The sequence below is a fragment of the Pan paniscus genome, chromosome 2, assembly GCF_029289425.2.
Source record: "Pan paniscus chromosome 2, NHGRI_mPanPan1-v2.0_pri, whole genome shotgun sequence".
NCBI classification, from domain to species: domain Eukaryota; kingdom Metazoa; phylum Chordata; class Mammalia; order Primates; family Hominidae; genus Pan; species Pan paniscus.
Genome location: NC_085926.1, coordinates 148821429 through 148893517, shown reverse-complemented (window position 1 = coordinate 148893517; position 72089 = coordinate 148821429). Strand labels below are relative to the sequence as shown.

General features: G+C 40.0%; 1 protein-coding gene across 3 annotated transcripts; it reads left to right on the top strand.

Moving 5' to 3' along the window:
- Positions 1 to 21282: 21282 nt before the first annotated feature.
- CLRN1 (clarin 1) lies at positions 21283 to 68198 on the top strand. 3 transcript variants are annotated; one of them, XM_008951869.5, is made up of 4 exons: positions 21283 to 22647; positions 53020 to 53199; positions 54259 to 54297; positions 66573 to 68198. In XM_008951869.5, the coding sequence occupies exons 1-4, from the start codon at positions 22395 to 22397 to the stop codon at positions 66836 to 66838; spliced, it is 738 nt and encodes a 245-aa protein (XP_008950117.1). In that variant the 5' UTR covers positions 21283 to 22394; the 3' UTR covers positions 66839 to 68198. The 3 variants fall into 3 exon arrangements, with proteins under 3 accessions (XP_008950117.1, XP_008950118.1, XP_024783995.1); XM_008951870.4 differs by lacking the exon at positions 54259 to 54297 and having other exon boundaries at positions 22376 to 22647; XM_024928227.1 differs by lacking the exons at positions 54259 to 54297; positions 66573 to 68198 and adding an exon at positions 50780 to 50948 and having other exon boundaries at positions 22395 to 22647; positions 53017 to 53152.
- Positions 68199 to 72089: the final 3891 nt, after the last annotated feature.

The window sequence follows — 72089 nt, the reverse complement described above, 5'->3', positions numbered from 1 at the left end:
TTATGTGTTTAGTATCGTAGGCATTGTTCTAAGCACTTTACATACATTATCTGATCGAATCCTCACTGCTACTCTATGAAGTAGCCACATCATGAATCTCATGTTGCAGCTGAAGAAATTAAGGTGTAGAGAAGTTAAGCAACTTGTTCAAGGTGACACAGATGCTAAGTTGAAGAAAACGATGGAGCAAAAGAAACTATTAGAGGAACCAAGGTGGAGCTGGCCTCTAGGGCTCTTCATAGGTCTTCTGGAGTTACAGCCAGGTATCTAATGAAATCATTGGCTGAAAATTTATTATATTTAAGTTACATAATTTAAGAGCCAAATGGAATGTCCAGTGTTCAATTAAGATGAGAGAAAAAAGAGAACCAGTCAGAGTATCAGAAATAAAACTAGATCACATATCTGCTACTTTCCAGTCTGAGCTCTTTGCATTCATTTATTCATTCATTCTATCATTCATTTGTCATAAGCATTCATGAATATAGAGAATGTTCTTTTACTACATATGGAAAATGTTGGGGCTGGCTACATTAAAAAAAAGTACAGGCATGCCTCATTTTATTGTGCTTTGCTTTGTTGTGCTTCACTGATATTTCGTTGTTTACAAATTGAAGGCTTGTGGCAACCTTGCCTTGAGAAAGCCTATTGGTGCCATTTTTCCAACAACATGTGCTCACACACAAATGATAAGAAAGTGAAACAGTCTTATTGCTGTTTAGTGGTCTGGATAGAAGATCAAACCAGCCACAATATTCCCTTTAAGCCAAAACCTAATCCAGAGCAAAATCCTAACTCTATTTAATTCTATAAAAGCTGAGAGAGGTGAGGAAGTTGCAGAAGAAAAGCTGAAAGCTAGCAGAGGCTGGTTCATGAGGTTTAAGGCAAGAAGCCATTTCTAGAACATAAAAGTGCAATGTGAAGCAGGAAGTGCTAATGTGGAAGCTACAGCAAGTTATCCAGAAGATCTAGCTACAGTCATTGATGAAGGTAACTAAACTGAATAACAGATTTTTAGTGAAAATGAAGCAGCCTTCTGTTGGAAAAAAAAAATGCCATGTAGGGCTTTCATAGCTAGAGAGGAGAAGTCAAGGCCTGGCTTCAAAGTTTCAAAGGGCAGGCCAGGGGTGGTAGCACATGCCTGTAATCCCAACATTTTGCGAGGCTGAGGCAGGTGGACCACTTGAGGTCAGGAGCTTGAGACAAGCCTGGCCAACATGGTGAAACCCCATCTCTACTAAAAATACAAAAAATTAGCTGGGCATGGTGGCATGCACCTGTAATCCCAGCTACTCAGGGAGGCTGAGGCAGGAGAATCACTTGAACCTGGGAGGCAGAGATTGCAGTGAGAGGAGATCACGACACTGCACTCCAGCCTGAGCAAGAGTGAGACTCCATCTAAAAAAATAAAAAAAAAAAAGCTTCTCTTCAAAGGGCAGGCCGACTCTTTTATAAAGGGCTAACGTAGCTGGTGACTTTAAGTTGAAGCTTGTGCTCATTTACCATTTTGAAAATCCTAAGGCCCTTAAGAATTATGCAAAATCCAGTCTGCCTGTGCTCTATAAATGGAACAACGAAGCCAGGATGAGAGCACATCTGTTTACTGCATGGTTTACTGAATATTTTAAGCCCACTGTTCAGACCTACTGCTCAGAAAAAAAGCTTTCAAAATACTACTGCTCATTTGCAATGGACCTAGTCATCCAAGAGCTCTGATAGAGATGTAGAGGAGATGAATGTTCTCATGCCTGCTAACACAGTATCCATTCTGCCACCCATAGATCAAGGAGTAATTTTGACTTTCAAGTCATACTATTTAAGAAAAATATTTCATAAGGCGATAGCTGCCACAGTGATTCCTCTGATGGATGTGGGCAAAGAAAATTGAAACCCTTCTGGAAAGGAATTGCCATTCTAGATTCCATTAAAAACATTCATGATTCATGGGAGGGGGTCAAAATATTAATATAGAAGTTTGGAAGAAGTTGATTCCCAACCTCATGGATGACTTTGAGAGGTTCAAGACTTTCATGGAGGAAATAACTGCAGATGTGATGAAAACAGCAAGAAAGCTAGAATTAGAAGTAGAGCCTGAAGATGCAGCTGAATTGCTGCAATCTCCTGATAAAACTTTAAGGATGGGATGAGTAGTTGCTTCTTATGAATGGGCAAGGAAAGTGGTTTCTTGAGGTGGAATCTACTCCTCGTGAAGATGCTGCAAACACTGTTGAAATGACAACAAAGGATTTAGAATATTCCATAACCTTAGTTCATAAAGCAGTGGCAGGATTTGAGAGGACTGATGGCAGTTTTGAAGGAGAGTAAAATGCTGTCAAACAACATTGCATGCTACAGAGAAATCTTTCATAAAAGGAAGAGTCAATGGATGTGGCAAATTTCATTACTGTCTTATTTTAAGAAATTGCCGCAGCCACCCCACCTTCAGCAACACCACCCTGATCAATCAGCAGCCATCAACATTGAAGCAAGCCGCACTACCAGCAAAAAGATTATGACTTGCTGAAGGCTGTAATGATTGTTACCATTTTTTTTTTTTAGCAATAAAGTGTTTTTATTTATGGTTTGAACTTTTTTAAGACATAATGCTATTGCATACTTTATAGACTACAATATAGTATAAACATAACTGTTATATGCACTGGGAAGCCAAAAAATTTGTGTGACCTGCTGTATTGTGATATTTGCTTTATTGTGGTGTTCTGGAATCAAACTTGCAATATCTCCAAGGTATGCCTCTATAAATATATAGGCAAAATAAATAAAGCTCTTTGTTCTCAAAAAACAATAGTGTAGGAAGAAAGGAGTTAAATCATTACCATAATGCATGATAATGGGCTAATCAGCCATTTAGAAAGGGTGGGACCATCTCTGTCTAGAGGTGTCAGGAAGACTTCAAAGAGAAGAAAGAGCAAAAACTTTCAAAGGAAACCAAAGCAGGGAGGGGTAAATCCGGGAAGAAGAAACCACACAGGTGAGGACACAGGGGTATGAGAAGGTGAAGCTAGGAAGATGGGCAGTTTTGATCATGAGGATTTTTTATGCCAGGCTGAGGAATGATTCTTTCTATGGGTCTTGGGTGTTCTTGGTCAGATTTGCAATTATAAACAAATCAAATTTTTAAAAATCTGTAGAGAAGAGGTTAGGTAGGAGTGCTAGGTGGGGTATTTTTCTTAATAGACTTTATTTTTTAAGAGTAATTTTAGGTTCACAGCAAAACTCAGAGGAAGGTACAGAGATTCCCCACCTACCCTCCTTCCCAACACACGTATAGCCTCCCCAATTATCAGTATCTGGGTGGGGGATTTTCAGCATGGCAGTGACCAGGTCAGGTTTGCTCTGGGTCAGAGTAGGAGTTGCAGTGGGGAAGGTGGGGGAGTGAGGGGAGGTGGTGGTGGTGGTGCCTCTCAGAAGCTGAGGGGAGATGGGTGGAGTTGCAGGGAGTCGGTTCAGAGGCTCTTTTTGTTAGTCAGAGGAGTGCTCCTGAGTGCCTGGGCTGAGGCACAGCTGTGAAAATGGGGAACAGGGATGCATTTGAGAGATATTTAGGAAGAAAACCCACAGAGTTCAATTACTGATCAGGCATGAGGAGTGAAGGAAAAAGAAATGGTGTGCCTACTTCCCTGGTTTCTGAGCTGGGAGACCAGGTGGCTGGTAAAGGCTGCTGCCTTTTTCCTGCAATTAATACATTCAGGTTATAAACAGTTCAATAATACAGAAGCAGATGAAATAATAAGCGAAAGTTCCCTTCTGGTTTTTCTCCTTCACATTCAATGCCATTCCCCAAGGCATAGCCACTATTAATATTTTGGCATATTCCTCCAAGTGTCTTTCCATGCCTATACTGAACTCAATTAGTTTCTCAAACTCAAAGAGTAATTCTACTGCAAAGACATCCGGCCAAATCTTTGAAATTCCTAAAGAAGATGTTTGCACTTGACCATGTGTATCACAATGTTGGGCAAAGTCTTGGGCAAGAGGATAGTTTCAGCAATGAGACTTCTTCCAGGAACCACACCTCTGAGAGTTCATTGTGGGCTACATCACGGATTCAGCCCTGTTCAGTACAGTTATTTGTAGGACCAAAAAAATGCTACACGGTGCCCAAGTGTAACACACCAGTAATTAAATTGATAAATCTTCTTTATTACCAATTCTTCTATAATATAGGTACATTCATGCCCCAAAGATAATCATAAAATATATTTTCTTTGGTATTCAATGCCCTGGAAATGCCAACAGAATTGTGTCTGTATGTACATCAGCTTTTAGTTGGAAAATTAGCTATGGAAAATTTACTCTCTCCTCTGACCTGGAAAATATTACTCCTACAAATTAAAGATAAGGCAAATGTCATAAGGATGTGAGGAGATAACTTTGATGAGATAAGAAACTGCAGTTGAATGAGATCCTACATGCATACTCACAATACATTAAAGCCGCTCAAATTTTCAAAGAAAAAATGTCTGCCTTTTTTCTGGAGCTAAAATTAATCATATTGCATACACTAAATTGTGAGTATTCCTACAGGGAATTCATTGGTTGGAAGTTACTACCAAGGACTAAAATGGAATAAAATAGCCCCACTTAAGAACTATAAATCTTTCTAAAGTTAAGTATTTCAGAGAGAACCTGTGTGAAAAGATATATTAGAATGGTAACTAAGCATACTAGGATATTGAGCAAGAAATTGTCAAAAATTTAAGTCTTATGTTTAATGTTTTAAAATTTGGTATAAAAATAGGAACCAATATGTAGCAAGTGTTAATTCTTGGTCCAGCAGTTTTCTTAAAACATCCTTGATATTTTAACTGTTTCTGGTGAGGCATCTCCCCAGTTCAGAAAGTAATTATAATTTAAATAAAAATTATTATAATAAAGAATAGCTAACATTTATTAAGCATTTATTATATGCTAAGCACTATTTCAAGGTATTTATATTATTCCATTTCATCCTCACAGCACATTATTATCACTCATTTTAAACATATGACTACTTCTGACTTTTAGAATTATTGGAGACTAAAGATCTGCTTATTTAGGGTGTTGTTTGGAGGTGACAAAAGATTCAGTGGTTTCAAAAGCTTTTGTGCAAGGAGGGAATTCTGGGAAGATGACAAAGTAGGAAGCAACAGGAATTTGTCTGCCCACCTAGAAACAATTTCACTGGCAAAATCTGTCGGATGTAGCTATTTAGGAACTCTGGAGTCTGTTGAAAATTTGCAATGTCTAAGGAAGGCTTAGTAAATTGTGGTTAACTGTGGTCAATTTCAGCTCTTACTGCAGTAGCAGCTATCCTTCCTTCACCCCCAGCCCCATGGTATGCAGGTATGTACTTGTTCCCGAAGCAGCTTTTACACAGTTTGTGGGAGCCAGGGGACCCTGACCTCCAAATGCTGGGGATTTGTGCATTTGTGCTCTGCTCACTGATTGCAGCTTCTTCTTCTGTTTTTTGTTTGTTTTGTTTTGTTTTGAATAACCTGTGTGTGGATTTTTTTTTTTTCCATCACCCAGGCTGGAGCACAGTCGTGCGATCATAACTCACTGCAGCCTGGAACCTCTGGGCTCAGGAAATTCTCCCACTTCAGCCTCCCAAGTAGCTAGGACTACAAGCATGTACCAACACACCCAGCTAATTTTTAAAATTCTTTTAGAGACAAGGTCTCACTATGATGCCTAGGCTGGTCTTGAACTACTGGCCCCAACGGATCCTCCCATCTCAGCTTCCCAAAGTACTCAGATTACAGGCATGAGCCACTGTGCCCAGCCATCACTGATTGCAGCTTCTGATCACAGAGGTGCAGACAAACACATAGTTGGCCATTGTTGCTGCATCTCTCCCACTGTGGCAAGCCCCTCCCTGTCCAGCTGAAGTGACTTCCAATGGAGTAAATGGCTGGCACCACTCTCCACATCCTTAGTTTTCTCTTTTTTCCCTTTTGGGAGGCAGACATTGAAGACTAGGACATTCAAAAGCAACTGCATATACATTAGCAATTAGAACAACTGTTCATGCCCAGAGAAAGACAGGCTCAGAAAAGACCTGAGAAGACCTTAATTTTACACCTCAGGCTTATCCTTGGCGCAGAAACAACCTACCTAAAACAATTTTTAAAAAAATAAAAAAAAGAAAAGAAAATAGTATAACCTGGGAAAGGGAAAGAATATGATTTCCAGAGTTACTGCATTATTAGATTTAAATGTCTGGTTTTTGATTAAAAAAAATTATAAGGCATACACAAAGAAACAGGAAAATATAGTCCATTCAAAGGAAAAAATAAATAAACAAAACAGCCCCTGAAAAAGATCTGATGGTCTCTGGGCACAGTGTCTCATGCCTGTAATCCCAGCACTTTGGGAGGTCGAGGCAGGCAGATCACTTGAGGCCAGGAGTTCGAGACCAGCCTGGTCAACATGGTGAAACCCCATCTCTACTAAAAATACAAAACTTAACCAGGTGTGCTGGTGCACACCTCTAGTCCCAGCTACTTGGGAGGCTGAAACACGAGAATCCCTTGAACCCAGGAGGTGGAGGTTGCAGTGAGCTGAGATCATGCCACTGTATTCCAGCCTGGGTGACAGAGTGAGACTCTGTCTCTAAATAAATAAATAAATAAATCTGATGGTAGATCTAGTTGACAAAAACCCTTAAAATTATTGTCTTAAAGATGCCCAAATAATTAAAGGGAGATATGGAGAAAGTCAAGAAGACAATATTTGAACAAAGTGGAAATAGCCATAAAGAAATAGAAAACCTACAAAGAAACCAATAAGAAATTCTGGAGCTGAAATGTACAATAAGTGAAATAAAAAATTCGCTAGAAGGATTCAAAGGCAGATTTGAGCAGGTTAAAGAAAGAGTCTATGAACCCGAACATAGAACAATGGAAATGATCATGTCTGAGAAACAGAAAGAAAAAAGATTAACAAAAAGTGAGCAGAGCCTAAGGGGCCTGTTGAACACCACCAATATACATACTGTGAGAAAAGGAGAAGAGGGTAGAGGAAACAGTTAAAGAAATAATGGTGGAAACTTTACAAATATGATGAAGAATATAAACATAAATGCCAAGGAGTTCAAATAACTCCAAGTAAAATAAACTGAAAGAGACTCACACAGAGACAGATTATATATAATCAAACTTTCAAAAGACAAAGAGGGACTCATGAAAGCAGAAAGAGAGAAATAATTCATCATATGCAAGAAATCTTCAATAAGATTATCAGCAGATTTCTCATCAGAAGCTTTGGAGGCTAAAAGGCTGATATATCCAAAGTTCGAAAAGAAAAGAAAAAAAACTGTCAACCAAGATTCCTATATCTGGCAAAACTGTCCTTCAAAGTGAAGGAGAAATTAAGATATTCCCAGATAAAACAAAAGATGAGGGAGTTTGTCATCACTAGCCCTGCCCTGTAAGACATGTTCAAGGGAGTAAAGCACGGTAAAATAAAAGGACACTAGACAGTAACTCACAATCTTATAAATAAATAAGAATCTCAATAAAGGTACACACGCATGCAATTATAAAAGTCAATATTATCATAACAACAGTTTGTAATACTACCTTTTGTTTTCTATATGGTTTAAGAGACTAACACATTGAAAAAAATAATTATTAGTTTAAAAGCTAGGATTTTTGTAACTTTGGTTTGTAACTCCACATTCTATTTTCTATGTAATTTAAGAAACTAATGTATTTAAAATGTTACTAGCATATATTTTGGCATATGCAATAGAAAAAGATGTAATTTTGTGACATCAGCAACTAAAAGAGGTAGGGATGAGGCTGTAAAAAAGTAGATTTTTTCTTTATTATTCAAGTTAAGCTGGTATAAGTTCAAATTAGAGTATTATAACTTTACTGTATTAAATGTAATTCCTATAGTAACTACAAAGAATATAGTTATAGAATATACACAAAAGAAAATGAGAAAATAAGTTAAACATTTAACTACAAAAAAAACCGATGAAACATAACAGAAGACAATAATGCAGGAAATGAGGGACAAAAATCTTACAAGGTATGTTGAAAACAAATAGTCAAATGACACAACTAAGTTCTTTCTTAGCAGTGATCAATATAAATATAAATAGATTAAACTCTCCAATCAAAAGAAAGATTGGCAGACTAGATAAAAAACACATAATTAAACTGTATGCTGTTTACAAGACACTCACTTTAGATCAAATAGATTGAAAAAGACATGGATTGAAAGTGAACAGATGGAAAAAGATACTTCATGCAAATAGTAACCAAAAGAGAGCAGAAGCAGTGATAGTAATATCAGACAGAATAGGTTTTAAATACAAAAACCTTACAAGGGTCAAAGAAGGACATAACATTTTAATAAAAGGTTCAATACAGCAAGGAAAGATAACAATTATAAACCTTTATACATATCTAATAATAGACTATCAAAATATACGAAGCAAAAACTAACCCAACTGAATGGAGAAATAGACAGTTCTACAATAATAGTCAGATACTTCAATATCCCACTCTCAGTAATGGATAGAACAACCAGGCAGAAAACAAGTAAGGAAGTAGAGGACTTAAACAACACAATACACCAACTAGATGAAACAGACATATATAGAACACTTTACCCCCAAATACAAGCATACATATTCTTCTCAAGTGCACATGTGACATTTTCCAGGATAGAATATAGAATAGGCCACAAGTTAAGTCTCAAGTCTCAACAGAATTAAACAGGTAGATGTCACGCAAAGTATCTTCATTGACTACAAGGGATAAAGTTAGAAATCAATAATTTAAAAAAGGTGGAAACTTCAAATATTTGTGGAAATTAAACACAATACTCTTAATCAATAGATCAAAGATGAAATCACAAGGGAAATTAGAAAGTACTTAGAGACAAATGAAAATAAAATACAACATATCAAAACCTATGGGACACATTGAAAAGAGGAAAATTTATAGCTAAAAATTAGTCTCCCCTTATTCATGCAGGGTACATCCCAAGGTCCCCAGTGAATGCCTGAAACCTCAGCTAGTATCCTATACATATGATGTTTTCTCCTATACACATATAGCTATGATAATTTAATTTGTAAATTAGGCATAGTAAGAGATAAACAATAATAAAATAGAACAATTAAGCAATATATTGCAATAAAAGTTATGCAAATGTGTCTCTCTCTCAAAATATCTTATTGTACTATACTCACCTATTTTTAGACCACAGTTGACTGTGGGTAATTGAAATTTAAGAAAGTAAAACCACAGATGAGAGGGCACTACCATAAATGCTTATATTAAAAACAAAGAACAATCTCCAATCAGCAATCTCACTTTACAAGTTAAGGAACTAGTAAAAGAGGAAGGAACTAAACCCAAAGCCAGCAGAAGGATGGTAATAATAAAGATTAGAGCAGAGATCAATGAAACAGAATAGAAAACAATAGAGAAAATCAGTAAAACCTATGTTGGTTCTTTGAAGAGATCAACAAAATTTGACAAATCTTTAGTCAGATGAACTAAGAAAAAAATGAGGAGACTTAAATTAATAAATCAGAAATGAAAATGGGGACATTACTACCGATTCTACAGAAATAAAAAGGATTATGAATATAGTACTATGAATTAGTGTGCGCCAACAAATTAGATAACCTAGAAGAAAGAAATAGATAAGCTCCTAGAAACACAAAACCTACTGTATTAGTCAAGATTATCTAGAGGGACAGGACTAATAGAATAGATGTATATATAAAGGGGAGTTTATTTTTTATTTTTATTTATTTTTTAAACATATTTGATATTTTATTTATTTTATTTTTTTATCATAATTTAAGTTCTAGGGTACATGTGCACAACTGCAGGTTTGTTACACAGGTATACATGTGCCATGTTGGTTTGCTGCACCCACCAGTTCGTCATTTACATTAGGTATTTCTCCTAACGCTATCCCTCCCCCAGCCCCCTACCCCCCAACAGGCCCAGTGTGTGATGTTGCCCTCCCTGTGTCCATGTGTTCTCATTGTTCAACTCCCACTTATGATTGAGAACATGCAGTGCTTAATTTTCTGTCATAAAGGGGAGTTTATTAAGGAGTATTGACTCACACAATCACAAGGTGAAGTCCCACAATAGGCCACCTGCAAGCTGAGGAGCAAGGAAGGCAGTCTGAGACCTAAAACCTCAAAACCAGGGAAGGTGACAGTGCAGCCTTCAGTTTGTGGCTGAAGGCTTGACAGCTCCTGGCAAACTACTGGTGTAAGTCCAAGAATCTAAAAGCTGAAGAACTTGGAGTCTGATGTTTGAGGGCAGGAAGCATCCAGCATGGGAGAAAGATAAAAGCTGGAAGACTTAGCCACTCTAGTTCTTCCATGTTCCTCTGCCTGCTTTTATCCCAGTTGTGGTGGCAGCTGATTAGATGGTGCCCATCCACATTGAGAGTGGGTCTGCCTCTCCCAGTCCACTGACTCAAAGGTTAATCTCCTTTGGCAACATCCTCACAGACACACTCAGGAATAGTACTTTGCATCCTTCAATCCAATCAAGTTGATACTCAGTATTAACCATCATGCCTACCAAGACTAAATCATAAAAAAATAGAGAAAATTTGAATAGACTTATGACCAGTAAGGAGATTAAATCAGTAATCAAAAATCTCCTGACAAAGAAAAGCCCTGGACCTGATGGTTTCACTGCTAAATTCTACCAAACATTTAGAGAACTAGTATTCTTCTCAAACTTTTTCCAAAAAGTGGAGAGGAAGGAACACATCCTAACTCATTCCATGAAGCCAGCAAGTACCCTGTTACAAAAGCCAGGCAAAGACACTGCAAGAAATTACAGACCAATATCTCTTATGAATACTGATGCAAAATTTCTTAACAAATAGTAGAAGACTGAATTCAGCAGCATATTAAAAGGATTACACATCATGACCAAATGAGATTTATTCCTGGAATGCAAGGATGATTCAGTGTATGAAAATCACCAAATGCAATACACCCTATTAACATAATGAAAGAAAAACCTACATGATCATCTCAATTGATGCAGAAAAAGCATTTGACAAAATTCAACATCCTTTCATAAAAAAAAACCTCAATAAACTAGGAAGAAAAAGCAACCACTTCAACATAATAAAAGCCATATTTTAAAATCACAGCAAACATCATATTCAATGGTGAAAATTTGGAAGTCTTTCCTCTAATGAAGCAGGATGCCAGCTTTCACCACTTACATTTAACATAGTACTGCAAGTTCTAGCAAGAGCAATTAGGCAAGAAAAAGAAATAAAAGGCATCCATATTGGGAAGAAAGAAGAAAAAAATATGTGTAAGAAGGCCCTGTCCAAATCAAATATTTGGAACTGTTCCCTGGCTGAGAGTAAATCGCCCAGGTTGGGTACTGTATAAAATCGAACTTTAGCATTTGGTTCCACCCCCGACACACAGAGAATCTAAACTCAGAAACATTACCCTGGCACATCTTGGACTGGTCATTTCTAGCATAGGGTGGCAAATGTGGATGCTGCTGAGAATTGCTTCCAGATCTCAAATTAAGGAAAGGGTGTGTATTAATATTTCCTGGGGAGGTGCAGTGAGTGGCTGTGGATGCATGCATGAGCAACAGTACATGTATCTTCAGTGACCTCCTACCCAATAGTTATTAAAAGTTGAATTTGTTGCTGTCAAAACAATCACAGACTAAACAACCAAAACAACCATGTGTGTGTATCCATTGGAATCCTCACAAGACATTTTATTAAGTGAAAAATCCTAGATGCAGAAGGGTTTGCATGGCATATTGCCGTTGGCTTAGAATGCAAGTGGTAGAAGGAGGATGTATTTACATCTATGCTAAGATGATCAGAGAATATAACAGGAAAGTTTCATAAGAAATTATCTTGGCAGAGGAGCGCCTGGGAGACTGAAGTTCAGAGATAAAAGAAGACTTTGTTTTCACCGTTTACACTTTTACAGTTTTTGAATTTCTAAAACCATGTGTATGTATTAACTATTTCAGATAGATAGGTGGCAGATAGATGGATAAATAGCAATAGCTAGTAGGATTTCTTACATCTTCCCCCTCCATATCTATTTTGTTAACCTTGTTTATGCCTTGAGAGGCTGACCTTTGGTTTTCTGTTGGGTTTGGTCAATGGGAGCACCAGCAGCAGATCAGAGGAGAGGAAAGGAAAGGAAAGGAAAAGAGTCAGGTCGAGCTGTCTATTCTGTCATCTTCCTCCCTGTGGGGTTATAGTGCACTCCAGAAGTCAACAGAAGGGCATAGTTCTTGTCAGGTGGCCCTCTCCACACAGGCTTCTCTATCTATAAGTTCAAGGACTATGCCCTCCCCAGCCCCCTTCAGTTCTGATAGGGACTCTATCATCCCTTGTAGTTTCCCTAAACCCCTCCCACATCTTTGAAAATTGTCCCTTTATTAAACTGTCCTTTTCAGATTATATTTGAGTGAGCCAAAGGTTCCTATTGGGATCCTAAGAGACAAACAAACAGAGAAATGAGAGAGATGAGGAGTGAGGAAGTGGGAAAGAGGTAACAAAAAGAAAATAAACTTGAAGGGGATAGTGTAGAAGTGTTGCTTGACCACAGGCACCACATTCCAGAGTCGAGCCCTCAGCATTACAGGTTCATTGACTTGTTTTTGCTAGGGCTCTGAAAATGGGTCTCTTCCTGCTAAGGTCACAAGAGACTGAATAATTATGATGATGATGATTATTATAATTATTATTTTAGAGGGGGGGGGTCACACTATGTTGCCCAAACCTCAAATTATCCTCCTGCCTCAGCCTCTTATGTTGCTGGGATACCAGGCAAGAGCCATCGCGCCCGACTGAAGAATTAATCAGAATACCAGTTTACCTACTTAAAGCAAAAACTAGAACTTCCAAAGGGAGTATTATTAGAGTGTCTTCTGAATCATCACAAAAATAAAAACTTATGTGTGGCATGAAATTAGTAGTAGGTAGACATTGCCTTATACATGTTATGACCTCGGCAGAATCCCGGAATGCACCAAGTTGCCTCGTGGAGATTATTTAATCTAATAATTTTTCAAACAAGTAGGGGATAACTCCCCCCAAGAATTTCAGACATGTGAAGGCTTTAAAAATATCTCTACATCCCCGAAAGATATTAAAATAATCCCTTAGGAGTTATTTCCTCCCTTGGCTGCTTTCCTTAACCCACTGAAAATCACCGTCTGTGATAAGAACTGTTCCTGATGACAGTGTTCCTTATCTGTACCTGTATAGGCAGAGGAAAGGTCCAGAAGCACAAATCAAGTCAACCTACTCATCTGAAGAATGAAAAAAATGAAAGCCAAGGAGGAAAGTTAACTTGAATGTGGTCATAGTAAGTTAGCACTAGGAAGTACCTCTATTGAACCCAGGTATCTTGATGATGCTGCTTCTTCCAAAACATATTGAATGTTTACAATAGAACAATTTTTGAAGGAAGCATTTCTTAAATTATAATTCTTTTGCAAACAATGCTCCCTGTATGTAATAGTATATATAACACCTATGTTAAACAAAATATTAAATTAACTTGAATATCCTGTTTTTCTATTCTAAGAAAGAGGTTAATTCATATTGAAAGAGATTATTCATTTGCATGAGAAAATAACTAGAGAGTTCTATGCTGAGTGGTGACATTTAAAGATATTCTAATTGTTTTATTTAGATATAAGTCACAAATAGTAAAATTCTCCTTTTTTAGTTGTACAGTTCAAGAATTTTTGACCAATGTTTTCAGGTACATAATCCTGCCACAGTCATTGCTGAACAAAATTTCCTCCTGCCCCTTGGTAGGCAATACCCTCCCCCAACTTTCAGCCCTTGCCAAACTTTGATCTAATTTTTGTCCTTGATCTAAGCTTTGCCTTTTTCAGACGTCATATAAATGAAATCACTTATGACCTTCTGAGTCTGGCTTATTCCACTTGGCAAAAACCATTTAAGATTTATTCATTTTGGTGCATGTGTTAGTTTGTTCCTTTTTTCTCCTGAATAGTGTGCCATTGTATAGATGTACCACTGTTTGTTTATCCATTCACCAGTTGATGAACATTTGGGTTGTTTGCATTTTGGAGTATTTATGAATAAAACCACTATAAACATTTATGTACAAATATTTATGTGGACTTTGCTTTCATTTCTCTTGGATAAATATCTGGAGTAGGATTACTAGGTCGTATTTAAGTATGTGTTTAACTTTTAAAGAAACTGTTAAACTGTATCCCAAAGTGGCTGTGCCATCTGGCATTCCCACCAATATTCTAAAGGATTCCAGTTGCTCTGCATCCTCGCCAGAATTTGGTGTTGTCAGTTGTTTGTTTGTTTTCTAAATTTTAGTCATTTTAATAAGTAGGCTGTGATATCCCGTTGCAGTTCTAACTAATGATACGCAGCATCCTTTCATGGGCTTCTTTGCTACCCATGTCTCTTCTTTGAAGAAGTATCTTTCAAATATTTTGCCCATTTTAAATTGGGGTATTCATTTTCTTATTGCTAAATTTAGAGATTTCTTTATATAATCTGTATACAAGTCCTTTATCATGTATATATTTTTCGCATACTTTTGCCCAGTCTGTGGCTTGTTTTTTTCATTATTTAGTGTTTTTCAAAGAATAGAAAACTTGAATTTATCAACTTGTTTTTAATTTTATGGTTCATACTCTTTTTATCTATGAAATCTGTACCAGAAGCAACAAAGACCTTAGTCTATGTTTTCTTCTAGAAGTTTTATATTTTAGGCTTTACTCTTAGATCTATAATACATATCTAATAAATTTTGCATATGATATGGTTTTCCTTTTAAAATCTTTAAAATAATCTTTTTCATAATGATAAAATATTTCTTGTATAATTAATATGACAATGTCATCAGCTAGCTTAGCTTTCATTCCAGTAGAAGTGAAGGGACAGAGTAAAGCTTAGTTCTCCTCCATAAGGACTTCAGGTTTGTTGAATTTCCATCTATTCTCAGTAGTGCCCATGGCTCGGTGCCCAGGCATTATACATCATTTAAAGACACAATGCCATGTCTGATCTAGCTTGCTGGTGATTTTCAGTACATGACAAGTCCAAGAGTTTTGGCTCCCAACTATGGTAATTGCATAGACAGTTCCCACTCCAGCTTAGGGTTCCCAGTGCTCACCACCTCCTTACCTAGCTATGGCTGCTTATCTTGGAAAGAAACCTTATAGGTAAGGCATTCATAATACCCTCTGGGGTTTCTTTAACTACAATCTGCCTTCCCATAATTTTTTCAAATAAGGACTGTGCATATCAAATATACACAGACAAGTGAAAATTAATAATGATCTTATATTCCTTTCAACCTGAATTTCCTGGAAAAGGACTCAACCTAGAAATTTTGTCTTGCTTTATTAGTGCTTAATAAAACTGTCTTGGCCATCAGGTTTAAAATATTTAGTTTTAATACTTCACTGCCCTAGTGACTGGCTTATATTTTACCAAAGGAACAGTATTATTTTTCGAAGGTACACAGATATGCACTTCATTAAGGATTTTCATCTTCTCAGAGATGGGCAAAGTATTTATTCTTGATAATCAAACTAAAGGAGGAGAAAGCATGCGCATCTAGAACAGTTATGGTAGAAGATATTTGAAATATTAATTCATGTGTGTTCTCCCTTCTCTACTGTCTGATTCCTTTATATCTCCCCTGGGGGTTGGAGGCAGAAAGAGTCAGATCTAAGCAGGACACACATTGCTGCCTGCCAATTTGCTAAAGGTCACTGTAGTCTAGGAAAGTAAAAAGGAGGAAGGCACCCAGTAGTCAGAAGGGAGAGTATTGGGAAACTAAGCTGGAGCTAGAGTGGAAGTCAAGTGCCAGATGATTTTACCCAGTTGTGCTGCTATCCAGTCCTTCTCGTGGCCAGCTAGTGAGGCCCGCCACCAGACAGCAGCCTTGACCAACAGCATCCCAGCTTGTCTGTGCTCCAGGACCCAGTTCAGCCCTCCCTACTCCTTCTGCTTCTCTCCATGAAGTCAATCCCAGGAAGTTCAGCAGCCCGGGACTCTTATGGTTCCTCCAGGATAAGAGGTTGGGGCCCTGAACACCTTTAGTGACAGTATAAAAGGGCAATATTCATCCCTGATGAAGGAAGGACCAGACAAGGCCAGCTTGATTGAAAGCTCCCACTAAGCTAGGGCAGCGTTGGCCACAGAGACCTTGTGACTGGGGTGGTTGATACCAACACATATATATACCTCACATAGGGTCTGAGTAGCTACCACCTGTCCCTTCACTAGGCAGCCATCACAGTTGGTTTCACCTAGTGCCCTGGACCAACAGCCAGATGGTGAGGAGAGCTGAAAATCAGTGCCTCCCAGAAGCTTTTTTTAGAATGCACACAAATAGGAAAAAGACAAAACAAGTAAAAGACAAAGAGAACTTTGAAAACAGAGAACTGCACTTGACTGCCGGGAAGGAGAATGGTGACAGCTGGAGAAAAATTGAACAATAAATTTGGGCACTATAGGGCAATTCAAGGCTTTATTGGTGGGGAAAAAAAATTGCTTCCTTCTCAATTTTTGCAGACTGGCTTCCAGTGATTTGACTTGTGTCTCTTAATATTACTTTTACATTTTCAGGAGACACAATCTGGTTGATTTAGATGTCTAATCCTAATCAAAGTAGGCTAGAGAGGGTGGGTCACATTGTTCAAATGTGGCTGTCACAGAGTTTATATCTGTGGTGTGTGCCTGTAGTCCCAGCTACTTGAGAGGCTGAGGCAGGAGAATCACTTAAGCCCAGGAGTTCAAGACTAGCCTGAAAATATAGTGAGACCCTGTCTTAAAACAAACAAACAAACAAAAGTTGGTAATCACCAAATCAAACTACCCCAAAATGTACTATTTTAGCACATCTATCCTAAGTTATATCAATGAGGACAATTATTATCTGTTTCCCTGTGCTAGGAATGTGGTTTGCCTATTATCGTTAAAGGATGTGTCTTAAACTATGCCTTCTTTCTTCACCTCTTCAGGTTAAGTAACTTTTTCCTCCTTTCTGTAAGAGCTCAGACATTCTGCTGGGTGAAGCTTAAGTATCAACATAGCCTTAATGTGAGATACCAACAAGAAACCCAGACAAATCCGAAGGTGTCACACTGGATCTTTTTTTTTTTTTTGAGACGGAGTCTTGCTCTGTCGCCCAGGCTGGAGTGCAGTGGCGCGATCTTGGCTCACTGTAAGCTCTGCCTCCCGGGTTCACGCCATTCTCCTGCCTCAGCCTCCCGAGTAGCTGGGACTACAGGCGTCCGCCACCACGCCCGGCTAATTTTTTTTGTATTTTTAGTAGAGACGGGGTTTCACCATGTTAGCCAGGATGGTCTCGATCTCCTGACCTCGTGATCCACCCTCCTCGGCCTCCCAAAGTGCTAGGATTACAGGCGTGAGCCACTGTGCCCGGCCACGAGATCTTATTTAACAGACAGCATGGGCAGCAACTTTACTCCACTCCCTGGTTCCTCTCTGTGGCTTTTGTGTCAGAAGCACAATTCTTCCACTTATTCTAAATGTCTCCACAACCATCATCAGCCCCAAAAATCCCTGTACTGAATTCTCCCCTCTCAGTCCAAATCCACTGCGGGTTCATCTGTATTCCAAGAGAACTTTGTTTTCTTTTTCTTCCTTTCCCTCAATCCTTTTAATCCTCTAGTTCAAGCAATTAGCTCTACAAATATTAGCTGCAATCAAGGTCTAGCACATGTGGTAATTTTCTCTCTAATAAATCAATCAATTCTTTCCATGGAGTGTTTTTTTCCTTTACAGTCATTAGAAAATTACAATGCTACTTGAGGATCACAAGCAACTTGAATTAGTCAAGGCACGTCAATCAAATTTGCCAGATTTTGCTTTAAAGATGAGAAAAATGGGGTAGATTTACAAAGGCCTCTTGTCTTAGAATAGGAAGCTTGATAGACCCTTGTTGAATCTCTCTTAGAGAGGCCTTGGAGTATAATGATCCATTTGGAGGAAAATCAAAATCAGTACTACCAGTGACAAATCAGACAAAACATAGAACCTCTCATTAAATAATCTAAAAATTAATAATTGGAATAATCAGCCATGCAGTGTCCCTGGGCAATGCAATATTCCGTAATAGCTAACAGGTTAGCACAGCAAAGAAAAAAGAGACATAATCTAGCAAATGGCCAAACTGTAGTTCTATGGCTTATTAAATTTTTTTTTCTTTAGTTAAATGGGAACTAAAGGAGCCAAACTGTGCTTCTCGAAGCTGTCTTTTACGTTGGGGATAGGACACTGTAGGGAGTAGGGAGCTGGGGAGCCCAGTGACAACTCCTTGATCACCCACCCTCCCAGTATAGCAGCTCGATTTTTGTCTTATTTCACACGAGTTGTGTTGAGGCAATGGTTTTTCTTCTTAAAAATGATTTGAGAATCACCTATGCAGCCCAGACCACTCTTTTCATAAATATGTACAATTAATGCCAGAGAAGGAATTCTTAATTTAGCCATACAGCTGGAAATAGACCCTGGACAGGATCTTCCCATGCCATGCTATACTGTCTCTTATACTTGGCGAACAAACCAGGTGAGAATTTGCATGCCTTTGTAATGGGGCTGCTTTTTTTCTTTTGTTTTCAAATGGTTATAAGGAAAAACTGATGCAGCCAAGTTAGTGTGAGAAGAGGCACAAATGCTACACTGGAAGTGAAAACAGAGTCTGCAATTGTGCTCCTTTCTCTGCAGAATCTCTAGTCACTCTGAAGAATTATATCATTATCCAGCACCTGAAAGGGGTCAGAGGAGGGGGAGGCCTAGTTCCATTTTCTTATGTCACTGAATGTATTCCTATTAAGATTGAGAGAAGTAAAGATTTCAGCAGGATACTTGGTGAAAACTTGCTGACATTAATGACTCAAATTCTCAGAGAGACTGCAAGGAAAATGGTGTCATCACTGTCATTCAAGACATTTAAGATGAAATTTCAAAAGAAGGCTGTCAGGCATAATGACTGCCAGGTTCCATTATATCATTCTCAGAGGGTGGATCACACACACTACTACGCAGCCTGTGGGTGGCTGATGCTGAAGTTTGAAAGGAAGCTGCATGGAGAAGAGGTGAGGGGGGGCTGCCTCACATGAACAGGATACAGCACCATTGATATTCATATGGTGATTTGGGGGTAAATCTATGAATCGGGGCCTGGTCTTTAGTTGTGGATATGCTGAAACCTAGTGCTGAAAAAATGTAGGAAAGTTTGAGCTGTAAATGCTAGTGCCTATTTATTAATTTGCTATGAGCATATTCCTCTCTAGCGACCCAGATGCTCATGTCTGTGTGCATTCCAGCACTGAGATGCCTGCAAAGCCTAGTTTGTAATCAGTAGATAGCCATGTGAAAAGGAGATAAGGGCAGTGGCTTCCAACCTTGGCTGCACAATGCAGTCACCTGGGGTGATTCGACGCTAAGGCCATACTCTAAAATCAAATAAATCTGAATCTCAGGGATGAGGACACAGACATCAGTACTTTTAAAACCTTCTCAAGTGATTCTAATGAGCAGCAAAACTGAGAACCACCGTGTCAGAGCAAAGGGTGAGGTTTTAGGCCTCAAAGGGTGAGTCTCACCCTTTCCACTCAGGGATCTTTTATGTCATAGACCAGTGGGTTTGATTTGGTTTTGTTTTAAATCAGGAGTAGACATAGGTTTGCCAGTTTCTAAATTTGTCAAATAAAATCATTAAAAATTCAACTACCATTATCTCATTAAAGAAAGAAAACTTTAACAATAAAAATTAGGAAGGGCCTAACTTCAGGATATAAGAGTAACTCAGTATGTTGTATTTATTTTTCCCATGTCTCTACAGACGAGTGAACATGTCGCTACAGCCTGATGCAAACTGATGCAACTGATGTGATCTAATTGCTCTCTACACCCATAATCAAGGCTTTCCTCCTTGGACAGCTTTAGATATACTTGGCTGAGTTTGGGTTAATTAAACCACTGTCCTATGCTAACTATCCTTCTCTTGCCATATCCTTTAGTAGAGGTTATTAATAATATTGATTAAGTTGTAGGTGATTTCTTCTCCCAGGCTTTGGAAATGTTCTGTCTCTTCCAATTACAGAATATGTTGATTTAGTAAGCTCAGCTCTGCTTAGACATCTTAAACTAAGTTTTCTAGGGTGACTGTGGCACATATATGCCCAAATAACCACTTATCGGGGGCACTGGCACCCCCTTGTTTTGCTAGTGGACCATGATAGCAATTATTCTAAATCCAGTGGTGAATTCATTGGAAGGCCAAATAAACTGAGATGAGTTGCTTATTCTGTGTTAAGTTATACAAAATAAAAAAGACTTACTAATATTGTAAACTTTATTTTAAGTGCCTCTTTGGAATCTTCTATATGCCCAGTTCTTCTGTGGCCATGTTTTATATTGCCCCTCTTCTCCCCGAAGGTACGTTGGCATTCTAGAATGAGTTCTATACTTAGTTGTCTGTCCTTAACGAGACTGGCTGTTGCGACTCCTAGGAGAGGCGAGCTGTGAGAGAAGTTTACCAGTACTCCGAGTCTATACCTCAAAGTTCCCTTCGAAGTGTGCATAACGTAGAGAATCATTTATGCTGAAAATGGTGTGAAATAAGTCTTCATTTATTAATTTCCTCTAAGCTGTCATGCTTAAAGGTGGATCAAAAGAATAGAAGCTAGCATACACATGTGCTTTTGGCCAACTGAAAAAGTTCTATTTACTGATGTCTGTGTTCTTCAAACACTCAATATGTGTAACTAATAATGGGCTAGTCTGCCCCTGTTACTCCCAGACGAACCCAACCCAAACTGAAATGTTTGCCATCTTTTCAAGGTCAGGGGCTTTGCTTGGAATAGAACATCAACCTCAGAAGTAGAAGACCTGGATTTGAATCCAAGCTCCACTACTCTCTTCAGCAAGTTGCTTAAACTCTCTGAGCCTCAATTTCCTTATATATAAGATAGGAATAATTGCTTTTTCTTCTTCTTTCTTATTCTTCTTCCTTCTTCCTTTCTCCTCCTCCTCCTCCCTCCTCTTCTTCTTCCTCTTCTTCATTACTTTATATGCTAATTATGAGAATTACATATGATAATTTAGGTAGAATACTTCACAAGTTGCCAGACATAAGTTCTTACTAAACATTAACTTTGTAGGTCAGAGCTCAGGACAATAACATGGCATATAATAAACATTCACTAGACACTTACACACACACACACACACACACACACACACACACAGTCCTGTGTCTGTAGAAGGAGGAATCTCATTGGAAATGCAAAGTTAAAAAGCTGTTACTGAAGTCTGAACTTTAGTTTCCAGGTCTTGACCATTTAACCAGACCTACCTGCTGCTTAATCTTTGCTCATAACTGTCTCTAGTCTCCCAAATAGATTACCTTTGCTGAGACCTGTGCATTTTTATGATGAATCCATAGAGTCACCTATCTGACCACCATCCCTCTTTCCATCAATATGCCCTTATCTTTACAGATCCTGGTATTCCTTGGACCCAGAAACACATTCCCTTGCTATTATCCTAAAGCAGCTAAGCCTGTTAAAGGAAAGCATTTAGAAATCTAGATATTTGCTCCTGCATTTTCATATTTCTCTATGCCAAGAAAAATTTGAATCAAATTCTCTATTGATACATTAGGTATAAACCATGGATCTGGGAGAAATTAAGTTGGAAGGACAAGGACCCATGGTTGATCCAGAGCACTTAATATTCATGTAGGACCAAATTCTGTTTAATATTTTTATCCTGCTGTAATTAAAAATTTTGGAATCAACTATCAATACAGGTACATATGTTCTCCCTACCTCTGCTAAAGCTCCTTCCCCCACCACCAAAAACAATAACAAACAAAAAACAAAAATAAAAACATCGATAAGTGAACTTCTCAAGTTGCTGAAAATTTACCATCAGATTCAAGCCTGTTTCTGAAAGTTTCAACTCACCCAATCAGACAAAGGCTGAGGAAGGGAAACATTTATCAAGTTACACTGAGGACTCCATCTGTTATCTTAGACCTTTGTTACCAAGTGACACAGAGGAGATACTTGAAGGCAGCTTGAGAGACTTGTTTCACAGATTCTTCGTCCAAAGATTTCCAATTAGGGAGAAGAAGCAGCAGAAAAGGAGAAAAGCCAAGTATGAGTGATGATGAGGCCTTCATCTACTGACATTTAACCTGGCGAGAACCGTCGATGGTGAAGTTGCCTTTTCAGCTGGGAGCTGTCCGTTCAGCTTCCGTAATAAATGCAGTCAAAGGGGCAGTCCCTTCCCATTGCTCACAAAGGTCTTGTTTTTGAACCTCGCCCTCACAGAGGCCGTTTCTCATCATGCCAAGCCAACAGAAGAAAATCATTTTTTGCATGGCTGGAGTGTTAAGTTTTGCATGTGCCCTCGGAGTTGTGACAGCCTTGGGGACACCGTTGTGGATCAAAGCCACTATCCTCTGCAAAACGGGAGCTCTGCTCGTGAATGCCTCAGGGCAGGAGCTGGACAAGTTTATGGGTGAAATGCAGTACGGGCTTTTCCACGGAGAGGGTGTGAGGCAGTGTGGGTTAGGAGCAAGGCCCTTTCGGTTCTCATGTAAGTAGCAATTGCATTTGAATTATTTAATGCTTTAGGCAGATTCTTCCCAGTGTTGCGAGGAATTATATTTGAGAATTTTGCCGTGTTTACTGCAGGACTTTTTAAATCGGTGTGAACCATATGAAAAACCTATGACTCTGAGCAATTTCTTCTTCCTAGTTTTTATTATTTTATACTTGCTCTTTTTATTATAGTATAGAGTTAATTCATTGTTACATAATTAAGGTTTTTGGAAATATTGGCAATTAAGATGCTTAAGTATTAATATTTATGTAAAAAATTATGGAGTCTTTTTAAAAAAGTAAACTTGGGGAAATAGGAAAGCTGTAAAGAATGATCTTTATGCTTTTTGTTCTTTATAAAAAGAACCAAGGTCATGGGCTCCTTATTTAACCCTACCTGCTTTGCCACCTTTTTCATGATTTTGTTTCCTGCTCCCCACTCCCTCCTGTTATTCCTGCTAAGACCTTTCCTGCTGCTAAATATTCAGTTTTCATTTTTAACTAATTTGGAATCATTTGGCTATAGAAATTTAAAATGATCTGCTGTGCTAACTGGGAAAGAAATGGATGCCTATTTAGTATAGAACATTTTAAACTGATTGACCTGCAAATCATGTAGAGAATATGAGAGAGATTTTCTTGTTGTGATTTTTGTGAAATGGAAGTGTAATCCACAGTATTTATAACCTGTTTATCTTAAGAAGAGAATTTTAAAAAATTACCATGTGAATAGGCAACTCATTAAATGAAAATTAATAGGAAGTCATTTGTTATATCTCTTACAACACACATTCAGAAGTTATTATTTCAGAAGGGCTGGTTTGGAAAAATCTTATGAAGACACAGTCAGTAAATTACTGCATAAATCACTCTTCAGGAAAGGAGGTTACCAACTGAAGCATTTAAAATGAATTATTATTTTGCCCAGGTTTTTTTTTTCTTTCTAGTATAGGTAGAAGGCTAAATTAATTGAATTTATTATTAACATATGCAGTGCCTAATTAAATTTCAGTGCTGGTCTATTTATATTTCTGCAACATTCCTTATATCTTCTTAGCAGTCATTGGACACCAACCTTCAGCTCACATAGGTTACTAAGTGATATGAATTTTCATAGGGCTCCAGAAAATTTCCAAGAATTGGTTGTTAGCTTTTTAATTGATGAAGTGGCTACCAGTTCTTTTCACTGAATGGCTTTTATTCATTAAGGTAATGGGGCTGTTAGAGTTGCTTAGTTTTCCTGAGGAAGGGGAAGGAAGAAAACAAAGCAGAATGTCATGTGATATGCAACTGTATTAAAAAACCGAAAAGGAAAAAAGTTGAGAGAGATGATTTAACCAGGAGTCACCGGCAGCCAAAGCGTGAGTAAAGCTTCTCACAGATGAATTTAGACAAAAGCGGAGAAGGTACTGGTGAATTTTCTGGAGCCTTTACATTTTCTACAGTGAAATGGAGATAAGCTTTACTCATGCCATAGGACATGTTTCAAAACAATAATAAGATGTTTTCTGAACACTTACTACATACTAAGCACTTTATATGCTTTGTCTCATTTAATCCTTACACAGCCACATTCTTCTGGGGTTTAGCGAATGATTTTTGTGGTTGTGTCCTATGCTGGTCCTGTCTAAGGATGAAGTTGTTCCAATTGGGTGCCCCTCCTTTTGCTTTCTGTGAGGACTCGCAGAACTGGTGGGGTTTAAACAGTACCCTCACTTATCTCACAGAATTTCATTAGCTCCCAGATACCCCTAACATTCTCCCCCTAGCCTAGTGAAGAAAATCTTCCATTTACTTGTTTGTTCTGCAGTGACAGCTCCATCAATATAATAGACTATACATATTAAGTGTACTGTATATACTATACATGTTAAAAATCTCATTCATTTTGGTAAGGCCCAGCTAAGAATACTTACAGTAGAGCTTTTTTTTTTTTTCCTAAGCATAAAAGTACCTTTTTCAATGCAGCATGAGACAGAGTTGGGAAAACCAAAATAAATAGATCCAATGGACTCCCCAAAGAGGATAATATTCATTTAAATAAACACCCCTCTCAGTGTTAAAACTTTCTAATCAACATGCCTTTGGGACACATTGCACCCTCAAAGTTTACACTCCCATTGCAGCGCAGCTTTGTGGCTCACGTTTTTTCCATTCAAAATGTCATTACCCTGTCAATGATGTTTCATCAACGTTTGCTTGGATGAGAATCCTCTGATATTCTTCCTGATAGAAATGTATAAGCCCTGTTCATATAAATGAATAAAAGATCTAACCTTACTTTCCCAGTAGTGGCTTCCTTGGAGCAAAAAGCAGGGACCTCCAGAGAGCTCAGGTGGATGACTCTTTTCTGTTTCTTCCAGAGCTCAACTTACAATTAGTGCACAATTCATTTCCCAGAATGTCTTCTTTCTTATTGTGCCTTTAGAAAGTTATTAAGCAAACATTTGAATTCACAGAATCTTACCAGTGTAAGAGGAATGGAAAAGGTAACTTATCAAGGTAACAATCACTTCGTGGCCAGTTTTCTCGGCTCACTGCAACCTACCCCTCCTGGGTTCAAGCGATTCTCCTGCCTCAGCCTCCCAAGTAGCTGGGACTACAGGTGTGCACCACCATGCCCAGCTAATTTTTTTTTTGTATTTTTAGTAAAGACAGGGTTTCACCATGTGGGCCAGGCTGGTCTCATGGCAAGTTTTCTTTGTGTTGTCATGTTATTATCAATTAATAGGAATTTATATTTCAGTTCTGTTAGGTGGATAAACACTATTTTGCATACCTAAATGTTTCATTTATATCAGCACTGGCCAATAAAAATATACTATAAGCAGGCCGGGTACAGTGGCTCATGCCTGTAATCCCAGCTTTTGGGAGGCCAACACTTTGGGAGGACACAAGGTCAGGAAATCGAGACCATCCTGGCTAACCTGGTGAAATCCCGTCTCTACTAAAAATACAAAAAATTAGCCGGGCGTGGCGGGGGCGCCTGTAGTCCCAGCTACTTGGGAGGCTGAGGCAGGAGAATGGCATGAATCCGGGAGGTGGAGCTTGCAGTGAGCCGAGATCTCGCCACTGCACTCCAGCCTGGGTGACAGAGCAAGACTCTGTCTCAAAAAAAAAAAAAAAAAAAAATATATATATATATATATACATATATATATTACAAGCCACAATCCACATATGTACTTTTAAATATCCTAGCAGCCATATTAGAAAACAAAAGTAAAAAGGAACAGATGAAATTAATTTTAATGATTTTTTTAAACCCAAGATATCCAAAATATTATCATTTTAACATATAATTAAAAATTTATTGAGATGTTTTACATTGTTTTTTTTTTCTTGACGCTGTCTTGGAAATCTAGAGTGTATTTTACATTTACATTACATCTAATTCAGTCTAGCCACATTTCACATGCTCATTTTTTTGTGTGTGGTTTTATGGAGCGGAGAGTTTAATAGGCAAGAAAGAAAAGAGAAGGCAGAAGGAAATGGCTCCCCTGTACAGAGACGGGGGTGGGGGGGGCTCCAAAGCCAAAAGAGGAGGTCCCTAAGTGTGGTAGACACCAGCCAGGAATGTATGCAGTGTCTGGAGGAGGGGATGTCTGATTTGCATAGGGTCACATGCTCATTTTTATGGCTACTGTATTGGTCAGTACAGATTTAGATGGGGATTTGCTCTGAACAAGTTGGTCACTGATGGTGTTCATATTTTAATTGAATTTTTCCTGGGTTCTGCTGTACACTTGTATGTGTGTTAGTTTCATGTGCAATGCTTGTGTCACTTTTAAAACCCAGATATATGGCATAACATGAGAATGAAAAATGGGCCAGAAAAATAGTTTGGCAATGTAGTCATGTTTGTTCCTATTAAATGTTCCCTATTGACCACTCTATCTCTTTTAATTATAACAAGAATCTGCCCTGCCAGCATGCCCAGTTACGCTGGGAAAACTTCTGCCTCATTTACTCTGGCTGATTCTCATCCACTTATGGGTCAGTGGTTCATTTTCTAGAGGTCACCAGCATTCATACCTAGCATACAATTTCATTCATTATAATGAAGGAATGTTTTCCCTTCAAAGAGACACAACTAGTGGGCTTAATTTTTCTTGATATGTCACCTGTAAAATTTTAATGATGATGTTTAAACTCTAAATGTAGCCATCAAGACAAAAACTGCAAATTTTGAGCCTCAGTGTGTGTGGGTGGGTTTCTGTTTCGGTAATTTGAAACATTGCAGAATATCATCAAAATATGATACCCAAGAATCATATGGTATCAATCATTCCTAGATATACTGATCTATTCATTGCCAAGATAGTTCAATGAGCTGGCAAAAACATATGGAATTATTTTCTTAAAATGTGAAAAATAAAATTTAACCAATCATGTATCACAGCTTGCAACTTTAGTCATACTTTGAAAAGCATTTTAATTTGGGCCTCATGATTGAAAATTTATAAAAAGCTGAACAGAAATTAGTTCACTTCATATTTTAGAAAAGCAGAGTTTCTTTACTAAATGAGGCATTTGACCCAAATTGGAGAGAAAATGTTGAAACTACTTCTGTGAGCAAGCAGGTGGCTTCTCAAACACATGTTGGGATGAAATGGTTGGGCCTCAGGGTCTCAGTGCCTGTCACTGAGAGTTGGCACTCTCTATCTCCATGGTCTCCTCCAGGTGTGACTCTTGTCTCTTGCTGACCTGACCTGCCCCAAGTGACTCACTGGTCATGACCCTGCACACCTTGCATCTCTCCTATCACCCTGCCGATGGCAGAGCTACAAAGGTCTTTGATGTAGCTCTGTCTGATATCCTGTGTTTCCCCCTATGGTCTGTGTGGAAGCAGGTATGGGGGTGTGTAGAGGGGAAGCCTATGAAGTTCATCTGCAAAGACTACCTGGTTAGGGGAAGAGAGGAAGAAGCTATATGCACCATTTCACCAGCAAGCATGGGCTCTTCTGCCTTTTAGCTTAGGGGTCCTGTTGTCTAGTCTCACTCACTTATTAAAACAGTCCAGCAAATAGAGGTTTTGTTTACCTCCCATTAAAAAAAAAGCAATTAATGGAATAGAAGATAATAATGTATGAGAAGCACTATTGTGAAAGAAAAACCTTCAACTTCTCTCAGCCAAATAATTGCTTCCTCCTCTGTCCTTCCCAGACCTTGATGTTTGCTCTATTATTTCAAAACAACTATATTATAAATATTTGAGAATGTGTATTTCCCTGCAAGGAGATCTTAATCCCCAAGAAGGCAGGAGCTGTGTATTATTCATCCCAGTGCTCCTTCAAACCGGGGTCTCAGACAGTGCATGGCCCAAAGAGGTACTTAATAAACGTTTGGTAAACTGACACTATTGAAATTAAGCAACCTGGATTTGAGGTGGGTCTCTGCCACTCACAAGAGATTACGCTTTGAGAAAATTCCATCACTTCATTGATTTTCAGTTCTTGCATCTGTATATGGGAGACGATACTAGGTGATTTCTGACATCTCTCACCGTTTAAATGCTCTGTGATCTATACAACTAGGGGCTGGCTGTTCTAGACAAGTTCCTTCCAGCTTTACAGTTGCATAACCCTTCTAATCTTAGTCACATGATGACTCCACTGACAGATTTTTGGCCACCATCATTAGACATGCTGAGTTACGTGTGCCTTTGCTCTGATCCTCAAAACTCATGATTTTTAAAGTTTTCTGAAATATCTACCATTTATCAGGATCCAGATGGATTTCATGACCAAAGTGGATGTTTCTTTTCTCTCCCATTACAATCTTTTACTTTTTGTGTGGGAAATTGCATGTTAAAGAAAGGGAAATTGAAGAATGGGATGCTTTGGAATTCTGGCAAGATGGATTAGTGGGTTCCAGAAAGTAGGGGCAGCCACAAATACCGAAATAAATGAGATCGTATTATTGAGAAAGCACAAATGGAAGAAGGTCAAAAGCAAGAAGAAGCTGACATCCTGCTTCCTCCAATTTTTGCTTTCTCTGTTTTTCCAAGAAACTCCTCTTCCAGCCTTGCTGAAAAACTCCACTTTCCTAAATCTAACTTCTTAAACTGATAATGGCAAGAACTTAGGAATGACCAATATGTTTAACACTCCAAGAGTATTTGTTTTGTTTTGTTTTGAGACTGGGTCTCACTCTGTCGTCCAGCCTGGAGTGCAGTGGTGCGATCACAGCTCACTGCAGCCTTGACCTCTCCTGCCCAAGGAATCCTCCCACCTCAGCCTCCTGAGTAGAAGGGACCACAGGCATGTGCCACTACACCTGGCTAACTTTTAAAAAATTTTTTTTGTAGAGATGGGGTTGCCCAGGCAGGTCTCAAACTGCTGGGCTCAAGCAATCCTCCTGCATTGGCCTCCCAAAGTGCTAGAATTATGGGCATAAGCCACTACGCCTGACCTCTCCAAGGGCATTCTTTACCCAGAAGAGGAACTTGGCAGAACTTATCCTCCAATTGGTGAGGAATATGGAGAAAATGACTTTAAGCAAAGGAACTTCTGGTTCTGCCTACCTAATCCAGAAAAAGAAGTTTTATTTCTCCCTTCCCCTAGTAACTATCTTCCCATATTCACATAAAAAAGTACAGAATCAACATTGTTCAAGAATTATAATTTTACTTGTAAGCACATGTGCACATGCACACCCATATACCTTCCTTCCCTTTAAATCATCCCACACCCTAATAGTAGTAAAATCATTGACCCGAGCATATCTGGGAGAGGAAGAGGAGTCTGACAGGGGCAGGTTCTAAGTGGCATTCCTGGAACTTAACCCTGGTGTATATGAACTTTACCTATTGAAGGATGACTCCTCAACTGTTCTCACAATTTGCTGCTCTGCTTTCTTTTCTAATTTCTGAAGGTGACTCATCTTCCCCAAGGACTTTCAGACTTCTCAGAAGAAAAAAATATTGGGTGTGTCTCTGCCACTCGCAAAAGATTAGACTTTGAGAATGATAAAAGTATATCAGTATATACTCATTAATATTGAATTACTATAATTAATATTATGATATTGATATAATGATAGAATGATATTGATAAAAGCAATATTCAATAATGAATATTATTTCAGCTGCCCATTTATTGGGTGCCTCGTAGGTGCCAGGCATTTTGTATGTATTATCTACAACCCTTACATGGGACATGTTATGATGCTGTTTCTCTTGAAGAAATATGGAAACTGGAAACAGAGAGGTCACCACAATTTTCCAAAGTCACATAGCTAATAGGTAGCAGACTTGGGATTCAAATTCATATGCATATGGTAGATCATGCTCTTCCTCTGCTACATTTTGCCCCCTTAGAATATGAAAAAGGGATACAAAGAGATGAAGAAAATATGTAAGATTATCCTTCAATTTCACTATCGTTTTTAAAGTTTTTTTTATTATACTTTAAATTCTGAAATACATGTGCAGAACATGCAGGTTTGTTACATAGGTATACACGTGCCATGATGGTTTGTTGCACCCATCAACCTGTCATCTACATTAGGTATTTTTCCTAATGCTATCCCTCCCCTAGCCCCCCACCCACCGACAAGCCCCGGTGTGTGATATTCCCCTCCCTGTGTCCATGTGTTCTCATTGTTCAACTCCCACTTATGAGTGAGAACATGCGGTGTTTGGTTTTCTGTTCCTGCGTCAGTTTGCTGAGAATGATGGTTTCCAGCTTCATTCATGTTCCTGCAAAAGACATGAACTCATTTTATGGCTGCATACCATTCTATGGTATACATGTGCCACATTTTCTTAATCTAGTCTATCATTGATGGGCATTTGGCTTAGTTCCAAGTCCTTGCTATTGTGAACAGTGCTGCAATAAACATATGTGGGCATATGTCTTTATAGTAGAATGATTTATAATCCTTTGGGTATAGACCCAGTAATGGGATTGCTGGGTCAAATGGCATTTCTGGTTCTAGGTCCTTCAGGAATTGCCACACTGTCTTCCACAATAGCTGAACTAGTTTACACTCCCACCAAGTGTAAAAGCGTTCCTATTTCTCCACATCCTGTCCAACATCTGTTGCTTCCTGACTTTTTAATGATTGCCATTCTAATTGGAGTGAGATGGTATCTCAGTGTGGTTTTGATTTGCATTTCTTTAATGACAAGTGATGATGAGCTTTTTTTCATGTTTGTTGGCCGTATAAATGTCTTCTTTTGAGAAGTGTCTGTTCATATCCTTTGCCCACTTTTTAACGGGGTTTTTTCTTGTAAATTTGTTTAACTTCCTTGTAGATTCTAGATATTAGTCCTTTGTCAGATGGGTAGATTGCAAAAATTTTCTTCCATTCTGCAGGTTGCCTGTTCACTCTGATAATAGTTTCTTTTGCTGTGCAGAAGTTTTTTTAGTTTAATTAGATCCCATTTGTCAATTTGGCTTTTGTTGCCATTGCTTTTGGTGTTTAGTCATGAAGTCTTTGCCCATGCCCATGCCCATGTCCTGAATGGTACTGCCTAGGTTTTCTTCTAGGATTTTTATGGTTTTAGGTCTTATGTTTAAATCTTTAATCCATCTTGAGTTAATTTTTGTATAAGGTATAAGGAAGGGGTCCAGTTTAGTTTTCTGCATATGGCTAGCCAGTTTTCCCAACACCATTTATTAAATAGGGAATCCTTTCCCCGTTGCTTGTTTTTGTCAGGTTTGTCAAAGATCAGATGGTTGTAGATGTGTGGCATTATTTCTGAGGCCTCTGTTCTGTTTCATTGGTCTCTATATCTGTTTTGATACAAGTACCATGCTGTTTTGGTTACTGTAGACTTGTAGTATAATTTGAAGTCAGGTAGCGTAATACCTCCAGTTTTGTTCTTTTTGCTTAGGATTGTCTTGACTATTCAGGCTCTTTTTTGGTTCCATATGAAATTTAAAGTAGTTTTTTCTAATTCTGTGAAGAAAGTCAATGGTAGCTTGATGGGAAAAGCATTGAATCTATAAGTTACTTTGGGCAGTATGGCCATTTTCATGATATTAATTCTTCCTATCCATGAGCATGGAATGTTTTTCCATTTGTTTGTGTCCTTTCTTATTTCCTTGAGCAGTAGTTTGTAGTTCTCCTTGAAGAGGTCCGTCATATCCCTTGTAAGTTGTATTCCTAGGTATTTTATTCACTTTGTAGCAATTGTGAATGGAAGTTCACTCATAAGTTTGCTCTCTGTTTGTCTGTTATTGGTGTATAGGAATGCTTGTGATTTTTGCACATTGATTTTGTATCCTGAGACTTTGCCGAAGTTGCTTATCAGCTTAAGGAGATTTTGGGCTGAGACAACAGGGTTTTCTAAATATACAATCATCTCATCTGCAAACAGAGACAATTTGACTTCCTCTCTTCCTATTTGAATACGCTTTATTTCTTTCTCTTGCCTGTTTGCCCTGGCCAGAACTTCCAATACTGTGTTGAATAGGAGTGTTCACCACCTATTTTAAGAATAGTATTGAAGCCTCACAAAAGCTGGTTCTCATGTAACCATCTGAGAGTATTTGGCCTTATGACTTGAATTCATTCACTGCCTTTTTATTTCACATTTTAGTGATCCTGATGTCTAAATCTTAATCTTTGATCCTTGCAAGGTAAAATAGCCAAGTCAAGCCTGTTTAATAATATTGGTTGAGGAAGTTACATGCTTATGATCAATCTTTGGGTTATGTAATTATATTACCTTAATGTTGGCAGTTTAGGTGTAAGGCAGAGATATCTGATCACATGTGTGGTTAGCTAATTTAAGATCACTGCCAACTAAAATCTTCATGGTATGATCTTCAAAGTTAGCTACTTTGACCACAGCAATGATTTCACCACAGCAATTAACAAAATGGCAGACTCTTTCCTGAGGTGGCATGAACAGTTTTAAAACAAAGTCAAGGACCAAAAGAAAAGCAGGCACATGGCATTTGATTCATTTCAAAAACTAGTATTGTATTAAGAGCCAAGGGGATAGAATTGTAGCATCAATTAAAATCTTGTTTGAAAAAAAAAACAAACGTCCATTTTTATCTCTCAAATATATTAGGGTTTTCATAAAGTTATAGGTATATATTTTTAAAAACAAAACTCATATACATTAAACTGAAAAATTTGCCTGTCATCTCATCATGCAGCTAAATGCAATTGTCTATGGCAAGATACACTCTTATTAGAGGTATGATAGCACTAACTAATAGCAAACTTTGTACCTGGTAGTCTAATTTATGCAGGGTTCATATTTCGCTCCCTCTCAGCATGTTGTAACTGTGGCAAAGCCATTCTCAGGAGTTATTACCCCAACATAATCATACCCCTGTGGATTAGGAGCAGTTAAATGGGTCCTGTTATCAGAGACACATATGTGCCACAGCCGCTGTCATCCCTAAGCCACCATGGGTGATTAAGACTCACTGATGGGACTACCTCTGAATAGGCTTGAGTGAGGTGGATACACTTCAGCTGAGAGAAATTCAGGTAAGGGGCTGAGAAAATCAGATTTTGAATGGTTTTATCATACCATCAGGTCTCCTTTTAAGTGCTGGGGTCATGGATTTCATTCAACCTGACCACATAGCCTTTGGAAGCTTGGCTCAATACCTGAGTGTGAGATTATGGGTGATATTAAAGGAGATGAATGCATTGAGCTGATGTCAGAGAATGTCTTTTACTGGATTTTCATAATGACTGGCTGCAGATGGGCTGAGGGGAAAGTCAGATCAAGAGCATTTCTGTAAGAAGAAAGAAATCCTCCCTCTTATTCTCTTTCAAGAAAATGAATAGCTGAGCACCAAGAGGCCAAATACTTTTTTAAAAAACACATCCTTTTATGTAGAGAAGGACAAGTTGAGACGAAAAACAGGACCTCTGAAACTGTCTTTATAGCTTTAATCTAGGAAGAAATTGCGGCACCATTGCTGACATCATTATCAGAGGCTGCCTTAGTTCTGAGAGCGTCACAGATGGCCTTTTCTGCATTTTACATCTGGCCAGATGAAGGCAAAAAGGTTGATGAAACCAAAACTATTAGATCAGTGGTCCATAACTCTGGCTGCACTTTAGAATCATCTGGGGAGTCCTTAAAACTACTGATCCTGAGGCTCCATCCCAGACCAATTGAATCAGGATCTCTGGGGGTAGGACCTGAGCATTGGAATGCTTTAAAAGTTCCTCAGGGACTCTAATGTGCAGCCAAGGCTGAGAATGACTGAGGTGGATGGTGGCCAAGACAGGTGAGGCCAAGAGTTAGAAGCCCTTACTGTTAGGGAAGGCAGAAGCCACAAGGAGGAGGGGAGGGGGAAGGAGCAGTATTTAGCATTTCTTCCACACAGTTGGGGGGTTTTCTGATCAAAATTAAGCTGGGATCTTTCGCTTCCATTTTCATGAAGGTCTTAGGCTTTGTCCACAGCCACCTGGCCTCAGGGCAATGAGCAATCTGATTGATGAATTTTCAGTAAGAAACTGAGCATACTTGGCTCTCAGCCCCAGTGGCTTCCCCTGTTTCCAAATCTGCCCACCAGTTACAGGAGCCTGCTCACCAACTGGTTGGGTTAAAGAAGTCAGCTCTGTCCTTGGCAGGGAGGCCTTCAGCTGTCTGGCCCTGTCTGTGACTGCGTGGGTGAAGCTGCCTAATTTGGGGAACTTGATGGAAGATCTAAGCTATGTTCTCTAACAGTTTTATCAGAAATAAAGTTAACTTTTGACCTCCATCTGCCTGTCTCCTGTGGAAGGGCTCTGCTCCTTCCAAAGAGACTCTCAGGGGTTCTCCTTAGAGGTGTGTTATCAGTCCAAAGATCATTTTAGACCAGCCATTACAGAGGATGTCCAAGAAATTGCACAAGGGAAATAGAAGTAAGAATGACAGCAATATATCAGACAGTAAGGAAAGTATGTGACTGGTTTCAAATAAGTAATTAACCATAAATCCAAAGTTCCTGCATTATTTATAGCAATAGTCACCCACCTGGTCAGGAAAAAAAAAGTAAAAGACTGAGCTGCAAGAGAGAAAGTTTGCCTGAATTCCATGTACTTCAAGGACTACTATGGAGGATTCCTTGGTCCCAATGCAGAGACATGTACTCTGACCACCCATGGGCCAAATCCCTCTTACCCACCCTCAGTGATTCCTCCTGGGACCCTCACTACATTGAGTTCTTACATTCCCCACTCTTTTCAGGGGAAATATAACCCTTCTGCTCTTCTCATGATGTTAAAAATATTTAGACAATTACTTAAAATTTACAACAATCTTCCACATAAATAATCTCACTTATGTTTCTTGTAAGCTCTGTGATTTATTTCTATTATCATCTATGCTGATAGTTAAGGAAACTGAGATATCGAGACCAACATGCATAGTAAATGGCAAAACCAGATGAATTTTAAACTTTCCTAACTCCAAAAGCCACATTCTGCCCAACCCGCCATGCTGCCGCTCAGTTAATGCCTGGCTGTTTGTCTCCCCATTGGCCCCTCTACCCATTGTGCTTTGGTGGCACACTGTATTCCAACTGCCTGAGACTCCTGGTTAATGCCATTATGTACAGACTTAGGTTGAATTTACTAGGATTTTTAAGATTTGTAGGATAAGAGATATGACTGTTAGACTGGAATCAGCAATAGATAAAGGGTTAACAAAGTTTCAGAATAAAATATAATAGAAAACTCCAGCAGATAGAAGTAAAATGAATGGTAAGGCAACTGAAATGAAAGCCATACATTTAGAAATATCAAATAAAACACAGATTAATGGCAGACAATAAAGGAACATACTTAGCAGTTAGTAAAAACACTTTTTACCTTATTCTTATTACCCTCCAGTAACCTTTTTTTTTTTTTTTGAGACAAAGTCTCGCTGTGTTGTCCAGGCTGGAGGGTAGTGATGTGATCTCGGCTCACTGCAACTTCTGCCTCTTGGGCTGAAGAGATTCTCCTGCCCCAGCCTCCTGAGTAGCTGGAACTATAGGGGCCCATCACTGCACCTGGCTAATTTTTGTATTTTTAGTAGAGACGAGGTTTCACCATGTTGGCCAGGCTGGTCTTGAACTCCTGGCCTCAGGTGATCCACCCGCCTCAGCCTCCCAAAGTGCTGAGATTACAAGCGTGAGCCACCAAGCCCGGCTGTAACCTATTGAAAATAACATTACTTGACATGTGAGACAAATTATTTGTAAGTTAAAGAGTTTATGTGCCTTCAATGCTCCCACCCCTCCCTCCCCTAAATAGATTATTGAGTGCCCATGATGTGCCTAAGCCTTCTGGTAGACTCTGAGAATGTGAAGAGTTAGAGGATACTTGTTCAACAACCCAGAATCTAGCAGAAGTGTTTTGAAATGACCAGCCACTTGGGAGAGCTATACTAGCATATCATTCAGGATGGGCTGGGTCATGTTTTAATAACAAGTAAGTTTGAACTTTATAGGTTTGAAACAAAAAAGATGTGTTTCTTGCTCACAGTTCATATTTTTTGGAGATTGGCTGGAGCTTCATTCCAGGATACTGCCACCATCTGGAATGTTGACAGTTACTGTAACAGAGAAAGAGTTGTGGAGGCTGTCACACTGGCAATTAAATTCGCTGACCTGGAACTGACACATGCCACCTCCACTTATATTTTATTGGCCAAGGCTTGTTACACAGCCACATCTAACTTCAGAGAGGTCAAGATGAGCAAATCCTACCACGAGCTGTAGATGGTTGAGTAGCACTCATTATTATCACAATTATTTTATTTGTTATAAAAACTCCAAGGAGAGGTACTCTATGTGAGGAATAGGCATAGGAAAATCAGAGGGAAGTTCTTAAAGATGAGCTAGATTTCACTAGATGGCATTGAAGAAACATTCCAAGTAAATGAACAGCATAAGCAAATGCATGAAGAACTTATTGTGGCCCTAGTACAGACGATGCGTGAGAGTGTGGAGGAGGGAAAAGGTAAGACTGGAGAGGAAGGCAGGAACCAGAACAGGACAGACTGTGTTCACTGTCAGGCAGTTAAGTCTATCTTGTAGGCAACATGAAGCCTTTTAAGGAAGGCAAGCAGCTATGTGACAGGACAGAAGATGGATTGGAAGAAAATCAAAAGAGAAGTGGGGACCAGTCATAAGGCTCCTCCAATATTTGGGGATCCAAACCAAAGCACTGGCAGAGAAATAGAAAGGAAGGGAAATATTTCCAAAATATTCAAAACAGAAACCAAGGGAACTTGATGACAGAAGATGAACCCAGGTTTCTACTGGATGGACAGTTGTTACATTCTCTGAGATAAGGAATACAGAAGGAAAAAGTTGAGAGGGAATATGAAATTATTTTTAATCATGTTTAATTTGATCACTTGTGGAACATCAACCAGAGATGTCCATCAGTTACACCAATTTGTAGGTTTTGAGAGAGGCCTGAGGTAGAGGCAGAGAAGTGGGAATCAGCAGATTAGAGGCAGTAGTTGGAACCATAACTGAAGATGAGATTTCCCAGGGAGGGGAGTTGAACAGGAAGGTAGACAAAGGCTGGGTGCAGTGGCTCATACCTGTAATCCCAGCACTTTGGGAGGCTGAGGTGGGTAGATCACAAACAAGATCAGGAGTTCAAGACCAGCCTGGCCAACATGGTGAAACCCCGTCTCTACTAAAAAAACACAAAAATTAGCCGGGCGTGGTGGCACACACTTGTAATCCCAGCCTCAGGAGGCTGAGGCAGGAGAATTGCTTGAAGCCGGGAGGCAGAGGTTGCAGTGAGCCAAGATCGTGCCATTGCACTCCAGCCTGGGCGACAGAGTGAGACTCTGTCCCCCCGACCCCCCCAAAAAAGAAAGTAGACAAAGATGTGTCCTAGAAAACACTAATATGAATGGGTAGAGAGGGGAGACTTGTGAAGGAGATTGAGGGGAGAGTCAGTGAGGTGAAACCTTGGAGGATAGACCTTCACCAAGGAAGTAACAGTCAACAGGCCTAAATGCCACAGAGATGTCAAAGGAGAGACACTGGAAATAGTTCTTTGAATATTACAGCCAGAACATCACAGGGGACCTTTTCCAAAGCAGTCTTGATGAAGTGGTGGGGAAGGGAGGTCCCTGAAGGAGCTAAGGAGGGACTGGGAGATCATGACCCAGAGATAAGTGTTGCAGGTATAAAAGGGAAAGACTGAGATCAGGAAATAGCCAGAGGATCCCTAAGGCCAGGCTTCGGGTGGGGTGGTGTGTGTGTGTGTGTGTGTGTGTGTGTGTGTGTGTATAAAATGGGAAGACCTTGAGTATAATTCTGTACTAAGAAGATAGAGCAGTAGAGAGGAAAAGGCTGAAGACCGATGGGAGGGTAAATAGTGAATTAGAACGGTCCCTGCAAAGATGAGAAAGGATGAGTCTGAAAGCACAGGGAGAAGGGCCAGCCTTGGCTTGGACAGGAGAAAACATTTCTTTCACTAAGAATAAAGGGAAGGTTGGGTATACACCACAAAGAAGGTGTAGATGGGTGGCAATGGAGTTCTGTCAAGTTGAGGGCATTCCATGATAGCCTCACCTTTCTCTGTGAAATGAGAGAGTTTAGTTTACAAGATATTTCTGAGCACTTCGTAAGCCAGGTTCATAGACTGAAAGAAGTGGAGGTGGAGTGTGATAGGTCCTTAAGAATAGGGGAGGTTTGGAATATCTGACAAGGGACAGAGACGAAAAAACTAGAAAAGGCTTTGCAGAATGGGGGCCCACAGATCAGAGGCTAAGGGGTCCCCATTTGTGCAGGAGAGTAAGCAGGGAGGCAAGGGTCACAGCCCAAAATATAGAGCCCCTCACCAAATGACTGCAGGAGGGCAGCTTTCCTATGAGAGCATCCCTATCACTGTTTTCACTCCAAGTCATTAACTTACGACTTACTCAGCTGTTTCGTAATAGCAGACTCGAGTAATGAGGGTATGACAGCCTCTCTCTGCATGCCAAGGTATGCAGCGTGGATTTCCTTTTTCGCTTTCTCTCTCCTGTGGCTTAGGTGCCTTCTGTTCTGCTACCAGGATAGAGAACCCAGTGACTAGTTTCTTCTAGCTCTCTTTTTCTGACTAGGTATCTTGTCAGAAATTTCTGCTTACCAGACTTCATGGAGAGGGAATCAAGCTTTGAATCAGGGTTGAAAAAGTAGAGCTTAATATATATATTACAAAATGCCACTCACGTTCTTGAGGTTACCTTGTATCTATACCACAACTAGCATTCTTTTAGAAAGCACCATTACTGAAGTAATCCCTTTCCTGGGAATTCACCCAAAAAGGTTATTCCCACTTATCCCCCATCTCCAAAATAAAAAAGAAAAAGGTATGTGCTTAGAGATGTTCCTGGAAGCATGAGCTGTAATACTGAACCAATAGAAGATGAACTAACAGATTGCAGGGCATCCGTTTGGCAAAAAACTTATGCAGTTATCTAAATGATAGTTATGAAGACAATATGTATAACACAGAAAATGCTTATATTCTGAGTGAAAAGAACAGAAGGTGATTTCAAAACTGCATTGGGATAATAGTAATATAGGAAATAGTGAGATGAACAAAGATTTCAAAGGAACAAAAATAAAGAAAAATTTTGCTTTTTATATTGGTAGGCATATGGGTGAAATTCCAATTTTAATTTTAATTTCATAGTTATAAAATTGTTCATGAAAAAAGGTCCTCCATAGACAGTTGGGCTTTGGGACAAACTAACAGAAACAGAGTAGGAAGAAAATTCATCTTCCTTCAATCCCCTTTCTCTGCTTAAAACAAAACAAAAAAGAGCTTTGTCATGTTCAGGTGTGCAACGAATTCTTTTTCCAAATCTGGAACTTTAAATCTGCTATTAAACAGGAGTCAGTTTCCATGTAACATGTTGACAATCCCCCAAGTGTGTTGGAATAATTTTTTTTAATAAGGAGATTTGAAATTCTATTCAATTGCCAACCTGCCTCTTTCAACTTCTAAAAACAAAGTAAAACAAAACAAAAACACACTGGGTCCTATCACCCCCTCTTGCCACTACTATTTTACCTCCATTGCCCTGAATTCTTTCCACCCAGCTTTGATTTGTTTTCAGTCGGGTTTATTGAGGCATAATTTACGTACAATAAAATTCATCCTTCTTAGATTTAGAGGTCTATGCATTTTGACTAATGCATATTGGCTTATAATGACTACCACAACAAAGATATAGAACACAGCCATCACTCCCAGGTTCTCCCTGTCCCTTTTTTGGTCCATCTCCTCTCCTACCCCCAACCCCTTGGCAACCACTGATCTGTTTTCTGTCCTTATCATTTTGCTTTTTCCAGGATGTTGTATATAAGGAATCATGCAGCATGCAGCCTCTCGAGTCTGACTTCTTCCAGTTAGCACAGTTATTTAAGATCTATCCGAGTTATTGTGAGTAGCAGCATCTTTTTTATTGCTGACTAGTATTTCATCACATGGATGGGCCACAACTTGTTTATCCGTTCACCTGTCAATGGAGACTAAGTTGTTTCCAGTTTTTGGCAAATATGAATAAAGTAAACATTTGCATACAGATTTTTGTGTGGACACATGTTTTCAATTCTCTTAGGTAAATACCGAGCAATGGGATTGCTGGGTTATATGTGAAGTCTATGTTCAGTTTTCTAAGTTCTGAAACAATTGGATATCTATATGCAAAAATACAAAATTAACCTTGACTCAAACTTGTACCATATACAAAAAATAACCTGAAAGAGATCACAGATGTAAATGTAAACCTAGAACTAAAAACTTCAAGGAGAGAAACATAGCAGAAAATATTTGTGACCTTGTATTAGGCAAAGACTTCTTAGATTTGACATTTGAAACATGATACATAAAAAATCTTGATAAATTGGAGTTCATAAAAATAAGAACTACTCTTCAAAATACACTGATAAGAGAATGAAAATACAAGCCACAGACAGAGAAAATATTTGTGAATTTCTCATCTGATAAAGGGTTTGTATCCAGCATGCATAAAGACTTTTCAAAACTCAATAATAAACAATCCAATAAGAAATGCACAAAAGATACAAACACATCATCGAAAATGACCTATGAAAGACAAATAAGCCCACAAAAAATTCTCAACATCGTTAGACACTTGGGAAATGCAAATTAAAACAACACTGAGATAAACTACATATCTATTAAATGGCTACCACTTTAAAAAACCTGCCAAGTGCCAGCCAGAATGTGGAACAAGTAGGACTCTCTTACATTGCTAGTGGGAAGGTGAATGGTACAGCCACTTTGGAAAACACTCCGCAGCTTCTTATAGTTACACATAGGACCTGGGGGTAGAGGATGGATTGACTGCAAAGGGGCAAAACTTCCTAGTAGGGGTGGGGAAAGTTTTCAGAATGGTGAAATTGTTCTATATCTTGATTATTGTGGTGGTTACACAACTGTATGCGTTTGTCAAAACTCACAGAACTGTACACTAAAAAGGGATATTTTTATGCTCTGCTAATTTTACTTTAATCTTAAAAATAGGAAGGAAAAAATAAAATCAATGCCACTGTGTGACTTTGGGCAAGTTACTTCACTTCTCTGTGCCTTGGTTTTTTGAAATCTATACATTAAGGATAAAATAATACCTTTCTCATACTGTTAGAATTAAATGTGCTAATTTATGTTTTATATATATAAAGTACTTGGCCGGGTGTGGTGACTCACACCTGTAATCCCAGCACTGTGGGAGGCCGAGGTGGGCAGATCACTTGAGGCCAGGAGTTCAAGACTAGCCTGGTCAACATGGTGAAACCCTGTCTCTACTAAAAATACAAAAATTAGCTGGGCTTGGTGGTGCATGCTTGTAATCCCAGCTACTTGAGAGGCTGAGGTGGGAGGATCACTTGAACTCCAGAGGTGGAGGCTGCAGTGGGCTCCACCCACTGCCTGGGTGACAGAGCTAGACTCCATCTCAAAGAAAAAATAAGTACTTGAAACATAGCAAATGTTTTATAATTATTGGCTTTTTTTCTTATTGTTATTACTTGCATTATTGCTGTTTGAAGAAGTTTGGTGATAATGGAGAGAAAAGGGCAATTAGGGGTCTGGGATGGTTTAAGTATGAGGAGACCAAGACACATTGACTCAGAGTGAAGAAATCAAAGATAAGAGAATGAAAGAAAGGGAGGGTAATTCTGAACGCACAGACAAAGTTATGTTACTAATGTGGCATTGGCTGTGTGTTGTAATAAATAACTCCCTCTCACTTGTCAATAGCTAATCAAATACTTTCTGGAGACCAGAAGTGACTTGCTGGATCAATGACAACTCCTCCACAGATCAAAATGTTCAAATCCTTTTTCTGTGTTGTAATCCTAAATCTAAAAGAACAGAGAGACCAAGCAAATCTACCTCCCAACATCATTAAAGTGACAACTCTCAATATTTATTTGAATGGTCTGCTCTCAGCTTCAACCAAGGAAAAGTCATATTAGTGTTGGTCAGAAAACAGAAGGGTGTTACGAGAGTTCTGGCTGGTCATTACAGACTTGGGGATTGTTGATTAAAAGAAGAAGAAGAAGAAACCTGATAAAGTGTAAATATAGCAAGCAGGGATTAGTGTCCTGCTGGGTCATGTTTTCACAACAGTGAGAATTTCAGAGATTTCATAAGAATTAAACTGCTCCACATGACAGTTTATTTTACCTTCTGGCTTTTCCAGGAGGCAAATCAGTGCAACTTCTTTCTGCCTTTGTTTCAATTTGGTAACAACCCTCAATTTTAGGACAGGCTAAACCTAGCCACTCTATCAGAGATGATGAAGTAGCCATCTTTTTAACAGGTGGGGAGATGATTGGAATCAGGGTTTGTTTGTTTGTTTAATAACTGCTAGTAAAAACCAAGTCAATAGCTGACTGAGTGTAAGGGAGGCTCCAGAAGGCAGGTTATTGTAGTATAGATGTGACTCGACTTATGATGATGTTACTTCCCGATAAACCCGTCATAAGTTGAAATATCGTTAAATTGAAAATGCTTTTAATACACCTAATCTACCGAACATCATAGCTTAGCTCAGCCTACGTTAAATGTGCTCAGGACGCACATTGCCTACAGCTGAGCCAAATCACCTGGCAACACAGGACACTGTAGAGTAGCGGTTGCTGGCCCTTGTGATGCTGTGACTGACTGGGAGCTGCGCTTGGTGCCTCTACCCAGCATTGAGAGTTTCTTATCGCTTATTACTAGCCTGGGAAAAGATCAAAATTCAAAACTCAAAGTGCGGTTTCTACCGAATGCTTATAACTTTCAGACCATCATGATGTTGAAAAATCGAACCATCGTAGGTTGGGATCCATCCTATAAGACGAGCTACACTGCCGGAAGTGTAAGACTGCTATGCTGCCGGAAGATGGGGCATAGTGGACAACTGCAAGTCCTGACAACAGGAGGTCAGCATCTGCGACCTTTAACATCCACATTGACACTACCACAGTCTTCCAAACAGAGCTGATGATATAGTTTGGATGTCGTCCCTGCCCAAATCTCATGTCGAATCGTAATCCCCAGTGTTGGAGGTGGGGCCTGGTGGGAGGTGATTGGATCATGGGGGCAGAGTTCTTATGAATGGTTTAGCACGGTCCCCCCTTGGTACTGTATAGTGAGTGAGTTCTCATGCGATCTGGTTGTTTAAAAGTGTGTGGCACCTCCCCTCTCTCTCTTTCTCCTACTCTGGCCATGTGAAGTGTTGGCTCCCGCTTTGCCTTCCACCATGATTGTTAAATTCCCAGAGGTCTCCCTAGAAGCTAATGCTGCCACGTACAGCCTGGAGAACTGTGAGCCAATTAAACCTCATCTCTTTTTAAATTACCCAGTCTCAGGCCGGGCGCGGTGACTGACATCTGTAATCTCAGCACTTTGGGAGGCTCAGGCAGGAAGATGATTTGAGGTCAGGAGTTCGAGACCAGCCTGGCCAACATGGTGAAACCCCATCTCTACTGAAAATATAAAAATTAGCCAGGCATGGTGGCGGGTGCCTGTAATCCCAGCTACTTGGGAGGCTGAGGCAGGAGAATCGCTTGAACCTGGGAGTCAGAGGTTGCAGAGAGCCAAAATGGAGCCACTGTACTCCAGCCTGGGCAATGGAGTGAGACCCTGTCTCAAAAAATATATATATATTACCCAGTCTCAGGTATTTCTTTACCTGAGACTATGAGAGAATGGACTAATATAGCTGAAGAATTTTATTTTATTTTTTAAAAACTTTTACGTTTGGGGGTACCTGTAAAAGTTTGTTACATAGGTAAACTCCTGTCATGAGGATTTGTTGTACAGATTCTTTCCTGCTTCTCTCCCTCCTCCCACCCTCCATCCTCAAGAAGACCCCAGTGTCTGTTGTTTCCTTCTTTGTGTTCGTAAGTTCTCATCATGTAGCTCCCACGTATAAGTGAGAACATGCAGTATTTGGTTTTCTGGCCCTGTGTTAGTTTGCTAAGGATGATAGCCTCCAACTCCATCTATCTTCCTGCAAAAGACATGATCTCATTCATTTTTATTGCTGCATAGTATTCCATGGTGTATATATACCACATTTTCTTTATCCTGTCTGTCATTGATGGGCATTTAGGTTGATTCTGTGTCTTCAGAATTGTGAATAGTGCTGCAATGAACATTCGTGTGCTTGTGTCTTTATAGTAGAATGATTTCTATTCTTCTGGTAGTAATGGGATTGCTGGGTCAAATGGTCGTTCTGCTTTTAGCTCTTTGCAGAATCACCATACTGCTTTCCACAGTGGTTGAACTAATTTACACTCCCACTAACAGTGTATAAGTGTTCCCTTTTCTCTGCAACCTTGCCAGCCTCTGTTATCTTTTGACTTTTTAATAAAAACCATTCTAATTAGTGTGATGGTATTTCATTGTTGTTTTGATTTGCATTTCTCTAATGATCAGTGATGTTGAGCTTTTTTTCATGTTCGTTGGCTGCAGGTACATCTTCTTTTGAAAAGTGTCTGCTCATGTCCTTTGCCCACTTTTTAATGGGGTTGTTTTTCTCTTGTAAATTTAAGTTCCTCATAGATGCTGGGTATTAGACCTTTGTCAGATGTATAGCTTGCAAATATTTTCCCCCATTCTGTAGGTTGTCTGCTTACTCTTTTGATAGTTTCTTTTACCATGCAGAAGCTCCTAAGTTTAATTAGATCCCATTTGTCAATTTTTGCTTTTGTTGCAATTGCTTTTGGTGTCTTTGTCGTGAAATCTTTGCCAGGTCCTATGTCCAGAATGATATTGCCTAGGTTGTCTTCTAGGGTTTTTATAGTTTTGGGTTTTACATTTAAATCTTTAATCCATCTTGAGTTGATTTTTGTATTTGGTGTAAGGAAGGGGTCCAGTTTCAATATTCTGCATATGGCTAGCCAGTTATCCCAGCATTATTTATTGAGTAGGGAGTATCTCCTCCGTTGCTTGTTTTTCCCAGGTTTGTTGAAGATCAGATGGTTGTAGGTGTGTGGCCTTATTTTGGGGCTCTCTATCCTGTTCATTTGGTCTATGTGCCTGTTTTTGTACCAATACCATTCTGTTTTGGTTACTGTAGCCCTATAGCATATTTCAAAGTTGGGTAACATGATGCCTCCAGCTTTTTTCTTTTTGCTTAGAATTACCTTGGCCATTTGGGCTCTTTTTGGTACCATATGAAGTTTAAAATAGTTTTTTTTCTAGTTATGTGAAGAATGTCATTGGTAATTTGATAGGAATAACATGTAATGATATTGATTCTTCCTATCCATGAGCATGGGATGTTTTTCCATTTGTTTGTGTCTTCTCTGATTTCTTCAAGCAGTGTTTTGTAACTCATATTGTAGAGATTATTCACCTCCTTGCTTAGCTGTATTCCTAGGTATTGTATTCTTTCTGTAGTAATTGTGAATGGGATTGCTTTTCTGATTTGGCTCTTAGCTTGGTATTGTTGGTGTATAGGAATGCTAGTGATTTTTTGTATCCTGAGACTTTGCTGAAGTTATTTATCAGCTGAAGGAGCTTTTGGGCTGAGACTGTGGGTTTTTTCAGATATAGAATCATGTTCTCTGCAAACAGATTTAGTTTGACTTCCTCTCTTCCTACTTGGATGCCCTTTCTTTCTTTCTCTTGCCTGATTTCCCTGGCCAGGACTTCCAGTACCATGTTGAATAGGCGTGGTGAGAGAGGGCATTCTTGTCTTGTGCCAGTTTTCAGGGAGAATGCTTCCACCTTTTGCCCATTCAGTATGATGTTTGTGGTGGTTTGTCATATATGGCTGTTATTATTTTGAGATATGTTCCTTTAATACCTAGTTTATTGACAGTTTTTAACATGAAGCAGTGTTTAATTTTATTAAAAGTCTTTTCTGCCTCTGCTGAGATAGTCATGTGGCTTTTGTCTTTAGTTCTGTTTATGTGATGAATCACATTTGTTGATTTCCTTATGTTGAACCAACCTTGCATCCCAGGGATGAAGCCTACTTGATTGTGGTGGTTTAGCTTTTTGATGTACTACTGGATTCAGTTTGCAAGTATTTTGTTGAGGATTTTTGCATTGATGTTCATCACGGATATTGGCCTGAAGTTTCTTTTTTTGTTGTGTCTCTGCCAGGTTTTGGTATCAGAATGATGCCGGCCTCCTAGAATGAGTTGGGGAGGTATTCCTCCTCCTCAATTTTTTTGGAATAGGTTCTGTAGGAATGGTACCAGCTCTTCTTTATACATCTGGTAGAGTTTGGCTGTGAAGCCGTCAGGTCCTGGGATTTTTTAGTTGGTAGGGTATTTATTACTGATTCCCTAAATAGACCAATAATGATTTTAGAAGTGGAGTCAGTTTTTTCCTGGTCCAGTCTTGGGAAGGTGTATGTATCCAGGAATTTATTTAGCTCTTCTAGGTTTTCTAGTTTGTGTGCATATGGGTGTTCATAGTAGTTTCTGATGGTTGTTTTTATTTCCGTGGGGTCAGTGGTAACATTCTCTTCATCATTTCTAATTGTGTTTATTTGAATCCTCTCTCTTCTCTTCTTTATTAGGCTAGCTAGTGGCCTATATATCTTATTAATTTTTTCAAAAAACCAGCTCCTGGATTTCTTGATCTTTTGAATGGTTTTTCATGTATCAATCCTTCAGTTCAGCTCTGATTTTGGTTATTTCTTGTCTTGTGCTAGCTTTGGGGTTGACTTGTTCTTGCTTCTCTAATTCTTTCAGTTCTGATGTTAGTTTGTTAACTTGAGATCTAACTTTTTTATGTGGACATTTAGTGCTATGAATTTAACTCTTAACACTGCCTTAGCTGTGTCCCAGAGAGTCTGGTATGTTGTATCTTTGTTCTCATTAGTTTGAAAAAACTTCTTGATTTCTGACTTAATTTCATTATTTATCCAAAGTCATTCAGGAACATGTTGTTTAATTTCCATGTAATTGCATGGTTTTGAGCAATTTTCTTAGTCTTGACTTCTATTTTTATTGTACCGTGGTCTGAGGGTGTTTGATATGACTTTGGTTCTTTTGCATTTGCTGAGGATTGTTTTATGTCCAATTATGTGGTTGATTTTAGAGTGTGTGCCATGTGGTGATGAGAAGAATGTATATTCTGTTGGTTTTGGGTACAGAGTTCTGTAGAGGTCTATTAGATCCATTTGGTCCAATGTTGAGTTCAGATCCTGAATATCTTTGCTAATTTTCTGCCTCCATGATCTAATACTATCAGTGAAGCACTGAAGTCTCCTACTACTATTGTGTGGGAGTCTATGTCTCTTTATAGGTCTCTAAGAACTTGCTTTATGAATCTGGGTGCTTCTGTGTTGGATGCATATATATTTAGGATAGTTAGATCTTCTTGTTGAATTGAACCCTTTACCATTACATAATGCCCTTCTGTGTCTTTTTTTTTCTTTGTTGGTTTGAAGTCTTTTTTGTCTGAAATTAGGATTGCAACCCTTGCTTTTTTCTGTTTTCTGTTTGCTTGGTAGATTTTCCTCCATCCCTTTATTTTGGACCTATGGGTGTCCTTACATATTTTATCTTTATCTATCCATCCAGCCATCCAGCCATCCATTCATCCGTATCATTTTTAACCAATAAGGACTTTTAAAAGTGCAACCACAACACCATTAACATAACCAATAAAATCTATAACAATGATAAAATATCATCTAATACTCAGTCCATGTCCAATTTTCCCTCGCTATCTCAAAATCGTCTTCTTAGAAATGGTCTGTTCAAATGAGATCACATGGACAGAGGAAGGCGAACCTCACACTCTGGGGACTGTTGTGGGGTGGGGGGTGGGGGGAGGGGGGAGGGATAGCATTGGGAGATATACCTAATGCTAGATGACGAGTTAGTGGGTGCAGCGCACCAGCATGGCACATGTATATATATGTAACTAACCTGCACAATGTGCACATGTGCCCTAAAACTTAAAGTATAATAATAAAAAATAAAAATAAAAAAATAAAAAGTGAAAAAAGAAAAAAAAAAAGAAATGGTCTGTTCAAATCACAAACCAGATTCAGAAACAATAGCCATACATTACATTTTATTAATATGTCTCTTAAATTTCTTTTAATCTATTACAGTCATTGGAATTTTTATGTCTTCATTTATCCTTCCAATTATTAAAAAAAGTATTTTTGTATTCATTGAATAGACAATGCTTGCAGAAAAGTAAAAAAAAAAAAAATTTAGTACAAAAAGGTACGTAGTGAGCTGTTCCTTAGTCTCCCTTCCCAGAAGCAATGTTACCACTTTTGTACAAATAGTCTCTGCCTAGACACACATGCCAGTCCCTAAGGTGGCTGTAACAAGGTGGTTAAGAGTGAGAACATGAATTCAAATTCCTATTATGCCACTCACTAAGTATAAATCTTGGTCATGGTACATGCCTCTGTGCCTCAGTTTTTAATAATGGTATCTATCTCATAGGGCTGTTGAGAGAATTAAATCAGATAAGTGCTTAAATAACTATTAATATTTATTATTATTCACATTCCCTTTTGGCTTTTTTCCCAAATAGCAGAGTGGTACACATATGTCTTCATTTATTTGGCTTGTTTTTTCACCTCACATCACATTTTGATGAATAATTCCATACATGTTGTTATAGATTTGCTTCATTCTTTGTAATCATTGACTAATATTCCATTGTATGAATATGCTACTGCTAAACATGTACGTTATTTCCAACCTCTTATTATCAAGAAATGCTGCAATGAATATCCTTGTAATACTTTAGTGGATTCATGTGCAAAAATATTCATAGGATAAAATCCTGAAAGTTAAATTGCTGAGCTAAAGGGTATGTGCATTTTAATGCTTTATAGATTGCCCTGCTGCCTCAAAGGAGGTTATAACAATTTACACTCCCAAGAAAAATGCACAAGGGTCCCCATTTCCCCATACCCTAGCTAACACAGGATATTGCTAAATGTTTTCATCTTTGTAAACATGATGTATTGAAAATGGTATCTCATAGTTTTAATGTGCATTTTTCTGATTGTGAGAAGATAAAGGAAATGTAGTGCAACTAAACATCAGCAGTCAAATGACCTGGCCATGACTCCTGAGTGAGGACACTGGTAAACACCATCAGGATCCAAACACCTCTGTATTTACGAAGAGGATGCTCCCTATTGGATAGCACTAAGCTTATTTCATGTATGTACATATGTAGTTAGTTAATTACATCCAGCAGTGGCAAAGGGCTTGTTCTGACCCAATGAAACTTTCTCTCCTGGCCCCCTTCCAGCATGTGGTCAGGAGTAGAGTGTTGTGGCCATGAGGCATGCATTTGTACAGATGACTACTTACTCCTCCTTGAAACATTTTTTTTCCATTTGCTTCCCTGCTGTCTCACTCATGGGTCTGCTCCTAATTCACAAATTACTCTTTTCCCAGTCTTCTTGGTTGGGTTTTCTCCTCTTCTGTGCTTGTAGACATGGGGGAGCCCCAGGGCTTCTCTCTTGAACTACAGCTTCTCCCTGGGTTCATCTCCTTGGGATGTCTGTTCCAATGGGTTTAAATACTAGGGCTAGGACTAGGGAGAGGTCATTGAGGCACCTAGCACATAAAGTTTAAGGAAACATTCTTTATCAGGCCCATGCAAGTGCAGGACTGGCCCTGGAGGGTGACTACCACCTTACCTTTTCCACCCTAGGCACCTTGTTTGCCTTACCCTAGCCCCAGTCCTCTTTAACACCCCAGTCTTCTCCCTGGACCTCCAGAAACATAAATCCTATTTGACATTTCTACTTGGAGGTTTTAAGGTAACTCAAATGTAAAATATCTAAGACAGAACTCTCGCATCACTTCCCATCCTGGGGCCCAAGCCTGTCTCTTCTACTAGTCTATCTCAGTTAACAGCATCACCATTTATTCAGTTGCTCAGGACAAAAAATTTGAAGTAATCCTTGACTCTTCTTTTTTTTTTTTTGAGACGGATTCTCCCTCTGTTGCCCAGGCTGGAGTGCAGTGGTGGGATCTTGGCTCACTGCAACCTCTGCCTCCTGGGTTCAAGCAATTCTCCTGCCTCAGCCTTCTGACCTCGTGATCCACTCGCCTCAGCCTCCCAAAGTGCTGGGATTACAGGCGTGAGCCACCGCACCCGGCCTGGATTCTTTTTTTTTTAACAAGTCCTATCTTCCATCTCCAAAATGTATCCCAAATCTGACAACCTCTCCCGCCGTAGGCCAGCCCCCATCTCTCACCTCTGAAAATAGCCTCCCTTAGATCTCTGGACATTTGTCCTTCCCCACCCCCTTGTGATCAATAGTCAGCATTCAGAATGATCTTTTAATATTATGAAGGAGACTGTGTTCCTCTCCTACTTAAAACTCTCTAGTGGCTTCCTAATAAATTTAGAATAAAAAGCCAACTCCTCGCCATGGTCAACAGGCCAGGATCCAGTGGGTACAACAATCTTATCCCAGCACAATAATCCCACTTCTGCCTCCCCACCGTTCACCAGGCTCCACTGCACTGGCTCATTCCTGCCTCAGTTGTGCTTCTTTTCCCTGGAAAGTTCTTTCTGTAGATCTTTAAAGGGTGATTTCCTTCTCAACATTCAGGTGTCAGCTCCTGTCAATTTCCTGACCACACCCATCCACTCAGAGATCACTCAAAATCCCATTACCCTATTTTATTTCTCCATCATATGTGTCACTATCTGAAACTATCTTGTTGTTGATGCAGGCTATTTTCTTGACCCCTTCATGGGACTCCCAACAGGGGTACCCCATTTACTCAGCCTGCCCTGCTCAACCTCTTGCAGGAGGGAGCACACGAGTGAACACGTGCAGGAACCAGCTGGCTGCTTTAGTGCTGTGAGGAGTAAACTCCATGCAGGCCCTGCAGCAGCAACCAGATAGGGATGCCTGCAACCCCAGGGCCCCAGAGGGTGTGTTACAATGCTCTCGTAGCTCTGCCATCTGTGGACAGCAGTGTGTTGTCAGCTCAGTGGGCCCTTTGCTTCATCATGTAGGGTGGCTGCCCTCTGCCAGTGAGGGCAAAGGGCCAGGGTGACAGTCTTTTTGGGTACCCACAATTTGTGCATCCTGCATTCTTGTTTGGTGCCCAAGAAGAATGAGGTCACACAGATGCACTGAAGGATGGTGAATGCATGAAGGATGGTGAATGCAGAGAATTAGCAATGAAAGTGGCTCTCAGCAGAGAGAGAAGCTGAAAAGGGAATGGGAAGGGCAGGTCACTCTCCCCTGAAGTCAAGTCACATCTCTCCAATGTCCAGTCACCATCTCTGAAGTCAAGTTTCCTCTCTCTGATGTCCAGCCACTTCTCTCTACTGGCTGAGTCTGGGGTGTTTATAGGCAGAGGATAGGTGGTGGGGCAGGCCATACATAATTTTGGAAAAGGCAACATTCTATTGGTAAAAAGACATTATTCATAAAGAACCAATTGGGAAAGAGCGGGCACACAGGGATGGAAGTTCTCACTTTGGGCTGCGGGTTTCAGGCTTTTCAGCTCAAAAGTGAGGTTTTTCCAGGGACCTGCCCCGTCTGCCTAAAATTTCTACACTTCTGTCATTGATACCGCTGGATAACAGCTCTCCTATAAAGTTCAGGGGCTTAAAACAAAAATTTACTAATTCACCCAGACAGTTCTTGATAGGGTCTCTCCTAACTGTTGCAGTTACATAGCAACTGGGTTGGAGTCATCTTTTCTGGGCTTGACATCCAGGACAGCTTCTTCCCTTGTGTGTCTGGTGCCTCAGTGCTCCTCCAGGCAGCCTTTTTCTCCAGAAGAGTAGCCTGGACTTCTTGGCAACTCAGGCTTCCAAAAGAAAAAAAAGCAGAGACTGCTGGTTCTCTTATCAAACAGGCCTGGAACTGGCACAATGTACTTCTGCTGCCATATTCAGGAGGTCAAACAATCAAAGGCCAATACAAGTTCAAAGGCATTGGAGAAAAAATTATACCTCTTAAATGAGAAGCGACACGTGTGTAAAAGGGGAAAAGCATTGATTGTGGCCATTTTTGGAGATAAGCTATCACGTTTATTTGTTTGTTTACTTTCTAATGGTCTGTCTTCTCCCATTAGGTTATAAGCTCTGTGAGACAACAGGAATCTTGTCCATCTTGTTTTATGGCTCTACTTCCAACACCTAGAATAATGCCTGGCACATAGTAGGTGCTCAGTTAATAACTTAAGCACTTGATACATGTTTGGGGAACTAAAATGAACAGAATTAAACTTCTCCAGATTGGTCCTGCCAGATTTTCTGATGCCAAGCATGCTGATGCCTCACCAGATGAAAGAAGCCCTAAAATGTAGGGTTTCGCTTTCTCTGCAAACAAGAAAAACTTGCCCTGAACACAAAATCTAGAAATAGATTTGGCGTGTTTTCTACATTGAAATATTTCCCATAGTACCAGAAATTATTTTCCCACAGCTTTGTGCTACATTAAAATATTGAAGTTGACTGAAAATATCTCCATTCTTTAATCTTGGTGTAGACTAGAAACAATTTTTTTTGTAACAAAGTAAATATGAAAACTTCCTAATGTTTGAACTCCCCAGATATCCCCAGATATCTCCAAACTTAAAATATCATTGCAAGTTAAGATAGATTTTTTTAAATGACTACTGAGAAAGGTCATTAAAGGCTTGGTTATTAAAATGTACAGATTTGGGTTATAAAGCCAGCACTTATTTGTTTAAATCATTACATATGACCAAGCACAGAAAATAAATTACCTCAAATCTCCTCTTTGCTAATTTTTACTGGTAAACTCTATAAAATGATCCTATCTTTAAACCTTTTGTAAACCCCTTATAAATTAGTAAGTGAGAATGTATTCATCAGAAGGATTTTAGTGATGTTTGAAATTAAAAAAGAGAGATTTGATTTTTAAAATTATACTTGCAGACTACTGCTAATGAAACTTCTTCTAACCCTAGTTTTGTCTTATCTTCAGTTTTTCCAGATTTGCTCAAAGCAATCCCAGTGAGCATCCATGTCAATGTCATTCTCTTCTCTGCCATCCTTATTGTGTTAACCATGGTGGGGACAGCCTTCTTCATGTACAATGCTTTTGGAAAACCTTTTGAAACTCTGCATGGTCCCCTAGGGTTGTACCTTTTGAGCTTCATTTCAGGTAAGTACAAAATTCTACCTCTGAAGACAAATGTGCTTTTCAATATGTCAAAAAGACCGTCTACCTAAATATAAAGTTATAATCTTAACATATATACATGGATGAACACTGTAGTATTATATATAATAACAAAAAGTGTGGAAATACCACACTTGCTCAACAGTAGAGAGTTCAATAAATACTTTATGGACATCTATATGAATAACTGTGATGCTGACATTAAATTATATTTTTGAAGATGTAATCAAGAGGATAAATGCTTGTCTCAAAAAGTTACATGGGAAAAGCAGTATGTAAACTTATATAAACATCGTGAACCTAATTTGATTATATATATAAAATATAGGGAATATACATATAAAATACATATATGTATATATGGGGGATATATATATATATATATATATATGAAAGAAAGAGATAGATAGATACATAGATAGATAGATAGACAGACAATACAGACTCCAATCTGTTGGTCATGGTTGTCTCTGACCCATGACACTATGGGGGACTTTTATTTTGCTCATACTTTTCAATATTTCTTAGTGTTCAATAATGTGCTATTATTTATACATAATAATAAAAATAAATAAATGGCATCAAAAAAGAGTAAAGGGCCAGTGTTCCACCCACATATGAGCAGCCATATTCAAGCCTGTAGACACTTTGTGTAGCCTAATGCTAGGTGTATCTGGGCAAGGATAAACTCTAAAGCCAGAAATTAGTTCATCAATAAACATGTGCTACTCAATAGCTAGGGCTGATGGAAAAGAATATAAAACCCAGTCTGTGCCAAATGGTGCTTACTATCTGCAAGTGGGAGAAGGAGAAAGACGAGAAAATGAAAAATGTGTGTATAATTTATATGTAGCTGTTCTGTAGGAGATCTCTGACTTCACCCTATTCTAACTTTGCAAAAAGATCCAACACTTTGTCAGATTCCTGGGAGGCAAGTAATTTTATTGATGGTTTCATGGAGGGATACAGAACGATAACAACTCACACAAAGCAAACAATGTAATGAAAATCTCTATTCGACTGTTTCTTTTTCTCCTGAAGTTGCCCTTTGGCTGCCAGCTACCAGGCACCAGGCTCAAGGTACTTTCTTGCTCTTGACACTACTCCCTTCTCTCACACAATTCAACCCCAGCCACAAACGTGTATAGATCTCTCTCTATATAAAACAAAGCCCTGTAGTTAACAGGAGGTCACTCGCAGTGTAGCCTCTGTTCATTGTTACTTGTGCACACTGCTTAGGGTCTCACCCCATCCACATTCTGCTAATCACATTATTCACCCATCCAATGCAGATCTCTCCAGTGGAGATTCTGCTAATATTTTCTTTAGATTTTTCACAAGTATATAATACAGTTTTAAATTGTACAGATGATTATCCTATAACAGAAGAGTCTAAGCCTTTTACATCTTTGTATCTCTAACAAAAGCATTCAGCATGAAGCTCTGTACACAGCAGACAATTCAATACGAATATGCTGACTTGAAACAGCAAGCCTAGAAAGGAGATATTAACTTGGTCACTTAGACAGAACAGGTTTCAGCAATCAGAATTCAGATGAGATGGAACTGGTAGAACAGGCGCTTTGAAGCAATAGGACATGAGCCAGTGAGGAGAGGGATGGAATATCGTAAACAAAGGCCAAGGGCTTTGCAATCAGAGCTGAAGAGCCAAGAGCACAGGCTCAGGGTGTAGGCAGACTGAACGAGAAAGTGATTCAATCACATGTGAAAGTCCAGATGAGAAGAGAGAGTTGGGATTACTTCTGCTCACCAAACATCCAAAACCAAACTGGTGGATCCAGGTGGTGTGCTGTTTTACTGATGACCATTACACACAATTTTAACAGAAGGAATGTAAAGCAGTGGTTCTCAAACTGGAGTTCCCAGATGAGCAGCGTCTGCATCATCTGGAAACCTGATAAAGCAGCAAATTCTCAGGCCCTACCCCAGACCCACTGAATCAGAAACTTGGGGGTCTGGGGGAGGATGGCCATCTGTATTTTAACAATCTCCCTTCAGGAGATTCTGAGGCTGGCTCAAGTTTGAACTACAGGTAGTTGGTTCAACAGGTGTTGGTGGACTGACAAACAAAAAGGAGACTCCGAGGTAACTCCAAGATGGTAATGTCAGAAAGCAGCTACCACCCCTAGGGCTTGGGGGAACCAACAAAAGAGTTTGGCATTGCCAGAACCTAGAAGCTTGAGGAGAGGCCCCAGAGCATTGTGTCTCAGACCTTGAGGACTTGGCACTGGGACACCATGAGGGGTTTCTGGGTGTGGGAAAGGGCTGGAAACTCCCCAGTTGCTGCCACCAGGGAGAACTACAAGTGAAGTGGAAGGTGTGGGCCTTTCTCCCTTTTCTTTTCTCGTCTTCTCTCTCCCCCTGGTGCTCATGTTTGACAGAAAACAGCTGAAAAGGCAGAACTAGTTTGGGGAGTCTTGACCTGCCATCATAAAGCAGAGAAAAGCAAAGCTGGAGTGAAGGTGAGACACAACAGCTCATTAGCAGCACAGCCGTCTAGCGCTCCAGCTTCTGAATGAAATTCTGAAGAACAGCGCACTTGGAAGACAAATTATTTGACAGTTCTGACAGACGACCAAACTAACAGCATTTGAAAAGCAAGATGACTCAGAGAATACAGAATTTAATCAAAATCCCAGATCCTATCTCTGCCTTTGGCCAGGCCTAATGCAAGGAGAACCTGAGCACACAAATATATGCAGGAATGATCAGGACCTGTGCCTGCATTCTATTCTGTCTCACCCACCTTCAAATTTGTTGTAAAAGCATGGGCTCAATAAAGGTTTGTGAATCAGGGAAGGAAGAGAAGGGGAGAAAGGAAGGGAAGGAGCCAGCTCCAGATCTGTGTCTTGCAGAGGATAAAGGCCAGTGTTTTTAGATCACCCAGTGTTTTTCTAAGCCCCCAATACTTATTTTTAAATATCAAAATGTTCAATAACTCAAAAAAAAACCGTTACAACAATAAAACATGTTTGAGGGTCAGATGGACTGGCAGTTTGTGACCTCTGGGGATAAACAGGTCACTTTGGAATCACAGACTTCCTCATTCCCCTTAAATCTCATATGGTACCCAGAAGCCCTTGGAACTTTGGAAGGTGTTTATTCACAGTTGTAATGTCCATGCAGACCCTGGCTCTAAGACCCAATTGTGTAAGTGTAGGTTTGTAGCCCTTATCCCAAACATTCTAAATGTGAGCCAATGCGTCGCACACTCAGAGGCCAGAGACTGTATTGGGGTCCTTTATTTCACGTACGAGTCACATTCCATTAAGAGACCCCAGAAGTCAGCTGTCTTCCACTGACTGGTTCTCTTCCCTTGTTTCTCTTGACAGTGTGTGCTGCCCAGGTGGCAGTGCTCACTGTCAGCAGAGAAGAAAAATGCTTTCCTCCTTGGACCTCTTTTCTCTTTTTCTCCTCCCTACTCACATTCAGGTTCCCTAAGCTTCCCCGCTCCTTGTGCTGAAGTCATTCTATGGTCATTTCTTCAACTGTCTACTTCCCTGCTGGATGGGCACCCAAGACTTGGCATCCTGGGGCATGTAGAAAGGGGAAAGGGAAGGGAAGGGAAAAGAAGTCCTCCCAATTGTCTATCTGGACCTTTCCACACTGCCCAGAGTACTGCTATGGGCATCTCCTTATGTCTCCCGATGTGGTGCATGCCAGACCCTGCAGGTAGAAAAGGAAAGAAAGCAACCCATTGGACCAGGCCAGCAAAGGCTTCAGTCACACAGCTGGCTCATACTTATGGCTTCATATTCTGTTGCCTCCTGAACCAGACATTTCTTCCACTCTCATAACCTCCAGTTTAGCTCGTATTCCTCAGCATTCTCCATGTAATATTGTTGCATGAAACCCATGCAAGTCAGCCAATTTGCTCTTTCTCATCTTGTCATTTATAAATTGATGCTGAGAAGTCTTTTTCCCAAGGTAGGATTTTAGTAATACCTTCATCATCCCCCATAGTTCATTTTGGGCAGTGATTCGCTTCTTTGACTGTACATTAGAATCATCTGAAGAACTTTCTAAAACTACTGATCTCAGGTCTCACACAACACTAATTAAATTATAGTCTCTGGGGGGGTAGGGCTTGGGCACTGCTATTTTACCTTAAGCTCTCTGGAGTCATTCTAATTTGTAGCCAGTGCTAAGGGTTGCAATATAAGTGAATATATTTCACGTATTTGTCAAACATTGACTGAGTGCCCATTATGTGCCAGCCATTATAATAGGCACTGGTGATCCCACAGTGAATCAGGCACACAATGCTGTCTTCACGGAGCTTGTTGTCTAGTGGGAGAGTCAAACAAAAGTGTATATCAATAATTAAGTGATTACAGATTGCAATAATTACAATAAGGGTGATAAACAGGTTGCTATAATATACAATAGTATTGCCTTTCACCAGACATTTCTTAAAGAGGTAAATCATCTATCAGACACCTTTTAAAAAATCTCATCTAATTTCAAAAGTGTACATAAATAATTAAGTGATTACAGTTTGCAATAATTACAATGAGGGTGATAAACAAGTTGCTATGAAAGAGAAAGATAGCAGAGACCTGGCTTTGAGATGGTGGTCAGGGAAGACTGCTCCAATAGCTGAGTTCTAAAGCTAAGAAGGAACTGAGAACCTTCACAGAACGTCCCAAGTAGAAGAGAAAGCACACTGAAGACTCTCGGGAAAGAGGTCTGCTTGTTGTAGGAACCGAAAGAAGGCCAATGTGGCTAGGTGCTGGGTAGTGAGGGGAAATGGCACAAGGAAAAAATGAGGTTAGAGAGATCAGTTGATACCAGTTAATGTTGGACCTTAAACATTAACCATGGTAAGTCTTTTAGAATTGATTCTAATTGCAATGAAAACCTTTTGAAAGATTTTAAAAAGATATCTGATAGCTGATTTACCTCTTTAAGAAATGTCTGGTGAAAGACAATACCATCACATTGGAGATGGAAAAAGATGAATGGATTCTAAAAACATTCTGAAAGTACATTCAAAATGTTTTTCAGGTAGCTTATGCAACTAATAAATAGTGGTGGCATTATGGATAAGACAAGGGAGGAGCAGGCTTGCAGTTTAGGGCAAGAAAGGGGTGGGGAGAAGAGCTCAGCACTAAAAATCATGTGTTCCATTTGGGGCACATCGAGTCTGAGTTGCTATGAGACCACCAAGTGGAGATGTCAAGTAAATAGTCAGTTACATGAATCTGGAGTTCAGTGAAGAGGTCTAGAAGAAAGATGTACATTTGGGCATTATTCGGATATAGATATGTAAAGCAATAAAATTGGATGAGATCACCTAGGGAGAGAATGCACATAGATAAAAACTGACCTAGGACCACTTCATGTCTAAAACACCAAAAGCAATGTCAACAAAAGCCAAAATTGACAAATGGGATCTAATTAAACTAAAGAGCTTCTGCACAGCAAAAGAATCAGAGTGAACAGGCAACCCACAAAATGGAAGAAAATTTTCACAACCTACTCATCTGACAAAGGGCTAATATCCAGAATCTACAATGAACTCAAACAAATTTACAAGAAAAAAACAAACAACCCCATCAAAAAGTGGGTGAAGGACATGAACAGACACTTCTCAAAAGAAGACATTTATGCAGCCAAAAAACACATGAAAAAATGCTCACCATCACTGGCCATCAGAGAAATGCAAATCATAATCACAATGAGATACCATCTCACACCAGTTAGAATGGCAATCATTAAAAAGTCAGGAAACAACAGGTGCTGGAGAGGATGTGGAGAAATAGGAACACTTTTACACTGTTGGTGGGACTGTAAACTAGTTCAACCATTGGGGAAGTCATTGTGGCGATTCCTCAGGGATCTAGAACTAGAAATACCATTTGACCCAGCCATCCCATTACTGGGTATATACCCAAAGGACTATAAATCATGCTGCTATAAAGACACATGCACACGTATGTTTATTGCAGCACTATTCACAATAGCAAAGACTTGGAACCAAGCCAAATGTCCAACAATGATAGACTGGATTAAGAAAATGTGGCACATATACACCATGGAATACTATGCAGCCATAAAAAATGATAAGTTCATGTCCTTTGTAGGGACACGGATGAAATTGGAAATCATCATTCTCAGTAAACTATCACAAGGACAAAAAACCAAGCACCGCATGTTCTCACCCATAGGTGGGAATTGAACAATGAGAATGCATGGACACAGGACGGGGAACATCACACTCTGGGGACTGTTGTGGGGTGGGGGGAGCGGGGAGGGATAGCATTAGGAGATATACCTAATGCTAAATGACGAGTTATTGGGTGCAGCACACCAGCATGGCACATGTATACATATGTACCTAACCTGCACATTGAGCACACGTACCCTAAAACTTAAAGTATAATAATAATAAAATAAAATAAAAAAACAAAAACTGACGTAGGACCAATTCCTGAAGAACACTGACAGTTAATTTTTTGGTTTAGGAGGAGGAGAAGCCAGCAAACGACACTGAGTAGCAATATCCAAAGAAAAAGAGGAAAAAGGAAAACTGGGAGATTATGAGTGTCCCAGAGGGAATGTTTCAAGATTACCATCAGCAGTGAGCTTTTTGTAAAGGTGGCCACCTGTAATAGAGGTGCGGGCAGGAGAAGGCAGAATAGGGAAAAGGGGGTGAAAAAACTTCCCTCAAGATTTATAATACAGTGGAAGAGAGAGAGAGAGAGAAAGAGAAAGAGAGAGAGAGAACTTAAGGAGGTAGAGGAAGAGAGAGAACCAAAAAAGAGGGAGCTGAGTATAGAAGCAATTAGATTCATAGTTTTTAGTTGCGGCAGTGATATTTGAGTGGGGGCCTTTTATATATTCCATTCTAGATGTTTCCCAGTTGATGGGAGAGAGTCTTACCTAGATCTGCATGTAAAAGGGAGTAGGCCAGCTGGCAGACTTGACATGGATCAGTGGTAGAATATCCTAGCAGTTCTGTGAATACTCTCTGAGAATGACATGAAACGTATTGGTTCAGGCCTTTTGGAGGTGATAAAAACCACCAAAATGTGGACTTATTGCAAATTGTATTTGTTACCATTTGCAATGATTATAATTATTCTCTTATATATAGGCTTTCTTACATATAGCTTCTCTTACACATAGCGTCATGAGTTATGCCTTCTCTTACACATAGTGTCTGCTATGAGTTATGCCAAGCAGGGCAAACAAAATTGCTGCCTTTCTTTAAAAAGAGGACGCTCCTAGTATGGGCCTAATTAATTATGATAATTACAGCTATGGCATGGAACATAGCACATTCATATACACAAAGACAAGAAAATAAAGAACAGTTCAAAAACAGAACAGTTACATTATATATCAGTTTCAGTATGAATAATACCCTGGACTCTGAAATATGTCTGGGGCACATTATTCTGCAATTGGTGATGAAAAAAAATCTGCATCTTATCTCTACGCCAATCCTTATGAAGGAGCTGTTTTTCAGGAGTTCAAGAAAGAGACACAGGGATGTCCAGTCATCAAAGCCGCAGAGCCTGAGGAAGAATAAAGGATTTGTGGCAGGAAAACCCAGTAATGAATATATTCTGCTAGTTTCTCAGCATAGAACTTAGAAAAGAGGCCACAGAAGGAAAAGAGAAGTAATGTTAGACAGCTGATGTTGGCAATGGGCAAAGAATTTCATTCTCATATGCAGGGCAGTGGCTAAAGGGGCAGTGTTGTGAGGAATCACATTCCAGGTCATTCATGTCCAGGGTGTGGTAGGAGGACTGTGTTTCATTTATTTTGTACATGGCCCAGCTATGACCTTGTGCAAGGAAATGCTTAATCATTTTCTATCACAGTTGCAAAGAGATTCTTATCCTACTCAGAATGTACGTCTTCTCTTCTGTTTCATTTACAGTCACAACCCAAGTCCTTGCTTTGACCTCCAAAGCACCACTTGATGTATCCACTTCAGAAACACACACAGACAGCTTACCTCTTTCTATCCCTTACCTTCCTCCCCTCTTCACTCAAACCACCTACTTCCTTTGCATTCACTCTTCCTTCAGCCTGAAATAATCTTCCTCCAAATATCTACCTTCTCACTCCCTCACATCTCTCAAGATACACTTAAATGTTATATTCCCTATGAGGCCTCCCCTGGCCATCCCTCCCCAGCCTTCCTATCCCCCCTCTCTGCTTTATTTTATTCTCCTTAATATATATCACACTCTGATAAACCATTGAATGTACTTATCAAGTTATTGCCTCTCTCTCCCTTTCCATTGTCTCCATCACTGAGAGCTCTGTGAAGAAAGGGATTTGTACCTGTTTCATTTAGTGCTGTACCCCCAGTTCCCACAACAGTGCAACAGGCACTCGATAAATAGTTGTTGAATAAGTGAATAAAACAGAAGTAGCTGCATATTTTCTGGTAACAAATGATAATCTTCTGAAAATGTCATATTTTCAGACATATTTCCGAAAATAAATTCAAATTAGATAAACATTGTATTTTTAGACCATTTCTTCTTTGCATTAATCATCCTTCTCAATAATACAACATTTGTAAAACTTAGGTTAGATATGGGCTCTTCAACTTTCCATTACAGAAGATAAAGTGAAAAGGCTAGACCCAATGGTGTTATTCCTTCATCTACATCTATCCTTTGGAAACACATGACCAAATTGCTTGCCATCACAATCTCAAAATCTACCCTTTGGTATTAACTCACTTCACTTGTCCCTCTGTCCCTTTTTAGATGGTAGCCATCGGTCTCTGGAGCAGTGTAGAGTCAGAACAACTTCTATTTGGGGAAGAAATCATTGCTGGTGACCTTACTTTCAATTACTAACTTTCTAGTGACATTTACATAATTTTAGAGAAAATTAACACCTACACTTGTAAAGTTGTGGCTTTCCCACACCTATTTATCATCTCTCAGTATTCCTTGAAAAGGAAATTATCAATTTATCATTCTATATTGGCAATGAAATGCCCCTAATATCTGTCACCTATAAGACAATTGAAGATGATGTGTTGAAAGCTTTCTGAAAATGCTGATCATTACTTTAAATGGAATTGAAATTCCAGATTATTATTTCCAAAAATATGATCTTACTGATCATAGGATAACATTTCATAACATTTCAGAGATTTCTTCCCCTTCGAGGACCCAAACCCATAGGACCTCTGGATTCCCACAGATCCTGGCAGGGAGTTCCCACTCATAAAAGCATAGGTGCCCTCAGGGTCATTCAGGGATGAAGAAGCAACCCTCATTGGCCATGTCCTACGTTCCCCATATAGTAAGGACTGGAGGAGACCAGTGCTCAATTCTGCAGTCTCAGACAGCTGTCAGAGGAGAGTCATGAATGTGCAGTGTCTAGCACATTACAAACGTTTGTTAATTGACTGATCATTCATGGTGTGACAGCCCTATAACTCAGCTATCCTATTCAGTCAGAAATTAACTCAGTAATCAAAGTCATTAAAAGGAAGAAAAAAAAAAAACCTACAGTACCAGCCAGATGGTGGGGAAATCAGACAGATGAAAGGAAAAATTGCTGTAGGTCATTGAGTAAGACACTGGGCAGCAAAACCTGGGCCTTGTGCCTGGTTATACTCCAAATTATAGCTCCAGCAAGGTCTGGCAGGATTTCCACAGTCCTGGCCTATTCTAACCTTTCTTGGGAGCAGGAGCAGTGTTGGTCAGATAGACAGACACATAAGGAATCTGTCCAACTGGCACCGTGTGAATTTGGGCTCTTGGTGTACATGGATAACTGGGAAAAAGAGGAGAGAGACATGTAGGACTGATCCTACCGTTTGTGAAGTCTTGGGCAAGAGTATGAATGAAAACCCACTTCTCTTCCCCTGCCTGGCTCCACTGCACACAGTAAAGAGCCTCAAGCATAGGTGTGTGGACATTGCACCATGTATCCAAGCTCTGACCATGCCTCTTGAAACAACTATTCCTCAGCCACCCTCTGACCATGGGAGGACTGACCCAGGAGAAATGACCACATAGGTCTTGAAAATGGGCTCAGGGCTATTTACGAAGTCAATTCCAGGGTGCCAGGAGTATGGACTAAAATGTGAGTCAGGCATGCCAGATGGGTATGTTCTATTGACTTCAAGTATTCCTCATGCTGTGGGAAGGAACCTCTCCAGAAGAGAGACAGAGCAGAACCCTCTAAATGTGGGGCACAAAGCAGGAGCCCCTCTTGCTGGATTCAAAGGGTCATACTGGAAGAGTGTAGGTTGAGTCCTATTCTCACATCACTCATATCACTTACACACTTCTTTTATAGCCTTAGCAGCCATGCCACAAAGAGAAACTCTTCATGCGTATCTTTTGGTCCATAAGTCATAAATAGTTATCCTTGATCCCATGTCTTTTTTAGAGCCATGGACAGAGAGAAGCAAAAATATCCCAAGTTCACACTGAGTTGTCTCCCTTCATATCTCTTAGCAGTCACTGAAAGGTTATGAGACTCAGGCTGGGTTTCTATCCTCTGTCCCTGAAACGACAACGTTGACCTCGTGATCAACCCTAGAATCCAGAGCAAGATCTCAGACTGTCCTCTCTACTACCAGACAGCACACTTTGTTTTGGGGGCTGTGTGCTTGAAATATTAGCTATGGCAAAAGGCTTTGAGTCTTATGACACCCCAAGTAACTTTTACTTTAGGAATTTGAAATACAGCCTTGCTGTAATGCTGTCTCCTTAACAAAGCAGTACCTTTAAAATATTTAACAACTTGAAAAGGAAACCGAGCTTGAATTTTCCTTTCAGGTGCTCAGGAAATAATGTTTCACTTCTGTCTGAAATTCACCATCTCCTCAGACAAAGAAGGCTCTTATGGTAAAAGGAATGGCATTTTCTCCACAATTTTCGAATAAAAGATAAAGAGAAAACAGCACTGCAGCCTTTTTGTTAGGATCTAACAATAAAGAAATAATATGGTTTTGCCAGGGGAGAGCTCTGGTTTTAAGCTCAGAATACAAAAATAGGCTGACAAAATTTTACAAAGGAATATTCTCAGCTACCACTCTGAGGATGGTAGAAAGTGAAATTTCAAGAAAATTATATTATTTGATTATTTGATGATGATTAAGCTGATGGGCCAGTCCTATGTGAAATTCTAAAGTAGAAGAAATGTGATGTTGCCTTTTCTGCTCACTTCTCCCCTCATTCCTACCCCCAAATCTCTGCCTCTACCCCAAACCCAGCCTGACCTTTGGGAAAGGAATGGGGGCTGTCACTTGCACCGTAGCTCCTCCTGCCTGCAGTACTCTCCCCCAACAGTCCAGCCTCCCTCTGCTCAGCTAACTTTTCCTATAGCTCCTTCTGGCTACTTCTAAGGAACCTTCCATAATGCTGCCCACCCTCTCAGTAACAGCCCCTCTACTATCCCTTGATTACATGCACTGTAATTGGTTAGTAATTGATTTTATGTCCTCTGCCAAATTATACTCCATGAGAGCAAAAATCATGAGTATTGTCTTTAATGTTTAAATCTCCACAACTATCCCCCATATAAGTCTAGAGAATAAATGAATGAGTGAATTAATGAATAGAAACTCAAGCCATTATGTTGCCACTCCTAGGATATTTGGATTAACTTTAACTGAAGAGTAAAAAGCATTTACCTGTCCTAAAGGAGACATAAAATTAGTGGGAGAGTATTTGGAGAAAAAAAAGACACTGTAATACATTCTTTTGTGTTGCCTACCCTGATGTAGTCAGGTGTCCCTGATATGGGGTGGGCTGAGGAGTTGAAATAAAATACCTAATTTGACATTGTAAGTGGAGGAGTCAGGATTTGAAACCAAATTGGTTTGACCTAAATCAAGCTATTATGATAAGGACTTGCAAGAAAAAAGGAATCCATAAAAACCATATGAATAGCTACCAATTAGTAAGCATTTATATGTGTCAATTACAACGCCAAATGCAAATCATGCTTTATTTATATTAGCCACCTTTTATAGATGAAGAAATTGAGACCTGAATATTAAAATTGCCTACTTTTACATAGTAAGTAAAGGAATCAGGGTTTGAACCCAAATTGGTTTCACCTAAGGTAGAAAACCATCCCAGCAAGTCTCCTATTAACTGGAACCCTATTGTGGTGGCCTGGGATATAACAGTAGCTGTGGAAGCACTGTAGAGTCCTGGCCATCCTATGTGCCCCTGATCTGGTCCCTCCTGCCACCTGCTTCTGCTCCCTGTGCCATCCACCCATCTGGAAGTCTCCCAGTGTCCATCTTCGGGGGAGACACTCACCAGAGTTTCCAGCTTCCAGCCAGTATGGAGTGCCCCTGTCCCACAGCAATCTCACCGAAATCACAGCTACATCTGTTAAAATTAGGCTACCAATGAGTGATAGACGAGGGGGAAAAATAATAATAGTGTACTAAACAAAACAAATGTTTATTTTTCTCACACATAAAAATCTAGAGGTTGAAGTCCAGGGCTGGTCCAGAGGCTCCAAGGATCTGGGATTTAGACTCCCTCTTTCTTGTTTTTCCACAGCATATGGCTTCCATTTCTGGGGCCACATTGGTCCAAAATGTATGCTGGGGCTCCAGCCATTGCATCCATATTTCAGCCACAGGAAGGAGGAAGTGGGGAAGAAAGGACAGGCCCCTAATACCTGTATAGTTCAAGAAGACTATCCCGCCCATACTTCCCAACCACCCTTAGTTGAACAATGCTGTCTTAATTCAAGACACTCACATGTCTAGCTAAAAATCTGAATTCTGTTACAAACAAGGAGAATAGAGATGTGCGCCACCTCAATACCTCATCCATAGCTACCTTTTCCTTTGTGCAGCTGTGGCCAAGTGAAAGCTGAAGGAGCTGTGGTAACCCTTCTGAAAGGAGGCTGGGGGCCTTTCACAAGAGGCTGCATGATTGGCATTTATCCTGCATGGCCTGTGAAGTACAGAGAAATATTTTCTCTTGAAGCCACATCATAGCAGTGGCTGCTTTGTAGCCTGATTCCACCATTATGCCTTTAAAGTGCCTAGCAATTCAGCCTTCACATCATGCAAAGAGGAATATCTCCCAGTCTTTGTAAGATCAGCTTAATTCTAACCACCTCCTTACCCCCCACTGCACTCCTACACACACACACAAATCTTCTTCACTCAGAGCAGAACCATAACCCAAGCCCTACCACCTAGAGACTGAAGAATCAGGCTCATGATTACAAATATGCAATAATTTTTTGTGTGGATAATGTAAATGGGGATGATGGTAAGAGAATTCCTTGGTTTACACATTGACCCTCTTCTCTGTCCCTTACAATCAGGAAATATTTGTCCCAACACCTTGTTTCTTCTGTTGCAGGCTCCTGTGGCTGTCTTGTCATGATATTGTTTGCCTCTGAAGTGAAAATCCACCACCTCTCAGAAAAAATTGCAAATTATAAAGAAGGGACTTATGTCTACAAAACGCAAAGTGAAAAATATACCACCTCATTCTGGGTCGTTTTCTTTTGCTTTTTTGTTCATTTTGTGAATGGGCTCCTAATACGACTTGCTGGATTTCAGTTCCCTTTTGCAAAATCTAAAGACGCAGAAACAACTAATGTAGCTGCAGATCTAATGTACTGAAAGGCAAACCTTTCTATAATTTTACAAGGGAGTAGACTTGCTTTGGTCACTTTTAGATGTGGTTAATTTTGCATATCCTTTTAGTCTGCATATATTAAAGCATCAGGACCCTTCGTGACAATGTTTACAAATTACGTACTAAGGATACAGGCTGGAAAGTAAGGGAAGCAGAAGGAAGGCTTTGAAAAGTTGTTTTATCTGGTGGGAAATTGCTTGACCCAGGTAGTTAAAGGCAGTTGACTAGAATCGACAAATTGTTACTCCATATATATATGCGTGTGTGTGTGTGTGTGTGTAAGATGTCTTTCTATCAAAAAGATATCAAAGGCACATGGAATATATTTTAATAAAAACAAATAATATTTCTAATATATCCACACATTTGTTGCCAGATTTCAGAAAACTGAGCTGCAATCGCTTTCCTAAAACAGTAGTGTATTAAATGAACATCTATAAAATGTATCAACACACATTTTAAAAAATTTGTTTAAAGTATACTCTTAGGCCAGGCGTGGTGACTCACACCTGTAATTCCAGCACTTTGGGAGGCCAAGGTGGGAAGATCATTTGAGTTCAGGAGTTCGAGTTACAGCCTGGGCAATAAAGTGAGACCCTGTCACTAACAAAATTAAAAAATAAAATAAATATAAAATATAGGCTTTAAAAAAGCATAGTCTTATTAACCATGTCTGTTGGTCAAAATTTGCAAACTCTAAAAGAAGAAAAGAAGAAAAAACCAAGCTTAGGGTATTTTTCCTCCTGTGCCTGAGTCCCAATTACATTCACGACAGTACTTTCAATGAACATAATTGTTAGGACCACTGAGGAATCATGAAAAATGATCTCTGCTTAGTACATTTGATGCAAAATGACTTATTAGGGGCTGTTTTTCTAGCTATAGTGTCTCGAGTACTAATATGCAATTATGAAAATTATATTAAATCTGGGATTATGACGGTATCACTGTGTCATCTTGGTCTTGGTCTGGCTGTCACCAAGCATGACCCAGGTCAACTTTTTTTTCCCCTGAATTACCCATCAAATTGATCTGCAGCTGACTAAAGGCCACAGCTGAGCCTGGAACTGACCCTTCCTTCATCCTCAACCTGCTGTCCTCCAGAAAGCACCAAGGAAAAAGCAGAGAATGACAGCGAACAGATCACTAGGCCTCTGACCACAGGTGCTGAGTACTCAGCAGCCCTCATATAATAGGTTTGAAAGTACTCCTTAAAATAAAACACTGTTTCCCTTTGGAACTATTTACAAGGATGAAACAACCGTATACCTGTGAAATAACTTGCTCTGGTGTCAATTCGCTATTCGCCAGCAGACATCAGAACACACCGAGTTTCCAGATGCTGGTTTTTCCCCTTAAATCAGGAAATACACCTGGACAATTTCTAGAAGACTACAATTCAGTCTAGCCACAAAGGGGATTTTTTTTTTGGTAACAGGCTAGAGCCCAGTTCTGTAAGTCTTTAGCTGAAATGGTCCAGTACAAAAGCACTGGAAATGAGTGGGCTAGGAGGACAAGGACCGTCTCCTGCGTGAGGAGTTGGTTGGAGGTCCCCAAGGCCAGGTACCCCCTGCACTCTTATTGGATTCCTCTCTGTCTTCTTGGAGTTTTGAAAAACTCCTTCGAACACCAGGCTTTTTTCTTTAGAAAACAAGTCTCCAATTGTTCTCTGTTCCGTAGAAAGAGAAGGAAAACCTGGAGCAGCTGCTGAAAAATCTAATGAGGAACTAAGAGGCAAACCCACCATGTTCCCTGGCTGGAAAGGAGAAGCAGGGCTGTGACAGACACTCAAAAGGTCCCTGCAGAGCACACCGCACACAAAATAAAGCAGGAAACAACCCGGCACCAGCAGCGCACCGGTCTCCCTCTCTTCTCGCAGATGAAACGCATAGTCCCCAGGCCTATGGGGAGCCCTTAGAAGAAGGGTCTGGCCAGGACGCTCATAGGCGGCTCCCACTCGGTGGGAATCAAAGGCCCCGGGAATGACATTCGTTTTGCTGGGACCCGCCCTCCTTCCCCAGGTGGTAGCTAGCCTTCTCACAAGGTCGCGGGGCCCCCTGCTGGCCCTGGGGAGGCGAACACCATGCCAGGTGGGGAGCCTGTTTAATTGTCTCAGACACCTTCATGTCATCAGTGAGAACATCAGTGCTGATGATGCTGCCAGAAAGAATGGCAAGAAGAATGTATGAACATCATCCTAGGTTTGTCCAGGTGGACCCAGCCAAGGCAAGACGTGTTCACCGGAAGAGGAGCAAGCTTCAGAATGAAGCGAAAACAGATGCAGATGGTGCATTAGAATGAAGAGGAGGGGCACTCCTTATATCTGGGCGTCTTACAGTTTGCAGCGGTCTTTTGCTCTTGTGGTCCCATCTGTTCCTCCAGGGAAGCTGCTTCCATGTCACATTCCAGGTATTCAGGGCCCCTCAATGAGGCCAGAGTATCATACATGTACACAATCAAGGCAAGGGACAGTGCTATTATTCTCCTCTCCCTCTTGCCCCTTTACCTGGCAAGAGGCTAGGAGAGGGAGACCACCACCCCTTCTTAACCCTGGTGGAGACAGAGGGTGCACTCTGGCAGCGGTAGGGTGCACCAGCTCCAAGGTAAGCGTGGCTTGCTGCTAGAATGGATATTTGTCCCAATCATTTACCTAGAGAAACCTGAATGAGAACAGAGGCATAGACTCCAGAGGGTGGAAAGTGGGGTGGGGGTGGGGGGAGGATTAACTTCCCTCTCGATTTTCCTCACCCTCTCCCCTTCCAATAAGATCCAGTGTAGTTAAAACAGTGCATCTGTTATAATAGAAATGCTGCTTCAAGACCAGGCCAAAGCCCGGCCGTGTTTCTCTAACGGCCTTTCTGCCCCTCATCCCTTCTATTTACATATCCTGGTGCCTGTACTAGTTCAGTGCTCAGTATCTGCTCTAGAGACATGCCCATTTTCAAGCCCCATCAACGTGGCAGTTGGTTCCGGCTCAGGGCTGATGGGTCACCACCATCAGTGACAAGGGACACAGCAATGCTGGTCAATTTAAAGGGCAGACAGAAAGACTGGGCGGGACTGGGGTTTCTGCTTGTGGGCCAAAATCCCCCCTTGGAAAAAGCCCTCTTGCTCCTGTAAATACTGATGTAAACCAAATTAAATTATATTTTGATTTACAGACTTAGTGATAAATTCCCACCAAGGCAACCAGACACATCCATGGGTGTCACAGCTCAGAGCTGGGATTTACTAGCTTATCTGGAAAGTCCAAAGACCCAAGTCAGAAATCTCCAGACTCTCCCCTGCCAGTCCTACTGGACAGTATCAGGCAATAGTTATAGAGACCCCAGGGTGGAAGTGAGGTGAGGGTGAGCTATGGTGCAGTTAAAAGGCAAGTGTCTTAAGAGATTGTTTCTTTGCTTGAATCTTGGTCTGAGGGATTTTGACCCACTCTGAAAGCAGTAGACAGAATGAGTTACAAGTTGGTGCGCCCCTCATTCAGCAAAAGTCCACTTTTCCCTCCGTGAGCCACGAACCCGATTGAAGAGAAGAGTAAGAGACTTGGGAATTCCTGCTAGCAGTGTTCTCTCTCTCTCTCCTCTGGTATAGTTTGTCAGTGGGTTCGCAGAGGAGGAGGCTTGGGCCCCTCAAGTAATTTAAGCCAGTGCCCTACCAGAAACATGCAATTTCAGGGCACAACATCTGCCACCCTGTTGTTGCACTCTCCTCAGGTTCCAATTTATCATGAACTTTGCCTGTGCAAAAAAGTGTAGCATAGCTAATCCAGAGGTGTGGATTCCAGGATGCCATGGCTGTCTGATTTGCACTTAAATTTCCCATCTTTCTATTTAGCCAAGTGTAATGAATAGTGTGCCTTAATATAGGGAAGGACGGTGTCTGCTGCACATCCCAGGCCAGAAGCTCCAAGAGAATCAGCTGTATAGACTTTCATTTGCTGCCATATAGCTGCCCCCTTTGCCCTGCTCCTCTGCAGTCACCCTTTCACCCATGGAAATTCTATGTGCTCTTCACCAGTTTCCTCTTCTCTGGAGCACAGTTAAACAGCTAAAGTACATTTCCCAGTCTCCTTTGGAGTTGGGGCCATATGAGTGTGGCTGTACCAATGACATGTTGGTTGAAGTGACCTGTGCCATTTTCAGGCCTGGCCCTGAAAAACATCCCATGCAATCCTCCAGCTCTCTCTTCTTCTGGTGCTGCATGCAGCCTTGGAATCTGTGAGATCCAGATGGAAGGCTGCAAAACTGGAGCGGGCCTCCTGCCCTGCACTAGAGTACAAGAGTAGTAAATAAACTTTCTCTGTAAAGCCACTGATTTTTGGTGATTGTGACTGTAGCTTAGCCTAATTTAGCCTAGCCTAGCAAACAGGACCCCATTCTCCAAGAAAGCTCTTCTGCTGTCTGCCAGGGAGATGCTTCTCTAGGGCTCCCAAGGCACAGTCTATGCCAGTGCACCTTGCACTGTCTCCACTTGCTCCTCTCTGTGCCTCTGTCCTTTGTGGCCCTCTGGTCACATTACCCACCACCCACTGAAATGAAGACCGGAGAGTGAATTGTCTACATCAATAACTAAAGAGTAAATAAACACTTTTGCTTATGCTGCTGTCCTTCAAGATTCTTTCCAAATATGGGTTAATAAATCCTTTTTCATTATTCAAAAAGGATCTATCTTGCATCTCCTACAGATGTAGCTGTGTGTAAGGCACCAAATATTGGGATGGCTAATGTAAAAAGGGTAAGAATACATTTTTTTCTTGATTTTTGGCTGAGAGCAGAGAATAATATCTTCTAAAACTTTCTATCTTTAGTTTCTGTTTAAAACTTCAGTATAGTATTAAGAAAAGGCTTTTTAAGTTTACCCATAACAGGAAAATCTGATGAAATTTTGTAACAAAGGAAATCATTAAAAAAATAAAAATTATCCTAGAGTTTCAATTTTCACAAAATGCTATAAGAACTCTGTTACTTAATTAAATAATACTGAAAAAAAACTTAAAAAGAATGTATCAAGAAGAGCGACTGGGAGATAGGAGGGAGGCTTCCATCACCATCCAGATCTGGGAGGGTTCCCTCTAGGAGGCGTGGCTGCTCCCTCCTCCCTAAGGGGCGGGGCATTCAGATGAGGAATTTTCCGCAGTCCTGCGTCAGACTACATGTTGAGGTCCAGAGAAATGCTTTTCCTGCTGGTAGGTGGCGAAGAGACCTGCTCCATGCTATCAACTTGGTCCTCTCCTGG

Coding starts and splice junctions, on each gene's coding strand:
- CLRN1 (XM_008951869.5), top strand. CDS start 22,395: ATGCCAAGCCAACAGAAGAAAATCATTTTTTGCATGGCTGGAGTGTTA. Junction 22,648..53,019: donor AAGGCCCTTTCGGTTCTCAT/GTAAGTAGCAAT, acceptor TCTTATCTTCAG/TTTTTCCAGATTTGCTCAAA. Junction 54,298..66,572: donor TACCAGGCACCAGGCTCAAG/GTACTTTCTTGC, acceptor CTTCTGTTGCAG/GCTCCTGTGGCTGTCTTGTC.